This window comes from Aegilops tauschii, chromosome 5 (genome assembly GCF_002575655.3).
Source record: "Aegilops tauschii subsp. strangulata cultivar AL8/78 chromosome 5, Aet v6.0, whole genome shotgun sequence".
In the NCBI taxonomy this organism is placed as follows: Eukaryota; Viridiplantae; Streptophyta; class Magnoliopsida; order Poales; family Poaceae; genus Aegilops; species Aegilops tauschii.
Window position 1 is genome coordinate 322,233,003 of NC_053039.3, and position 72,089 is coordinate 322,305,091.

Genomic DNA, 72,089 nt, shown 5'->3' on the forward strand with positions numbered 1-72,089 from the left:
CTGCCCCACGCTGTGAGGAGTACGAGGGTTGACTGGTTCGGCTGTCGTCGCCGGAAAATAACAGGAGGTGTGGGTGAGTAGAGGGATAGACAGGCCAGGGATGCGAGTATGGTGGGGCTGTGAGGCCTGCTCGGCAGCACAGCCGGCCATGGGAGGCGGGAGCAGGCGATTCCGCCGGCGCTGGTTTGGGCAGCTGGAGCAGGAAGATCAGAGACTGAAGAAGCACGATTGTCGTTAGATTGACATCTAACGGTCCGACGCTGGTAGAGTCGATTGTTGACTAAGTTTCTTTTTTTGAGAAACCTTGTGTACGAATGAACTTAGTAGGCCCACAAGTCAGCCTCCAAATCTGTGGCAGACAAGATAGAGCCCATTTGCTATTTTTTTAATAATTTGCAGCTCATTTGCTAATTCTTAAGTAATTTATTACAGCCCATTTTTTGGCCAGGACCACGGTCGAAAAGTTCAACCTTATTTTGCATATTTTGGTGGAGTCCAAACTGTTGTAATCCTGAAATGATAAACATTTTTAAGAACTTATTGATTTGCCAAAAAATTTGTTTTTTTGTAAGCGAATAAGATGTGGGACAATTGAGTTGGTTTAAGGGAAAACCAGTGGTAAAAAAATTAGCGTTGGGAGGGAAAACAACAACGAAAATAAGGATGTAAATATGAAAAGGGAACTTTATGTATTTTCAATATAATGATACGTGTATATGAACTAGTAAAACTATAGGTAGAGATTAGAAAACGGAAGTAGGACATGGCGTTTCAAGAGGAAAATAGAACTGGGCTGTGTGTTTGATTTAGTAAAATAACTGCGTGTGGATGTTGTAAGACAAAATATAACTTACGCTGGCGGGCCAGAGGCCAGTAGATACCTGCTGGATCTGTGTGCCCCGTTGTTGTCATGGGCTGGGCCTGTTAAAAACAAAACCAAGCTTGGGCAGTCTACAACCCAGTTGAAACTTGCTCGACCTGAAAAAACAATATACCTGCTCAATAAATGAGAGAATTCTGCAAGTACAGACTGATAACTGGGATGCAGCAGGTATATTGTTTTTTCATCGTGATAATAAGTGCATGCACTTGTTTCGGAAAATTTGGAGAACTGGGAATTCGAACGGCAGGTGCTTATGCTACCCATCAAATAAAAATCAGGTGCCTGAAAATTCGTTTCGAAACAAATGATTCAGCTTTATATCCACGTCGACCCTCGGCATGATGGTTGGAAGCAAATGCCAAGTTCATACAGAAAGATCGTTAACAATAATACCAACTTGCGGACGACAAGGTAGTACAAGTACCAATACCAAACTAACTTATAATCTTTTTACTCCTGGCCCTAGTGTTCGTCCGGTAGAAAATCTTGCAGAGGACCACATCCCGCTCCTTCTCTTGCTCCATGTCCCCGAGGTGGTACTGGTGCATCACCCAGTTGGTCCTCTACTGGTTGAAGTTCTTGTTGGTGTGCAGCACCAGAACCTTTTTGCTGCCCGTCTGCCGGCTGTTGACCATCACCGGCAAGGTATTGCCGGTCTTGTGCCACATCGCGTGCATGCCGCACTCCGACTGTATCTTGCGACGCATCCATGTGCCCCTTTTGAATGCCCTCGAATTGCGCTGGAAGAAATGCTTGCTTAGGTCACTCAGTGTGATACCTGCAGTATTGTCGAATACAGGTTTTAGTGTACGTAGTTGGCATTTCATAACATCTTTGGCATGTTGTAGTCACTTGTTTCACTTTTTATTAACTGTCAAATTGTAATTGCTTCACTAGGTATGCGTCTAAAAAGAAAAATAGAGCTATAAACAAATGAATATGTTTGTGCAAGTAGACGGTTGATCAGTGTCTTACCTGGAAGTTTCTCAGGATGGGTGTAGCATATGCCCTGCTCGGTGTCGGTGGTTGGTATGAATAAATCGATGAGAGGGTGAGATCTCACGCTGTCAGCACTCACTTTGGCCTCAAGGTGCTCGATCAGCTCCTGATCCATGGGATCGAACTTGATGCCAGCCGGCAGCACCGGCCAATCCCTCTTGGACTTGCATCGGTTAATTCCAGTTATATGGTACTCAATGTATGATCAATCGACTGTTTTAAGTGAATGATGAAACATTTCGACAGATAAGTGGTACTCCAAATTTGAAGTCCACAATACCCGAACACGCCGCCGGGATTGTTGTGTCACCTCACGCGTAGCATGTTGTCACGTCAATTCAATGTGTGGACATGATGAATAATTTGACCGACGTATACTAGTACTGCTACTATACTACTTACTAGTCGTATTTAGTGTCACATTTTAACCATAGGTTTAACTAACAAGTACGCACTTGAAGCCTATATATATATATAGGGTGGGTATATTATGATAACACCCCTTAAGAGTCTTATTCTAATAACACCAGCCTTATTCTGCACATCCCCCACCAGATCGCCGCCGCCCCTCCTCTCCCGACCTTCTTCCGCGGCAGCGGCCTAGGAGCACCGCCGCCCCTCCCCTCCCGGCCTTCTACCGCGGTAGCGGCCTGGGAGCGCCACCGCCCCTCCCCTCCCGGCCTTCTTCCGCGGCAGCAGTCTGGGAGCGTCGCCGCCCCTCTACTCCCGGCCTTCTTCCGAGGCGGCGGCCTGGGAGCGATGCCGCCCCTTCCCTCCATGCTTTCAACCACGGCGGGGGCCTGGGAGCCCACCGCCCCTCCCCTCCCAGCCTTCTTCCGCGGTACCGGCCGGCAGTGACGCCGCCCCTCCGCTCCCGGCGTTCTTCCGCGGCAGCGGCCAAGCAGCTACGCCGCCCGTCGCCTCTCGGCCTTCTTTCGCGGCAGCAACCGAACAACACCTCCCCCACCAGCATATCGGCCTTCTTTCGCGGCAGCAGCTCGGCAGCGCCGCCGCCGAACTCCTCCGGTCCTTCAATGAGATGTACTTCATCAGATGTGGATTGGTGTTGCCTCGACATCAAAACAATTCGAGCAAGGAGGACTGTGCGCAAGGTTCCTTCATCCACGGCAGCTTCTTGGAATAATTCTGCAACGACCTCCAGAGCAAATCCTCCGTCACCACTCACCTTGAGCAATGTCCAGACCGCTCATGAACTTCTGAAGGGCAAGTGGACTGCACGGGTGAACGCAAAAGTTCTACAGGCAGACGAGAGGGGAACTTCTTCATGCAAACGCAAGAAAGCACTGCAACACGAGGTAAGCAGTACACTCCCTCAACTATCTCAGTTTACTTATTCCATACAAAGTAGTACAAGCAGTACAGTACGCCTCCGAAAACGATGATGTGCGGTTGCTTCGGTTCGTTGTGGGGAAAAATGCAGTGCACTTGCTCGGTTATGTAGTACGCTTGCTCGATTATGCAGTACGCTTGTATAGGTTCATTACGGATAACGATGCAGTGCGGTTGCTTCAGTTCACCTTGCGGGGTGATGCAGTCAGCATGCAATACTTTCGCAGTACCCTTTCAAACACATTGCAGTTCGCATGATTCAGTTCATTTAACCTGACAATGCAGCTCGGTCATTTTGTGTGCAGGAAATGACGTTCAGCAGATACAAAATGCCACCCATAATTGACAACACTGAGAACAACAAGTTTCAGAAGAGTAAAGCTTCTTTTGAAAGAGATACTCATTGGGTTACCCCTGAGATTCCTTGAGGATTCTTCACGACAACAAATAGGGTGCAGTACTCTCCGGAAGAGGATTTTTTCCAGGAAGAAGAGGTAGTCGAAGATGATGATGATGTCACATTCGTCTGGGAGGGCACTCATCAACGGGATGATGAATATGATGACGATGAAGGTGAGCCAATAACAGTTCTCAACCCAGAGTATAAGCACGAGTTCACTACGTTTGGACAGCATGTCCGAATAGACAATGATGATGCAGTTGAACACGATGTTGCAGCAGATGATGATTATGACTATGATGATGTGCCACCGCTCCAAAAAATTTAAACCAATCCACCGAGACATCGTCACAACACTGGATTACCACCATGTCCACCTGCTGCACCCCAAAACAGAGCTCAGCGTCCACCTTCTGCACCAAAAACAGAGCTCCAAGCAGACCTGCTGCATCAACTTCGACACTGCGACCAGCAATGGTGCCTCGGTCAAAAGTCAACAGCAGGTACAAATCCTCCTCACTATTGCCGCTGCGAGATCCTCAACTACACAGATCTGCTATAACCCCGCCATGTCCAATACAACCCGGCGAGCTGCAAACACCATCGGGTGAACGACTCTACACACATGTAAGTTTATGTTCTAAAAAAACAGTTGCAGTCCATTCAGATAACATTGCAGTGCACACTGATATTTCTTGTCAGGTTTGACCTAGCATCTAATACATTGGATTCTTCTGAAAACTTAGGAACATTGCAATGCTTTATTAAACTCGTATGCACTCCTCGTATTTAAAAAACAGAACAGAACAAATTGTCTCACAGAGCATTACACTTAATGCAGGATAAATACATGCCGCTGAACCTCGTAGCCGCTGGAATGAAGTTCACCACGTACGACAAGGCATGAGACTTTTACAACAATTATGCAAGATGTGCAGGGTTTGGCATATGCAAGAGGGCAAAACACAGGACAAATGCCTACATTGTCTGCTCAAGAGATGGGATGCACAAGACAACTATGTCAGATTACCACCGGAAACGTCAGAAGACATCAAAAAGGATTGACTGCAAGGCAAAGATTAGAGTCAAAAAAAGGAAGGATGGCAAATTTGTGATAGAAATGGTTGAACTCAACCACAATCACAAGATGCTGGAAAGCCCCGAGTTGCTTTTGCACATGCGATCGCACAAAAAAGATGATCCTTTGATAGACCAGTTAGTGAAAGACATGCAACTGGACAACCACACACATGCTCAGATGATGTAACGCTGTCGCGTATGTCCGGTGGTCTGCAGTACATGGGACATACTAGCGGCGACTGGGTAAACAAGTAAGCACATCACAGAGCATATCACTTGAGCATTCTGTTGGTAATTATTTCCTGTTTGATGCGATGAGTTTGCATTGCGTTTGAAAATGCAGGAGACAAAAGTTTGCCAGAGAAGAGTCCCAAGATGACGTCAAGAAACTTCTGGATTTCTTCGAGAAGATCCAGAAGATAAACCCAGAGTTCTTCTATGACTACGACCTTGATGCAAATAACCGTGTAAGAAACGTCTTTTGGGCCAACGCAAGTTGCAAAGGATCGTATGAAGATTCTGGAGACTGCGTTGCATTTGACACGACGTATAAAACTAACAAATTCCACATGCCGCTGGGAGTCTTCGTGGGAGTGAACCATCATCTACAGAGCACCATATTTGGTACACTTACATTTCTTCCATCTATCTTACACACACAAACACCTTACTAAAAAAACACTATTTGTGCCTTCTCAGACCAGTGTTCTTCGATGAAGGCAGCATTAAAAACAATCCTCCCACATACACTGCATAAGTTGTGTCGGTGGCATATCATGAAGAAGTACAAAGACCACCTCGCTTTGCTGTATAAGGCGCACGAGAAACTCAAGGATGACCTCAATGCGGTGCTGAACCACCCACTAATGCCGTCAGAATTTGAACGAGCATGGAAGGACCTCATTCAGAGATACAACTTGCAAAACGACGAAGTGATGAATTCGTTGTGGGATGAGAGGCACGAGTGGATTTCGTCTTACTACAAGGAAATTTTCTGTGCTCAGATGACTTCCGCGCAGAGAAGCGAGAGCATGAACCGCATACTGAAGAAAAACTTTGTCAAAGAGAAGCATGATCTCCATCTGTTTGCTCAGCAGGTGACAAGTGCATTCAGACCAGGAAGGCCGCCGAGCATGTAGAGACAGTAGCAAATGAGGTAAACAAAATGTCCATAAAAAACTGCTAAAAATATAACTACAAAAACAAACAATTTTTTCATTTCTCTGGTTCGTAACAGTGCATTTCTGATCATGCAGTCAGAAGTAAAGACAACAACCCAGTTTGGGTTCGAAGTTCAGCTATCAAAAGTGTATACAAGGGCAGTGTTTGCAGATTTCAAAGAAACACTCTACCGTAGCACTTCATTCAGAGCAGAACGGTGCCCTGAGAACCCGACAAAGTATCTCGTACACCACTACAATAGATCGGATGCATTTGACTGGGCAAGGCATAATTTCCAAGTGGTCGCCGATGAAAAGAAAGGTGTCTACGAATGTGAGTGCAAACTTTGGACACACACAGGTGCGACTCCTAGCAAAACAAATCTAGTTTCTGATAGTCATGCATGAAAGCTCACTTACTGAACTTTAAAAGTCCACATGCATGACTAATTCACAAAACAAAATGAAGTTCACTTCTTTAAAATGAACAAATAACAAAAAATATGTGTTTATTAATTTCATGCAGTTCACTTACAAAACAAAGAAAATCATGTGTTGTCTGTAGGGCTCTTTTGCGTCCATGTGTTATGCATGATTTCTCATTTGAGAGTACTCAATATTACTAAGGTGTACATCATGAAAAGATACACCCGTAACGCAAGATCAGATGCAACGTTTGACAGGAGAGACTACGAACAAACATCACCGGATGGAAGCTCGCTTTTTTGCCGTAGAAAATTCCTGACAGAAATAGCAATGGACCTTGCAAACAGAGCGACAAGGTCCGATGTTGGGTGCCACAGACCGTTGTCTGGTATGAGGGCACTGATCGAGGAAGTTGATGTGCTCAGCGAAGAAGAAGAAGAAGCAGCAAAACTAAAGCAAGCAGAGAAATCCAAGCATGAAAATAATGCCGAGCAAGTAGAAAATACCAAACACAACGCAACTGGTGCTATCAAAAAAGAAACAATTCTTCCACCTCCTGTTTCAAACACAAGAGGAAGGAAGAAAAGGGGCGACGCAACCCAGAAAAAAGGTTGCATGCAAGGAGAAAAATGATGACAAAAATAATAAGCCACAGCCTGAGCTAGACAGTGATGGTCACCCACTGGGAATAAGAAGGTGCAAGACATGTAATGAAATCAGCTGCCACAATTCCAGGACATGTACAAAAAGACATGAACAGGAAAAATGAGGACATGGCGATGCACAACCAAACATAAATTCCACTCACAACACTAAGAAATGGACGAAACCGAGACGTTGTAACATCTGCAAAAAGAGGAAGAGACACAAGTCAAGAACCTGCCCCAGAAGAACAAGATCAAAAAATGAGGAAGATGAAATCAAAGAAGAAGATGGTGACACAACTGAAGAAGAAATGGCTTATGAAGAAGCATATGAAGAAGAGGAGGAAGAAGAAGAGAGTGAAGAGGACGAAGAACATGAAGAAACTGAAGAAGGAGTGGCTTATGAAGAAGCAGATGATGAAGAGGAGGAAGAGGAAGAAGAGAGTGAAGAGGACGAAGAACATGAAGAAACAATGCCAACAAGACCACCACAAGGGAATGCTGTTGTATAGAAACAACCGAGAACGACAACACTTTCAAAAAACAAGGTAGGAGCACGAAAGGATGCAGTTCACAGCGCTGGAAAACGAAAACCACCATCAACCAGCACGAGGGGAGCAAAGAAGGATGAAGTTCACAACGCTGAAAAACAAAAGCCGCAATCAACCAGCACGCGGGGAGCAAAGAAGGATGCAGTTCACAACACTGGAAAACGAAAGCAGCCATCAACCAGCACGCGAGGGGCTACAAACACAACGGTGCAGAAACAAGAACCAGCAACACCGCCACGGAAAACAAAAGAAAGTGCAACATTAGACACGCTCCAGTCACCGCGGAGAAGCAGCAGGTTAACGACCAAATAGATGAACTTCAATAAATTAATCATATACATAGCAGTTTGCTTATCTGTACGACTTATGTATTAGTTTAAATTTTGTGTAAACACAAATTTCCCGCTGACTATGAGTTATTCAACTAAACCATGTAAAGATAAATGGTGTATAGAGTATACCATATATATAGCAGTCTAGAGTAAACATTGACACATTTTGATCCAAAAACCATGAAAAAATGCAGTTAGCTCACTGGCAGCACAAAGTTCTGAATAATAATTGAAGAGGTTCAGATCACAAAAGTACTTATTACAAAACATCAAAAAGATGAAGCGTTCGACATGCAAAAGTACTTATTACAAATCAACCTCATAACCTTAACCAATCACGTCAAACGAGATTCTAACCGTACGATCCTCTAGTTCAAAGAAGTTGAGGACAACAACTTGCTCAGACTTCAGGCCACTATCAATGACAAATTCCTTCCATCCTTTCTGCAGACACAGCCGCCCATCAACGCCTACACGGTACTTGGCTGGTTTAAGGTGTCCATTACCAAGAACAACTTGGAGAATTCCCTTCTTCTGGAGCTGGAGATACCTAACAGCTCGTTGGGGAATTTTCTGCAAAAAAACTGTTTGGCGACGATACTAGCAGTACAATTCTCATAATTTGCACAGACCAGTAAAAACCTACACACAGTAAAGACACGAGCTAGATGAAGTGTACAACAGTCCAACAAGCAGTACAAATTAAACGCAATCTAATATGCAGTACGGAACTTGCAAACAAGCAGTACGCTTATAACTAACATGAAGTTCTTGAGACTACCTGCATGTAGTACACACCGTACAAGCGGGAAAAATTGTGGAAACTACTAGTGCTCATCTAATATCTAAGCAGTTCACATATTGTAACCATGCAAACTAAAACACGAGCTCCATGCACACAAGTAAAAAAATAAAAACAAGATATAAGTACACTGTGCAGTACACTTCAATAAAACAAAATAAGTGCGTTCCTAAAAAAGTAGAAGTTCAGAATAGTATGGAATTATACAAAAAAATAGAAGACACAAAGAAAAGATCAGATCAAGCGAAAAATACCATCTTGTAGTGAGTCTCCACATTTGTTCGCGTAAGCTGATGAACAAAAGGACTTGTGCGGCCAAGGCCACGGCGAAGCAGGGCAAAATAGAACGCAGCAACGTTGATGTGGCCGATATCCAATCCTTCCGTGAATACTGTGCCATATGCAAGCTGCTCCGCTCGCCCAGCTCGGCACAAGACCTTGCCCCCACGACGAGCACGACGGGCCTGCGAGCAAGCTGAGCAATCGCAGTGCATCGGCACACCACAACCATGGCCACAGCAGGAGAGATTCGCGCAGGGGCCTGGAGCCATCACAACAAAAACCTAGAAAAGGAAAAAATTAAAGAGAGGCTGGAGAAAGGAGAGAAGTTGCGGCTAGAGGAGAAATGAACTGCAAAGGAAGGATAGAAGGTGGCCTACATTTATAGAAGAGGAATGCAAAAAGGTCAAAACTGAAAATTGAAAGGGAGTTAATGAAAATTATGTTACCAAGAATGAAGGACAATCAATAAAGGCTTATGTTACCAAAGAAAAAGGACCCAAAAAGGTGCACTTTGACTGCACAATTCCCACGAACTAACCGCAGATCATTAAATAATTATTTCTAAAAATTTATAATACGCACACCATTCTAAATAAAAGTGAACGCAGTTCTCGAAAGTAATATCAGGAAGTTCACTATATGTGTGCATGAAGTGCAATACATGCTCAAAATGAAGCACAAGAGAAGAACTTTTGTGCAGTGCACAACGTTGGTAGAATTAGTGCACCTGATGCACTCCTAAAATGTAAATCATGCAGTCCGCAGCGTTGGTAAAAGCAGTCACAACTTTGGCACAAAGAAGGATGCACGCAGTGCAAAATGTGTACACCTGCAGCACAGGACTATGACGAATACAGTGCAAACAGAGCCAACAAAGCAGTGCACACCCGTACACTAGAAAAAGGATATGTAAGAGAAAAAACAATAAAGAAAAATGCTACCCATGCGGTGCACTAAAATGTAGCGCAAACATGTGTAGTGCGGAATGCGTGCACATGCAGTACAAAATACCGATCAATGCAGTGCATGAATGATTTACTAAGCAGTGCACACCCCTACATTGGAAAAAAATACCTGAGAGAAAATATTAAAAAAAGATTGACCACCCAGGTGCAACCGGCCCGAGCCAGTCTCGTAGTAGATCTACGCCCACAGCAGGCGAGTCGTTCTGAGCCACGATGCATGGGGCCGGGCACACCACAGGTCAGAGAGCATAGAGCAGCGAGCGCCGTGTATAAGCGCCCAAACAAGTAACTAGAGGAGTTCGATAGAGATGCCTCGCCAGCGCTTATAAACAGGTCGGGCGCGGCTTCCGCCGGCGAGGTGGGACTAAACATTAGAGCGCACACACGGCGCACCGGGAACCAACAGTGATCACAGGCCGACTTGGGCCCAATGCGTCTTCACTCCCCGAACACATGCCCAACACGGCCCACTAAAAAAACAATAAGTACAAAAATAAAACATCAAAGAAAAGTGAGAAACATTTTTGTTTGATGAATGTGCGTGGGCACTGCTAGAAACTACAGTTTGCTATTAATAAATAAAACGCAGGAAGCCCCAAGTAAATGTACAAATGCAGTCTGCGACGTACAACAATGCAGTTCGCCTCGTGGAAGCACGAAGTATTCTTTTTTCTGGAATGTTGTTCTCTTTCTACTGCAATGCAGTATGGCTAAAATGAAGAATGCAGCCCTGTTAGTTAAGCAAAGCAGTCCGACACCCCTACCCACACTACCCTCCATCCACACAAAAGTTGCATTACCATCAAAAAATAAAAAAAGAGAAAAAAAAGAAAGAACTCCATAAAAAAACTAAATGTGCGTACATCTGTGTGAATCCTGATCCGATATAATTCAATGTATGAAGAATAAATTTCACTTCCATGCAGTACATTACTTGGAGATATGCAGTTTTGTTCTGATAGCGAAGAAGTGCTCTTACTAGGAAAATTCACCGAAAACACAATCATCACATTTTCTGACAGTTGCATGCATACCTGAACTAGTCACGAAAAAAGAGGCGACGACGTTCCGGATTTCCAACGCACTAACACAGCATCCTCATAGCAGAACCTCTCTGCAGTTGCCACGTAACTAAAAACACAACCCCACCATGCTACCACCCCGCTCCACCTCTCCCATGTCCTGTCAAGGAGAGCAGAGGAGAAAACACAACTGCTTCGTCCCCCAAAAAACCCCATTGCATCTTCTTCTCCACACTTCCTTTCACTAACCTCTCTCTCCAGAACAAACACGAGAGAACAGAGGAGAGTCATGGCGGATGCACCTCTGTACAAGTAGAGCCGCCGGTACACCAGGGAGCTCCACGACGTCGACCTCCACGGCAACCACAAGCTCCACGTCGTTTGCACAAGCAAGGGTGAAGGCGTGGACAAGATGATGTCCACGCTCAGGAGGAAGCTCGGCGGAATGCCCGCCAAACTAGTCGGCGTTGATGTCAAGTACACGCACTACGTGAAGCCACAGCGGGCAGTAGTGCTCCAGCTATGCGTAGAAAAAGAATGCCTTGTCTACCACATCTCTGCAGCTAAAGACAGGTCAGAATAACTATCAATATGTACTATTGCTTGTCAATATTGATTTTAAGTTTTCTTCACTGCAATTGCCATTATTTAAACTTTGGTTCTCATTTTTAAAAAGCATGGCATAGGAATTCATTGACAGTTTTCATCTGGCTCCATGTAACTCATGTGTTCAATTCTTGAATTATATGATCTAGCGATACACGCAGTTTTATTTTGTTTTACCAAATACAAATTATTTAACTGAACAGTAGAAAACTGCAGCATTACTATACAAAACATGTATGAAATTCAATTCAAGAATACAAACATGCACAAAACATGCATTGTTTATGCAATCTATTATCATATTTACTAGTTATGCTGAACAAAGTATTAGCAGCTACTCACTGCAACAGATTGAGGTATTCATATTGCACTTATGTTTCAGAAAAAACAAAAAAACATTGGTAGTTCTAAGAAAATAAACTATATTCAGTCTATACAAACATCTTGCATGCCAATGGAACTAGACAAATTCCTCATGAATGGTGAGTACACCTTCGTCGGATTCGCCATTGAAGGAGACAAAAGCAGGCTAAAGCTATCTGGATTGGAGATCAGCTCCGACAACTACATTGATATTCAGGTGGAATGGAGAGACCCATACAATAAAAAGAAGTTTGACTCTTTGGCTGATGTTGTCGACAGGATGATAGACATTCACTACCATGACATGAAGAAAAAAATTAACCGCAAGGAGGACCATACTCTGTGGGGATTTTGCCCGCTGCCAGAAAAGCTTATCAAGTATGCAGCAATAGATGCATTCGCAACATATGAGTCATGGAGAGTCATATACGATGTCATAATGGGACTGGACAGGGCAAAAAGAGACAAAGAAGCAAAGAAGAAGAAGAACAAGGTTGTAATCCAATACAGCAACTAGAAATAATCAGGGTTGTGTTTAGTTTCATTTTACTTTAGTGGTTGTGTTGATCTTTGTTTCATGTCTGCAAGCTTTCGATTATGTCCGTTGCTTCATATCGAACATTTCTTTTGTAAAAACAATGTCATTTTAGAATTATCATCAAATTTTCTTTCTGTTGTTTGCTTCGGTGTCATCAGTTTGCTTGTGATCATTTGCTTTTGCTGAACTTAGTTTTGTATTAGAACAAGTATCCAGACAACTTTGAAAAATTTAATGTGTGATACCAAAACATACTACACACATACAAAACATATTCAAAAACAACGTTAAACAAAAAAATAAGTATTCTGACTACAACTCATACCTAAAAAGAAAGATTAATGCAGTTCACAATGGTAAAAAATAAGCAGTACACATGTGTCCACATGCAGTCCACAAATAGTAATTATAGAAAAAGAACATTAATATTAATATTTCCAAAAAAATATAATCAGCAGACCATTCTAAACAAACATGAACACAGTTCACAGAACAAATATAAGGCAGTTCACAAAGTGTATACATGAAGTGTAGTACATGCTTAAGTGTAGAACGAGAGGGGATGCAGCAACTTTCGTGCAGTGCACAACACACAGACTTGGTACGCGCAATGCAGTACTCAACGTTGGTGCAAGCAGTACAAATGACATCATTTGTACTACCACGAAATTTATATACTCCAAAAGAAAAACATGCTTCAGATAAGGAAAAACTTTGACCACCCAGGTGCAACCAGGCCGCAGCCAGTCCTGTAATACGTCTGCACCCACAATAGGCGAGTCGTTCTGAGCCACAATGCATGGGGCCAGACACACATGGGCCCACAGGTCAGAGAGCACAGATCATCGAGCGCCGTGTATAAGCGCCCAAACCAGTAACCAGAGGAGTTCGATAGAGATGCCTCACCAGCGCTTATAAACAGGTCAAGCGCGGTCTCCGCAGGCGAGGTGGGACTAAACATTAGAGCGCACACACAGCGCACCGGGAACCAGCCATGTTCACAGGCCGACTTGGGCCAAATGCGTCTTACACCCCAACGGACCCAACAAATTCTCATAGCCCAAAACAAACAAAGCCCAGCGACGAACAACTAGCAAGTAACTCCAGTACAGCCTGACCTAAAAAAATGCAGCCCGCTGTGCAGTTCGGTATGGGACCGAAGATGTGCTATCAATAAAGCATTGCAGTTTGCTTAGACGATTATTTTTTCGAGCCAATCAAGAACACTACCACGGCTAGCCCGAGCCAAACCGCCTCCTCCACTTGGCGAATCTTTTCACTTGGCTACGGCGGCACAATCCCACGTCACACCCTGGCTTGGTTGACATCCGCACGGGGTGTGACAGGGACGCGGCGGGGTGTGACGGACTCGCGTACGCATGCGGCAGCGCGGCACGCCGTGTCGCCGTCTGCTCCGGCTCGTTCCAGGCTCGGCCTCGTAGGGCGTGGGGAGGGGGGTGACGACCCCCCCTTCCACCCCTGCTCGGCCTCGCGCTAACGCACGCAGTGTGCTTGGTTGACAGGCGCAGTGCGGACATTCTGTTTTTTCAACCATTGGACGCACACAACCCCAGAGCCACACCCCTAAGATAGGCAGGGAGGCAGCGGGGTGTGATGGACTCGCCTACCCATGCGGCGCCGCGGCATGCCGCGTCGCCACCTGCTCCGGCTCGTTCCAGGCTCAGCCTCGCAGGGGGGTGGGGAGTGGGGCTCACGAGCCCCCTCCCACCCCCTGCTCGGCCTCGCGCTAACGCATGCAGTGCGCTTGGTTGACAGGCGTAGTGCGGACATTCTGTTTTTCCAACTTTTGGACGCACACAACCCCAGAGCCACACCCCTAAGATAGACAGGGAGGCGGCGGGGTGTGACGGACTCGTCTACGCATGCAGCGCCGCGGCACGCCGCGTCGCCGCCTGCTCCGGCTCTTTCCAGGCTTGGCCTCGCAGGGGGTGGGGAGGGGGGTCAGGACCCCTCCTCCCACCCCCCTGCTCGGCCTCGCGCTAATGCATGCAGTGCGCTTGGTTGATAGGCGCAGTGCGGACATTCTGTTTTTCCAACCTTCGGATGCACGCAACCCCAGAGCCACACCCCTAAGATAGACAGAGAGGCGGCGGGGTGTGACGGACTCGCCTACGCATGCGGCGCCGCGGCACGCCGCATCGCCGCCTGCTCCGGCTCGTTCCAGGCTCGGCCTCGCAGGGGGGTGGGGAGGGGGTTCACGACCCCCCTCCCACCCCCTGCTCGGCATCGCGCTTATGCACGCACTGCGCTTGGTTGACAGGCGCAGTGCAGACATTCTGTTTTTCCAACCTTTGGACGCACGCAACCCCAGAGCCACACCCCTAAGATAGACAGGGAGGCGGCGGGGTGTGAAGGACTCTCCTACGCATGCGGCGCCGCGGCACGCCGCGTCGCCACCTGCTCAGGCTCATTCCAAGCTCGGCCTCACAGGGAGGTAGGGAGGGGGGTCACGACACCCCTCCCACCCCCTGCTCGGCCTCGCGCTAACGCAAGCAGTTCGCTTGGTTGACAGGCGCAGTGCGGACATTCTGCTTTTCCCATGTTTGGACGCACACAACCCAGAGCCACACCCCTAAGAGAGACAGGGAGGCGGCAGGGTGTGACGGACTCGCCTACGCATGCCGTGCCGGGGCACGCCACGTCGCCTTCTGCTTCGGCTCGTTCCAGGCTCGGCCTCGCAGGGGGTGGGGAGGGGGGTCGTGACTCTCCTGCTTGGCCTCGCGCTAACGCACGCAATGCGCTTGGTTGACAGGCGCAGTGCGGACATTCTGTTTTTCCAACCCTAGGACGCACGCAACCCCAGAGCCACACCCCTAAGATAGACAGGGAAGCGGCGGGGTGTGACGGACTCGCCTACGCATGCGCCGCCGCGGCACGCCGTGTCGCCGCCTGCTCCGGCTCATTGCAGGCTCGGCCTCGTAGGGGGGTGGGGAGGTGGGGTCACGACCCCCCTCCCACCCCCCTACTCGGCCTCGCGCTAATGCATGCAGTGCGCTAAGTACATGCAATACATGAGCAATACAAATCTATAGACAACTAAAAAATGGGGGGGGGGCAACCCCCCACCCTACCGTACAAACAATAAAAAACCAACGACAGGACGCAGCTTTAGACAATGAAGTGCATTTGGTTAGGCAAAGTAGTGCAGTATCATAGAAGCTATGCAGTTTCTGGATACACACATGAATACAGGGGTTGCGGCAAAGTGCAGCAAAAAAAATACAGGTGCAGCACAAACTTGTAGACAAATGCAGTGCTTTTTGTTGGACGATACATATAAGCGTGACAAAATGCCAGTTCGCACAGAACGTGGTGGCCAACAAAATAAAAATATACACATATATATACTGTATGAGTTATTTATATAAAATACACATACACATACAAATTTGTCCATATACACTGCTGCAAAAAGCAGAACGAAACACAACAACAGAAAAAAAGTCTTTTCATACATAATATACCTTAGACAGCACACAGTACACAACATGAACCCTAGTTCTTGTCCATACACAGGATTTTACCCCGGAGAAACAATGCCAAATGACTGTTACTGCGTCTGCGACTGCGTCTGCGATTGCGACAGGGAAGTAAGCCCGAGGTCCGCAATCAGATCTCGTAGCTCAAGCGGCATGTCTTCATAATACAACATGTTCGAAGGATTGAACAACAGCTGGAACATGTACTCCGCCTTCCAATCTTCAACATCAGGCTGAAAAGAAAATTAAAAAAAATGCAGACCAGTGATTAAAAAAAAGGTTGTCATAAAGAACAAAAAGTGAAAAATCAAATAATAATAAAAGTAACAAGAAAAAGAAGAAACAGAGAAGGTATTACGTCAGATTTGATAATTTTCTCAACTAGACGTTGGTCGTCATACAACTGCGTCAACCTCAGAACATAGATTCCGCACTCGTTTGCTCCTTGCGCTGGCACGACCGGGTAAGAGGGCTTCTCTGCCAATTTAACCCAGTTAGGCTGGTTCTTAGATTTATACATTTTTTCACCTTAAATCGCCTTCAGCAGCTGAGTCATCCTCCTCATCTAGCAAAACAAAGGAAGCACAAAGTAAAAATAACACACGTCACAGATCAAATTACTATTCAGACAAACCAAAAAATACAAAGTTGTTCTCAACGTCTAGACAGTTCCTCTTTTAAATGCACGTGAGGTCATTTCCTTTTATCACCTTTTTTACACATATTAGGGGGTGTGTGAGAAAATGCAGTTCTGTCACGCATATGTTGCAGTGCACTACATAAACAAGTGTGGTTCTATGTGTGCTAACATTGCATGTGCAGTTTATAAAAAAATTCAGTAGGATAAACACAAAAAAGCTTTGCACTTGGCAAGAAAAATGACATACCACTTCAGTGCAATCTGAGTGGTAGTCAGTCCTGCGCCACTTTGTCGTGACATCAGGATGGCTAGTGTACTTCCTAGTGTCATGGATATCAAACGTCTGGCAATGCTGGTTCATCGTGTATATGGAATAATGACCATCCTTGGAGCGCGGCATCATAATCTGTTCACATCAAAAAAACAAAAATGAAATGAAAAGTTCTTTCGACACGTAGCACTAGGACCACTGTTCCAAAAATACCTATAAAAAGAAATGCAACAAACCAGAAAATAAATGACGGAAAACAATGGACTTACCAGTTTTGCGTCCAACAGGTTTACGTCGTCGCTCACAAAAACCTTGAACTGCTTAACTGCATCTTCTAAAACAAACGAGCTATGCACAACTGGCAACACATGGTTTAATTCATCATCTCTCGTCACAAAGGTTTCCATTTGAAGAACATACTGCACAGAAAAAAGAACAAAAATAGGACATGAAAAAAAGAATAAACCATGCATGACGCATAGACATGAAAAAACCAGTACAATAGAAAAAATGACAGCACACGTTTACCGTGATAAATAAAGGTGAAATTAGCACACGTTCACCAGAAAGATAAACTAAACCCAATTCAGGGTCTTGCTTCCAGTACTTGATGACAAAATCCATGAGATACGAATCCATTAAAGCTCCTTTGCCAAATGTATTATAGATATAGTCAACAGTGTAGGTATCAACATCACCAAAAGGACTATTCACCATAAAGAACGCGTTCCTGCAGTAAACATGCACAGATGGGATCAATAAAATTAAAATTAAAAACAAAACACACAAAAAGGATTAAGGGCACACACATAAAACTTACTCGTGGTATTTGGTTACAAAATCTTTGCTGAGAACAAGATCCTTTATTTTCCTCGCCTCATCAATATATTTGAACCTCGGAGGCTTCAATTTCTCTATAGAGCATCTCAACTTAAAAGCCCTCTCACCTACCCTCTTGTTCGAAAATACTTCAACCTCATCCACAGGAGGACGATTAATTGCTGCACTCCTAGTCCTAGTGATGCATGGACACGGCGTAACAAAATAATCATCATCAACATCAAATACATCGCGTAGAGAGCTAGGTCGAGAAACACTTTCACCATCAGGTCCAGACGCCACAGCTGTGTTCAAACCATCTCCAGCCAAAGAACCGGAATTATCTGGAGAGATTTCAATGGCACAATCCTCCATAACCACCTCAGAACCCTGGGACTCGAACAGTGACGTACAGCCTTCATGAAGCCCCCCATCAAAACCTAAAAACGTGTAGAAAAAACATGGAAACACTCAGCACAAAATACAAAACCAAAAAACATGTAATACATCTCATTAATATAAAAAATGCAGTTCACTAAAGATTAGAATGCAGCCCAATTGTCTACATCAATGCAGTCCACTTGTCTACAACAATGCAGAACAATTGTATACAACAATGCAGCCCACTTGTATATAACAATGCAACCCACTTATAAAGAACAATGCAGCTCACTTGCCCCAAAAGTAATGCAGCTAACTTTATTTACAACAAATGCAGCTCACTAACACAACAAAAAATATACACATCCATTCTAAATCACGCACTTAACTAAACACACTAGTAAAAAAAGCCCGTAAGAAGCGGAAGCAAGCAGTAGACAAAAAATAAATAAGGGAGGATAAAGAAGTTCACTAAAACAACCTTATTCTGCAAAAATTAAAAGTGATGTTAAATCAAGGCAACACTTTCTCGATGTGAGCCAACTATAGAGCATGGCCTTTCTGATGTAGCCAATGTGCTCCACCCCAAACTGAGCAAGTCGAACACCATCCCAAGTCTGCAAGAATTGAAACATATAGAATCCACAATCATGCCTGCAATAAAAGAATAAAAAACATCAGTTTCACAAAATGAAAAAAACTTGAGCAGTATGGTGGAGAGGGGCTGTACGGAACACACACCCATTTGGCTGCATTGGGACAATGACATGTTTCAACACAAACCCATTAAGTGTAGGAGGATTTAGCGGCTCATCAGAACTTGAGCTACCTTCTTTCCATGCACGCTTGATATTTTTAACCATCCTCCTAAAAACCCTGTTCGCATCAGGGCTGCCAGGTTTATTGAGCGAGTCAAGAAATTCAAACCGCCTTTCTTTCACATTTAACGCAACTACACAATAATGACCAACGCCATCCCTCGTCTCTGGCGGGTCAAAAGTTGCAAAAAGAACCTGTTCGAAGTATGAAAAGTAAATAAAATTATTATAAGAAGAAGAAACAGAACACTATAAAAACAAACACACAAAAATATAGTTTTCGACACATAAAAACGTTACTCACCATATCCTTTTTATCAACACGCTCCTCGGCTTTTGAAGAGAACATCATTTTAATACTCCTGCCTACAGTACCACCATTCCAAATACTTGTCTGCCAAAACAAAACCAAAAATCAAATAGTGCTGAAGCAAACAAGTCGTCGCATGAAATCAGAAAAGAAAATCAAAAAATAAAACAAAAATTTCTGCATTCTGACACAAATATGGTACGGGGCAACCATTGTCGGAGATCCCTTAAACTTACCTACCAGCAAAGAAACCCCAAGATCTACAAGGCTTGTAGTGAGCATCCCTTTATCCCAAAAAGATTGACCACCTTCGCCAATGGTAATATCATCCATCTCAATTTTAAAAGCAATCATTTCCCTGAATTTTTTATGAAAAACTGAAACATAAGATACTAAAAAAAATAACAACAAAGAAAAAGGGTAAAATACCAAAATTAGAAAATACATATGAACAAAACAATTTCTAAAAACCATACTTCTTCTTCTTGTCCTTCCGAACCCTCATAACAGCAGCGTACAACTCATTGTATCTTTTCAGAAGAGCTGGACCAATGCTCCACGATGTCACAATAGGAAGTTCGTCATCTGTAATAAAAAGATGAAGTTCACTTATCCAAAGAATGAAGTTCAAATATTAATATAAGGAAATTCTGCTAGCTATTTTGAAAATCATCAACAAAAGATCAAGTTTCACTTATCATTAAACATCTAATGCAGGTACCATAGTAATTAAACAAAAATGAATGAGAAAAACTTCAACTGCACTGTTCGAAACAAAACTCTTGCGTTCAGTGTCAGAGTCTTCATGTTGTTGTTCTTCAGAGCTGACCAAAACATTTTCTTGGCTAGGTTGCGACGAATCCACCACAACCTTACTGGACCGCCCTTCTGCAGCAACATCAGCATTCTCTGGATTTACAACAGTCTGGTCAACCGCAACGTCCTTAGATACTTCAGCTACATGAGGCTCCACTCTCGATACTTCAGGAACATCGTTGGCCGCCAGACAAACAGGGGAAGCAGCAACACTAACAGCAGGAACGACATTCTCCAGCGGCTTTTCAATGCCAAAATCAGAATCTTCATGCCGACTAGGGGAAACAACATCATGGGATTCTTGAGCTACAGAAGGGTCTGCACAGTCGACGGCAAATGATGCAGAAGCATCAACACTGCCACCACCATCAACAGCACAACCCCCTTGGTTCAGATCAACATGAACTTCTACGTTTTGTTTTCCAGGCTGTGGAAAGTTTAAAAAATACACAATAACACAAATGAGCGTGGGGATAATTAACACAAAAACACACAGGACACTTATGTCAAAGACTGCTGACAACATACGCAAAACAACTGCAATCCACATATGCAAAACAACTGCAACCCACATGTGTCAAAACAACTACAACTGCAACCCACATATACGTAAAAAAGAAATGCAGTTCACTTTGTCAAACGATGTAGTTCGCTTATGTTAAATACTGAAGCTTACGTATGTAAAAGACTATGGGCCACGCATGCGAAAAGAACTGCAGTTCACTTCTGTGAAAGACTAAAGGTCACACATGTAAAACTATTGTAGCTCACATATGTAAATGAAAATGCATATGAGTGAACATAACCGCGTACATCAAGTTTATAAAAACAACAAAAAATTATATTACAACCCACTAACAGAAAAAGTAATACAACTATACCTTATCAGCTACAACATCCGGAGGGGACGATGCATCAGCCAAGACCTCATCCTTCCCAGAGCCATCGTAGGACTCTTTGTGCACATCACAAGCAGCAACCCCAGTCTACGGGCATAGAACAAACCAAAAACGAAAATAAGACGGTAACGACCAAAAAAGAAAAAACTTCAACTATGCACAAGCAGTACACACTTTACAACCGTGAAGTACACAAAAATATAATAAAATGGAAAGCAACAAATGCAAGTACAAGAAGAGGGACGCATGGCAGAACAGACATGGCAGAAGTACTTGTACCTGACCAATTCCATCGTCCCTAGATCCATGGACACCAGAAGATTCAACTCCAGCCTATCACAAAAAACAAAAAAAAGTGAGGAGCAGTCCACATAATACACAAAAGAGGTTCAAAGGCACAAAAAACATAGAACATACATTATCAGCGCCGACGCCAGCGTCCTAACGGTTCATTTCATCCAAAATATGCCCAGCATCCTTCTCATACCCACCGCATTTTTCTTCCTATGAATGTCTCAACTGAGCATACGAAGACTGAACATTTGTCACTGCAATCTTCAGGCTTTCAATCACGCCACAATCAAAATTGTGAGCAGCGACAATATCTTCATCTCGTGGGCCATGGCCAACAGGGAAAAACCAGCAACTGTCCTCAACCTATCACCAGAGGTTGGCAAATCTTCAGTCAACTTCAAAACCTTCAGAAGAAGCTCATCAATCTCCTCGTGTTTTTTGCCACCAACAAATGTCTGTTTAGAAGATCTTCTATTATCAAACATCTCTCGAGCCATGAAACCACGAGTACGCGGCACCTCATCATCACAGGCAGGAAGCTGGCTACAGATAGGCTCATAAAACCTAGCATGAGTGCTAGGCCCCGCATCAGAGCTGCCGCATACAACTGCAACAGGACGGTTGTACACAATATCTCCTGGCGCCTTCCACTGCAAAAAAAGACAAGAGGCAAAGAGAAGTACACATGCGAGTACTAGAAAAGTTTAGATTTATAATGGCTGCACCTTTTTAAAAAAAATCTTATATTAAAAACTCAGATGCACTAACCGGCAGCTTCCCAAATTTGTAAGTTTCCAAGTAAATCTTTCCCTTCACAAGCACATCCTCTTTGTATAACTTCGTCAGGTCCTTGGTCGTCAGGTATGATGCACGTGGCGTCAACGTGTGCATAACTGAAAATTTGTGAAGCTTCAAGCAGTCAAGATACATAATCAGGGGGACAATGGCACAACCCTCTGCACAATTCTGCTTGCTCCCTTCTGTTTACCACCTCACCACAGCTACCTGCAACTCATCAACAACAAGCTGGCAAAAGTCCATCTGCGCCATAGCCACATAATCCATGTTCTCTACCATTGCAGCAACTCTACCCAAACGAACTGCAGGCCCGGGGCACCGCAAATTCTGGTAAAGTATCAGGAAGAACACCTTCACAGCAAGGTCAACAGTCACATGATCATCTTCCTCCACCAACACCTTCAACTTCTCAAGGAAGTCCTTGACACCTATACTTTTTGAACGGTCAAAGTCAAGCTCATCCTTGAGGGCAGTCAACGAGTCATCATGGCCGCTGGCAGCAGGCATCGGTGCAGTGTGACGTCCCATAGGTAAATCAAAAATGTGATGAACTGCATCACGATTGATTCAAAGAACCCTGCCATTCCCAAAGTCCATTATCATGGTGGCAGGGTCAATCACTCCCATCAGATAGCACATAAGAATGCGCGACACATTTTTCTTTGCTGTCAGTTCAAAGACAACACCGAATCCAGCATCCCGAACATGACTACAGTGTGTCTCTTTCAACAAAGCAGCAGCCTTGCAAACAGTGGGAAGCGACAAACGTATGGTCTTGTTAAATCAAGAATCATCTCCCTCAGCATCATCTTCAGTTGCATTGCTCTTACTAGACTTCTTCCTCTGTGTAGAGGAAAATGTTGTCCACATTAGAAGATTAGCCATAAAAAAGAGATAGAGAAAACACAGATAGAATAACAATGAAGGAAACAACTGCAGTCCACTTCAACAAACCTTTGGAACAACATCCGCCTCCTCGCCGGAGTCAGCACCAACATCTTCATCGACATCATCACGGGCACGCTTGGGTAGACTCTTAGATGAACGACAGTCTTTGCGTCTACCAGTATGAACAGCCCTCACAAAATCAGCAAGCACAAAGTCGTCATCATCAGAGTTGGGACCTTCAGTGACATGTAGTCGCTTGCGTTGAGAATCCTTTCCACCAGCTTCAGTAGTTCTCTTGCCAAGATTCTTGTTCATGCCAGCAACACGTGGACTCCGCCGAGGTGTACCACCATCCTCAGCAACAGTACTCAGCCTCTTCTTCTGCAAAGCAAGCTGCTTCACCTTGGCAAATTTGGCACCCTTGGCACCATCTGCAGCTCTCCTCTGCTTCTCCTTCTCTGCAAACTCTTTTGAGTCATTTTCAAACCTCAACTTATTCTTGCTTTGCTTCAACTCATATTCACGAAGCTGTTCCGAGACCATCCAATCCTGTGTAACTTCCTCTATACCATCAACAGACTGCGATTGTGTTTCAGACAAGAAGGGACGTCTCTGGTCAAAGCTCACACCAACATTACCCTCTGCAAAATAATGGTCAATCAATGGAGTAACCTCCTCAAACCCAGGCGCCCAGCATGGAAAACAGACACTGCGTCAAAATGAAGTTTGACTATGGTCGTTAAAAAGTGCACAAAAAGAACAAATGCAGTACACTTAGACATATAAATGCAGTGCTCCAATCATAAGCTAAAAATAAAAAATAATGCATTGGACAAAAAACTTGAATAAAACAACAATGTAGTTCACACATACATATAGTAGAGTTCACATATACAAATAAATGCAGTGCTGCATACCCTAACTTCACGTTTGTTCCCAACAAAATGCCGAACTAGATACATCAAGGCAACGCCAATTTGTACAACATCAAGTAACCAGCATACACAAAATAAACAAAGCATTCACATACCAGAAGGAGGGGCCACACTTATGGGAGAAAATTCAATCGGCGAATTCACTTGATGTCCTCCCTTGCCACCATGATCCTTACCACCAGGACAACGAGAGCCAATTGGTGTAACATTATGAGCACTGCAATCACCTACTGGATTCAAAAAAACCAGAAACAGAAATTACAAAACATAACATGAGAAAATAATGCAAACGAACGCTGACAACTAACAGAGCATAAACAAATATGCAGGATGAATTAGGAAACTAGATAAACATCAAACAAAATAAACAAAGCTAAAAATAAGCACCCCACATACCCTGAACTCCTCCTCCCACTCTGCTCGGCGAAGATATGGCGTTTCCCTGCAGCACAAGGACGAAGTGACAGATATAAGCAACAAAATCGGCAAAATCTGACGAAACCCTAGATCCACCTTGCTCTGCCTACAGAGCACACACGAGTATCAACTTCAAATCGAGATAAGATCGCCTGCCTACGGAAAAATTACACAAGCAAAAACAGCAACTACGAGAATCGCAAAACTAGACGAGGGGACGATCAAGACCGAGGCCAAGCAGAACGTACCACAAAAAAGGGGAAGAATGCCGGCGGCGACGGGAATGGGCAGGAAAGGGCTGCGGGAGCGCAGCGGCAAGGGCTCGCGGAGCGGACGGCGACGCGGAATGCAGGAATAAGGACCTCTTGAGGGCGGCGGTTCCTCGGCCGACGGCGGTTCCTCGGCCGACGGCGGTTGCTACGGGCGATGGCGGTTTTGCTCGAGGGAGAGATGCCTCGGGAGAAACTGCAAGAGAGGAGAGGGGATTGTTCTCGGTCTCTCTCCCTGTCAGCGGAGCGGTGGGATTACCTAGGAGGGACACGTAGGAGGCCCGCATGTGGCAAAGGGTCACATAAAACGGGCCCGCCCAAAGATGGCCCGGCTAAAATAAGATAGACTACATCAAAAAGCACATGATGCAGTTCTCTATGAAGAACAATGAAGTTCAGACGGTAAAACAAAATAAAATACATGCAGTTCAAGGAAAAAGTTAAAATCAAAAACAACACGCGTGTTAAGAACGCATCCAAAAAAAGTCTACCTTCAAATAAGTGCCACAACAAAAAAGGGGCCCCCCAACCCCCCCTACCCCTCCCGTACAAGGGACTGCAGTAAGTACACGCAAAAACAGATGCAGTACGCAGCTCTAAAAAAATGCAGTGCATTTGGTTACATGAATAGTCGGTATAGCAATCCAGTTCCGGATTACCTACATGAATAAATACACGGTCTAGAGCACAACAAAAAACTCGTAAAATTGCGGAATGCATTGTACTTTTTTCAGGGGCTATAGCAAGGACACGCAAAAAACGGTGAAGTACGCACCTGTAGACAAAATGTAGTTCTCTTTTGTAGACGACGCAGTGCAGAACAATAACCAATGCAGTTCCGTTAACACGCAGGATACATATAAACGTGACAAATGCCCGTTCGCACAGAAAGTGGTGGTTAAAAAAATTTACTCATAAAAAATAAAATAAAACCACGTTCGCATACAACCACCCAATCCGAGCGGTTCCATCGCCACAAGCCCACGATCACAGACGCAACACCAACCCATGATCTGCACAACCGCATCGCCAGTGAGATCGTGCAGTTCATCCGATGCGGCCATCCCACCCCGCGCCCTACCCTTAAATTTAGACCCCTGCCAAAGGCCTTCTCATCCACAACAACAGAAGTATACATTGTGCTGCCACCAAATCGCTCCATCACATCGATCTCCACAGAAAACACCAAGCCCTACTACCGGCGATGGCGTTCACCGACGAGTACAAGGGCGTGGAGGCCCACGGCAACACCAAGTTGCACGTCATCCACCAACGACAAGAAGCAGATGGTGATCTCCCTCGCGCAGTACGAGCGCCACCTCAGCCTCCAGCGCCACAAGATCGTCGGCATTGATCTTGAGTACAACAACGAGCCTGAAGCGACGCAGAAACCAGCCCTCTGCCAACTCTCCATCGGCAATACTCAGCCGGTGCTGCTCTTCCAACTGAGCGCCGCTGAAACATGCACCGGCTTCGACAACTTCCTCGCCGACCCCAGGTACACCTTTGCAGGCTTCTCCGTCAACGACGACAAAACCAGGCTAGAGCGCGTCAATCTGGAGGTCGCCAACTTCGTCGACATCTAGAAGGAGTGGAGGGTGCCCGAGGCAACCAAGGAGTTGGACTCCCTTGGAGACGTCTCCGGCATGCTCATCGATGACTACAACAACAAAACGAAGAAGAAGATCACCAACGACGAACACAAGCGCTGGGCCACCCTGCCTCTGTCCATGAGGCACATCGAGTACGTGGCAAAGGACGCCTACGCAGCGTACGAGATATGGAACCGCATCACCCTCACCCAGGACGGGCTTCGCAGTGCAAAGCTGGAGAAGGAGGAGCCCCCCAAGAAGCGCGCCAGGAGCAGCTGGGGATGGGGAGACGCTAACTGGTGAAGAAGAAGATGGTGCCGGCCAAGAGCCAACAATGCTAGCGTCGTTTTAGAATTATCATCAAATTTGCTTCATGTTGTTTGCTTATGTATCGTTAGTTTGCTTGTGATCATTTGCTTTTGCTGAACTTAGTTTGCTTGTCATGCAGAATCGCTTGTAATGATGAACTTTGATTATGTTAGATTGCTTTCTGTTGAACTTAGTTTGATGATGATGAACTTGACGTACAGAATGCTTGTGATAATTTGTTTTCTGTTGTTTGCTAATGTATCATTAGATTCGAGCAATGCACAAAACGAAATAAGATGCAGTGTGCAAATAGGACACATGCAGTGCAAAATGTGTACGTATGCAGTACAGACTCTGTCGAATGAAGTTTACACATACCCAACAAAGCAGTGCACTCCCCTAAATTTGAAAAAAGAATACATAAGAGCAAAAACACAAAGAGGAAAATGCGACTTGTATATGTAGTGCGGAATATGTGAACGTGCAGTACAGAAATATAATCAATGCAATGCACAGATGATTTACTAAGCAGTGCACGCCCCTACATTTGAAAAAAGAATACATAAGAGCAAAAACACGAGAACAAAATGAGAACTATACATGTAGTACGAAATGTGTGCACATGCAGTACAGAACCCTGATCAATGCAGTGCACAGATGATTTACTAAGCAGTGCACGCCCCTACATTGGAAAAAATACATAAGAGAAAATATTAAAAAAAATTGACGACCCAGGTGCAACCGGCCCCAGCCAGTCTCGTAGTACATCTACGCCCACAGCAAGCGAGTCGTTCTGAGCCACGATGCATGGGGCCGGGCACACATGGGCCCACAGGTCAGAGAGCAGAGAGCGTTGTGTATAAGCGCCCAAATAAGTAACCAGAGGAGTTCGATACGGCTGCCTCGCCAACGCTTATAAAAAGGTCGGGCACGCCTTCCGCGGGCGAGGTGGGACTAAACATTAGGCCGCACACACAACGCACCGGGAACCAGCCGTGCTCACAGGCCGACTTGGGCCCAATGCGTCTTCATTCCCCGAACACAGGCCCAAAAGACAAAAGAGAGGCCACTGAAAATAAATAAAAAATCCCACATACCACTCCACAAACACAGGCCCAACCACGCGTTCCGCAGTTCGTCGTCATATGACAATGCAGTTCGCTATTTTCAACTAAGCAGTCCTGTTGCTTCTCAACTGCATTCACGTACACTGAATCAGAACCAATCCACCACCTAACACCAACCACAACATTTATTACTTCCGTTGCCCAATTGGTTGCATAAAAACGTATCCATTCGTGCTCCAGACTAACACAACTCCTCCCCCCATTCCTCTTTTTCTTCAAATCGTAGATCTAGGGTTCATCCCATCCCCAGCTCTTCTCTGAAATTCCACTGAACCCGCCATGGACTGTAAGTGCGGGTGTTTGGCAAGGATGGCGCCGGTAGCGGACACATGCGTGTACGCAGAAGGTCTAGAGCTCACCAACACCGAGTGGCGCAGCATGCTCGGGTGCCTGATGATACCCAACAGGGGGTTTCGGGCGCCATTTCTTCATCGCCTCACAACCGCAGATCTGCAGGAAAGTTGGGTATGTTTTCCCCTCACAATTTTCGACATAATCTAGGCTGCAAATCCACATCTGAATATATAGTTCAATAAATTTGTTCAGTAGTCTCAACAAAATACAAAACAGAATTTGTATTGTTGTTCAGATTTGTTTGCTATTAAGACTAGATGCTTCCACCTATTTTTCTTCAGTACCACACCAGGTATCGACACTAGTTAGATCAGAACCCCAACACACGAACAAAAAAGAGGGTCAGTAGATCAGCGTTGCAGTTCTCTTAACATGCTGGCGAAATACACTGTAACTGACCTTGCAGTACAAGCGTGTTGCAGTATAATATATATCCTTGTAAAACTAGAGGTCAATTCCAGATATAAGTTTGTTCATACATTGCAACTACTTTAGAAAATAGCAGTCATATATATGTAAGTATTTAAGTCAACATAAACAGATCCTAAGTATAAAGAAAAACATTTGCTCTTTACTTATAAAATTCTTTTTCCACCCATTCCAAAATGCAGAAACTGCCATCCACAAGAAAATTTCCTGCTCCGAGTTCAGGGAAGGTTACTTTGGAGACACAACACAAGAATGGGTATGCAGACATGCAAGCTGACTACCACATCGACTCTGAAGACTGCATCAACATAACTACTGGTTGGAAAGATTTTGTCTCCCAGAATGGCTTTAAGGTCGGAGAAGTGGCCATGGTGTTTTTCTACAAAGAAGAAGACTCCCTCAAGTTTACAATATTTGCACTCTAGGTTGTCTCATATGAAGCAAGCCATCAGTGGCATATTTCTAATGCTTTGCTTATGCTATATGCTTTTAAAATTATGTCCATCAGACACTTTGAACAATGCCTATTTTAAGTATGCAACCTCAACTGTGTCATTTTATCGCCCTTTTTAGACAAGTTGCTGATGGCAGTAATGCAGTTCTCTCAAACACATAGTGTGGTCCTAAAATATAAAAAAAAGCAGTCCTCTGAACAGTAACAATGAAATGCGAATGGTCGAAACTTTGCAGTTAACATATGATGTTCAAAAGAATTCTCATAGTATGCAGTTCAAAAAAATTGTTATAATAACTATTCAGCTAACACAAGCATATAATGGACCATCTATTCTAATAGAAGAATAGAACATTAACCATACTACTAATGTAGTACGAAAGTGGATATTATGCAGTCCTCTAGAACACAGAATGCAGTTTAAGAAAACAGAAATCTCATAAGCTTCCATAACCACTGTACTGCAGCTACAACGAAGTACACTACTAACAAAAATGCAGTGTACTACAACGTATGCCACAACTACAACAAATAAAATTAAAGCAGTAGAAATCCAGATATGTGGTAGACTAACACAGGTGTCAATTCACTCGCACTTCTATAACTCGCCAAAAAATTGTCCAACCACTAAACTATCAAAAAATACCCCCGCAAAAATTTACATGGAAGACACGGCAACTGGACGAACAGCATCAGCTTTCATTTATAAATTGCAATTAAAAAAATGATTATTATAGCCGCAATGCAATGAATTCAAACATATAGCAACAGTAATTACAAGATTCAAACACGCATGGACGCACAAAATCCAAAAAATCAACAAGAACAGAGGAGCGGACGAAGCTCACCCGCCCACACAATCAAATTCACAGGAATTGAAAACTAACTCCTAAAAATTAACAAATTGTAGAGTGAATGGACCGATTAAAACGAACGCAATCAAAGTGCATCCTAAAAATTAACAAATTGTAGAGTGAACGGACCTATTATATGTGGCTTCTGCACATCATCTCCATCATCATTATCAGTACATCCTAGGCAGGTGAGTTAGGATGCACTTGATCCCAGAAAGGTATCTATCCTTCAAACCAGAGGAGTGCTTCAAACTAACAACAGTACATAATATCCAACAAAAGAGGGTCGTGCTACAGCAGCAGGATACATGGCTCAGTCTAGATATCAATACGAATCAAGTTGTGCATATTTGCTGTTGGTATGGACCACATCGCCGCATGTCGGGTTTGCAAAAGCCATCCATCGCATGGAAGCTTGATGCCTTTCACACACTGAAGATTATCTGGCAACAAGCTGTGTCGACGAATCTCTGGATATGGTGATTCATGAAACCCATGGTATGATGTGTAAACACAGTTCCCCCTGGCGAATGGAAGTTGCATAGCATGGTAATCATCGCCGGTGATATGATCGATGATTGGTTGGATAATCGGATAATTGAGCCAGAGGAACATGGAGTGGTTGCCGAGGCTGTAAACCCGCCTCCAGTTGAATACGCCTGGCCCAACGGAGCTGGGATCTTTCTCGAACATGAAGCAGCCATAGCCATCAATGTCACAAACGCCCCATGCATTGTACTGCATGTGGTTTGATGTAATGGTTTTGTCAATTTGGTACGTGCAAATGAGCATCAAATGACCGCCGTTAGCTGAACGAGCGACAAACCACCAGCCATCGGCTGGTATGATTCCAGGTCCTGGAATCATGAAGGCCAGCGCATTTGCGTCTGCTGCAACAATTCAAATTGGAGACCAAAAGAACAAAAATAAACAATCATGTTCAGAGTATGTGTGGAATTAGAATTATTATAACAATGACACACATCATAGACAGAGAATTGCAATGTTGTGGTCATAATCATACCCCAAGTTAAAAAAAATAAACCAATGGCTTTCATATTCTAGCAATATGTCATGGTAAACATCATGTAACAATGAGACGAAAATAGCTATGACAGGGCCTACTCATATTTTGCCATAGCACTTACTACTGTTCACATATCAATTCTAAGCAATAACATGCATTGTTATAAAAATCTTGGAAATGAGAGTAACATATAGCAATCATGAGGTTATGCTTATAATATATATTCTAACAATCATTAGATGCCAATTGTTCTAATATCAACTCTAACAATAACATGTGTGGTCATAAAAATCTAGAAAATGAGAGGAACATATAGCAATGATGTGGTTATAGACATACTATCTATTCTAAATTTGTAACAATGAACAGACGGTCGTATTCATAAGGTAAAGATGAGATGACATAGAACAATTACACGATGATAGATTCCACCAGTATAGGCAGCCAATTTGTGTGTCGACCGCGTAAACGATGCCATCGTGCACTATAGCATCGTCCAGAAATGTTGCCTCAACAGGATTGACGATGAGCCATAACCATGTATGGCGACCGGATTCTAGATAGACTAATCCCATGTTGAACAAGGCAATGAGCTTGTAATCCATGTAGTCTTCTGATGGTGTGGGCACTTCGCAGATTACAACTTTCAGCAAACAGAGGTCGAGCCAAAAGCTCGACGCGTCTCGTGCATAATAGGCAGGAGTGTCTGGCGGGTCGCGAGGCTCGATGGCGGCGGTATCCAATGATGGAAGGGTGATCTCTCGCTGGGTGTAGATATCCACGAGACGCCACAGACTACCGGATTGGTGGATGAGGACGATCCAGTTGGCCTTCATGCCCGCCCAGTAGTGGCCGTGCATGAAGGACAGGTGGACGGGTAGTGGTAGCATGTCGAGGGGCACCACGGCAACCTCCGTAGGATCATCAAGTCGGTGTCTGGGCCACCTGCGAGGATCAGGCATCAGCAAGCAGGGTGTCTTGAAAAGAGCCCGCCGGTTGCAGACGAGTAGACGGTACAAAGACACCGAGCATGCGGCCAGACGGACGGTGCTAAGCAGGTCCGTACGATTACAAATCTGCTCCAAGAGAACATCGGGGAGGGAATACCAATCGCGGCTCTGCGTGTCAGTCGGTTCTGCCATAGGATTTTTTTAGGGCACTGAGTGATTGGGGTTTTCGGTGCCTGCGAGCCAGCGGGGAAGTGGATTCGGTCGGGCGAGCGAAGAAGATGGCGTGTGTGGCCGAGCAGTGAGTGGGGGGCTATGGTACGCGCAAGCTACCAAGGAAGATGGCGCGGGCAGGCGAGCAGTGAGCGAGGGGAAATGGTGTGTAGCCGACGATGGGGAAGAGAGGAGGAAGAAGAGTGAAAGACGGGGAAGAAAGTGCATTAAATCTCAATTCTACTAGTACTACTACCAGGATATACCGTCCTTCGTAGTGTAAATAGTTACGCCGATGACATGTGGGTCTACCTCAAGAGGGCTCATATGTTAGTTAATGGAGGAGAGAGGTGCGTAGGCGTATTTGCGGAAGCGTGCTCCACTGGCAAACATTATGGCAGTACTGGGTAAGGCTGATTTAGTAACACCAACACGCTGGTTTAGCTTATTAATTAAGTGTCCCATCTGCTGCAGCGTGTATTGTCACTTCACTGTGAAGACTAGTTGAATAGTTCTCGGAATAATGGATTGCGAAGACTTCCTATCTACAGTATCCCTATGCCTCTACGCTCACTTCACTCATTTTGCTCCGTACGTAGTCACTGTTGCAATCTCTAGAAAGACAAATACTCCATATTTGGGAACAGAGGGAGGCTTTTACTCCGTATTTGGGAACAGAGGGAGTATCACCATATGGAGGGAATAGAGGAAGCTTGAAATATGAACAAGTCAATGGGAGGGAGTAAAAGCCTCATGCGTGCATGCATGCATGCAACCTGCAACACTCACACATACACATGGGCGCACGCAACACTCACGCACCCATGTGGCACACAGCACACGACGCAACACACACGCTCACGCTCAAGTGCTCTACCTACTCCCTACATCTAAGAAAGACTGTACATTTAGAGATTTACACATTGACCAGGGCATAATTAACGCCCAAAAGTAGCAGACTTATGTGTGCATGCGACCATTGAGAGAAGAAGATTAAATGAAGGTTTTTGCATGCTGTAATTAAGGATAGACATGTAGCCTATAGCTAGAGCACAATTTGGTGCATTAGTCAATCAATATCGATTTAGATTAAAGGCTAAATGCATTGGAAGTGTAGATGTACACTATTTGTTTTTTAGCGATGTACACTCTTTGTTGGAAGACCGAGGGAGTACACGTGCATGCACTCACATACACAGACAGGGTAGTTCGCGCGCAAGGGTTGGACTCCTGTCGCGCCTGCGTAAAGTTTTGTTTAACTGATTTCTTTGCTCTGCCAACTGATAGGTGGGACCCAGAAACCAGGTGACAATTTAACCAGTCAACAAATTGCCACGTCGACTATGTGGCCAGTCAGTAGGGTGCAATACGGTGCTCTACGATGAGCTAGTGATCGTATAATCACCGCAAAACTATATATAGTGACCGTAAAGAGCGTATTGTTACATACGTTGACTGCCAGTGTATTTTTCTCGTTTCAAATTAAGCCATATTAATTGGAAAGGATGCAGTATGGACTAGTACTAGTACTGCTTTGATGTGTCCCGTCAACTCACCGAACGAGGAGAAGCTTGCTTACTACGCCTCTCCCTCGCCAACGCGCGCAGTGGCTCGCAGGACGAGGAGAGGGTTTTGACTATAGCGCCCTCTCCCTCGCCCTCGCCCTCGCCCTCGCGATGGACGTGCAGTAGTTCAATCGGTGTCAGATTGCCAGAAGCATATTTTACTGTAGTATCATCATTGTTGGACCTTCCGAAGAGGCGAAGAGCCAAGTGCAAGGTTCACACGAGTACGAATTGTCGAACCTCCCGAAGAGGCAAAGAGCCAAGCGCAAGGTTTTATAGGAGTTGTCGTCCTAGTAGGAGTATACTACAACTATAGCGAACGGTGTTACTGTATGATGCCGCCATGTCACCTATATCCAAAGATGTGCCACCTTTTTTCTCAAAGAGCGTGTTGGAGCCCATGCAACAACCACAGAAGTTGCACGTACACATAACACATTTACTAGTAATAAATTCTAAAGGACAAATGCCAGTATGCCACACAAGTTCATCTCCAATTCATGTGATAAATTTGTGCACGACTAGTCTACATATATTCACAGCGCTACCGTTCACAATTTACCATACTCCACTTACACATTATAGATGGGCTACATGTCCTCCTCTAGGTTCCAATTCTAGGTGTTCTTCATGGATGGCACGATCCATAGCGGTGGACAACGGGAATCATTGTCGCAACTTTCTAGTACGGTTCCACACGATGGAGACTCATCCAAGCTGAAGCGGCATAAATCAGCGATAGCGTGTCCCAGCATGTCATTCATCCGGTGGTGCGCACTGAAGAGACAACCATGCTTCATGAACGGCAGGCCTTCGGTGTCGTGCACGGAAGGTGGCATCCGCTTCACAATGGGGTAGATATCCCCAATGAAAAGCGAGTACTCTCCAAGAGTGTTCCTCGGCACCCATGTAGCATCACGGGGGTCGAACTCGGCGTCGTTCATCTGGTACACGCGGCATCTCAGATCTGGACACATGGTGACATACATAGTCAAGGTCCATGCATAATAATGTTGTGCTCAAATATGGCGGTTAGTAATACTGTGCAGCAAATAGTATTACTCCGGTATAGAGGAAGTAAAATAACCGGCTTATTATATATAGCCGCTATTGGCTACATGGATGAGATAGTAAGACATGGAAAAACAAAAATGGTGCCAGCTAGTGGGTTCAAGTCTTCAAGGGCCTAGCTAGCTATACGCGTCCTCCAAGGTAAAAAGTACTCCTACTAGTACTAGTAAGTAGTACAACAACGAAAGAGAAGGTGAGAGGGTTAAAAAAATATAATACTAAATGGAATACCATGGTAGATGGTGACGGTCTGGTCGTGGTAGATTGTGTGACCATGTTGCACATCGGTGGTACCATGGGTAATGACTGCTAAGATAGTTGATCCCAATATGGCAAAGTCAGCTACAAGGTTCCAGGTTAGACCGAATCACGGATGCAAATGCACATCCAGGATCAGCGATCTTATTTTGATCGGGGGATGACTGGTCCCTACAAAATAATGGAGTACCGCTAGGGATGCAAATGATGGTTTGTGCATTCCATTTGTAATCTCCCGTACCATAGGATGGCAACCAGATGAAATAAGCCCCCTGGACTTGTGGGTTATCAATGCCTAATTCATTTGAGTCCTTAACTTTTCCTCTGAACTTCATCACAAGACTGTCTTCGTAGTTTATATGAGGCCACATTGTTAAGTGATTTCTCAGATTATTTCAACTGCTTAGATGCCTTGGCAACGAAAATATAGTGGTGGTACACTCCCTTTCAACTAGGGATGTCCACTGGGTCCCGTTTAATCCCGATTAAAGTCCTCTAGTGGTATGATAGTTCAAAAGAGTTTTTGTTTTTTGAGGAAAATGAACTAGGGAGCTAGCAAAAACTAACTAGATGGGACTGGCGGATGTCATTTATTTGCCACTTACATCCCTAGTTTCATCTTACCATTTTAATTTCTTTTTGGCTGATGCTGCTTCAAACCATTTAAATATAGCTTGCCATGCTCGGCAATAATTCGTATGTCGTTTACCATGTAGGCTTACTGCCTGGATCATGCAATAACTATCTCTTACTTATGTCCAGCAGAAACCTTTCAGGATGTCGTTCACACTAGGACACAATGTACAACCCCAGAATCTATTTGTGGAAGCAGTGTGCCATCCATGTTACCAGATGGTAGCAGTTCAGAGGCAACACCGCCGGAGAGCAGTCTAAGCACAGATATTATAGTTCTTGAGGCTCTACTAGAGGCAGAAAGAGATGGTGTGGCTGCCATGAATGAGGTAATCTTGATCTTGAGGCTGGAAATTATGCAATTAGCGGCACGCATTATGCAAGCAACACAAGAATTGGAGGAAGTACGAATGTTGCATTTGAAGACGGAGGAGGTCCTGCTGTTTCTGCTATCTGAAGCCCAGGGTAATCCCAGTTCTTCTTTAAGATACCAGTTGAAATTGTCATTAGATTATTGTACTTGCATGTTTTGTCATGTCTCTGAATGGATTATGTTGTAAGACCCCCTATGCTGTCCATGTGTTGTAATGGTCCGAATTTTTTAGGCGAGGTAATCCTCAGTACTTGTATGATTGACATAAGGTGAACTGTTTTTTGTGTGAGCATATTGTATTGGATGAAATAACTGTTTGACTCAAAGTGTATCCAACCTACTGAATTCGAAGATCGCGGCATTTCTAAATCATAATCATATATAAAGGTGGAATAAATCTTTGTTGTGGTTTTGAAGAAATCAATAACAAAACATAGAATTATCTGTGGATATTCGTAGTCGAATACAAATTGGATTTGAAATTAGTTGCCAGGGCCCAGGGCAAACGTGAATGCTAATTCTCCCAAGTTTTGAACAAAGCGGCTAAACACCCACTATCATTTGTGGGCTACCCGAAGCAAGTGTTTGCGAGATGGAAATTACTGTCTACCCCTAACACTTGACATCCTTATCGACCGGATTTACACTGCTATCGATAGGGGTAGACTAGTAACTTCAGTCAGACATGACACGACCGCCTCTGAGCCCATTCAGACATGGTGGGCGCCAAACATGGGCGGCAAAACACATTTGATTCAAGATCGTCCGAAAGACATGTGTCTCTCCCTCCATTTCCCCATTCATACACGGTGGGTGGCAAAACAAAATCTCCTCGTCCGAAATCGATGTAGGCAAATATTTTAAATAGGGGCAGATGTGTAACTTCCCTCAGACATGACACAACCGCCCTACCTGTCAACCCCGTTCATACACCGTGGGCGCAAACCGTGGGCGGCAAAACACCCTCTCCTCGCCCGAAATCGTTACCGGCAAATATTCGGGAGATGCGAGATTACTGTCCTATCCCCAACCGACGTGATGTCCGAAATTTTTAATGGGGGATAAGTTCGTAACTTTCCCACATTTCAGACAAGCGCGTCCCAAAGTTTGAGATCCCCCCCTCCCCCTCCATTTCCCCATTCATACACCGTCGGTGCCACGACAACCTCCCCACTGTGGCCAGCCTCCTCCGTCCGCCATCCCGTCCTCCACCTTGCCGGAGCCGCTACCCCTACCCTGTCGTCCACTGCAAGAGATGGACGTATCTCATCCACGGCGCCGGACCAGGATCCTTTCATCGCGTCCACTCGCTTCACCGGCGCCGTCGTCCACCTTGCCGTTGCCGCTCCTACGACCGCCTCGTCCACGGCAACAGGATTTATCCCCTGACCCGGACGTCTGCTGTCTAAAGTCTTCTTCCCCGCCGCCGATAGCCATCGCACCCGCAGCACCCTCAACGTATCAGCAGGGACCTAGACGAAGTCGCAAGAGAGGTGGTACTCTTCCATATGTGCTTAAGTTATTGATCTCACCCGGAAAATAGATCGTAAATTGTTTACTGTACTTTTCTTGTCCGTACCAAATCATAATGGCTAGTTGAAAGCAAACATTGGTTGCGAAGTAGCTTTGTTCGGTTTGCACCTTTAGATCCGCCATGGCACGGTCACTATACTCGTAAACCTTATGGTTTCCCCCCTTTATATTCACTACCATCATCGTAGGTGCTTCGTGCCGTGCTAGCACTGCTCCTCAAGACCTCAACCCATCAAGCGAAACAACATGCCACTCATAATTCCAAAGCTTAGGTGTTGAAATACGAATATGATATGATGCTCATATCACTAAAACAGAGAACGTTTAATTAGTCAGATAATGTTCATATATTCGTTTCAAAAAGCATGTGCGCCACCCACTGGTCCAGCTAGTTCCACTTTCCTGATTTTACTCTTGATGCTTAGGGTTTTCCCCTTATATCTACTCTACTATGATCTGCGTAGGTGCTTCCTGTTGTAAGTGCATCTAGTGCCCCTTAGTGATTTTGGTGTATTGAATACTTATAGGTTAAGGGACTAATGTGTTTACGAGTGTACACAGGTCTATAAGTCTATGAGGAGTTTGATATTTACAGAGAAAGTCGACCCCTAAAAATGAAGTTCTTCGACTGAAGACTTTGGATTTCTGAAGACTTTGAAAGTGAAGAAATTGGTGTGACCTTGAAGACTAGGTATCCATTCGAGGAACATGAAGCGTGAAGACTTTGTTTTCGTAGTTTCATTTTCTCTTTCTTGAGTCATAGGAAACACCGTACTGTTAAAGGGGGTCGAGGAAATACTAAGGAAAATTTTCCAAGTGATGCTCAACTCAAAATCCTACACCTACCAATCCCTTTGAGTGAAGCCATTGGAAATCGCATACAGTTTAGTCATATTCTTCATGACAGAGACGAAGTTCTTCTGGTCTCTGAGGAATTTGTTCTGACTGAGGAGTTATGAATTCGCTAGTGCGGATTGCCTACACAGCGAGGAACATGATAGCCCTGAGGAATTTGATACTCAAATTTCCGACCGTTGTTGTGCCTTGTGCCAGCTGTCCCAAAATATATACCCACCTAACGGTCATATCATTGAAGGGCATTTATGTCTTATCATGTCGGGCTGCTCCCTAGGCTATAAATAGCCGCCCCTACAACCACTAGCTGGTTGGCTGCTCCGAGAGAAACTGACACTTGTCATTTGAGAGCATCCCATCCTCCGAGGACTTTGAGCGAAAATCATCAAGTGAGGAAAACCCAAACCCAAACACCTACAAACCCAAAGTGATTGAGCATCACTGAAGAGATTGATCTTGCTTATATCCGACGCTTGTTACCTTTGAAGACTGTGCTTCTTCTAGACGGTTAGGCATCATGGTCTAGAGCATCCAAGAGGAAACTTTGGATCGCCGAGTGACCGAGTTTGTGAAGGTTTGGAAGTCACCTGAAGACTTACCATGAGTGATTGGGCGAGGTCTGTGTGACCTTAGCTCAAGGAGAATACAGTGAGGACTGTGTGTCTGGGACTGTGTGTCTTCAGGTTTAAATACCTAGCTGCTCCAACCAGACGTACAACTGAGACAGCAGTTGGAACTGGTCTACCAAATCATTGTCTTCACCAAGCTTACTGGTTCTATTTCCTCAACTCTTTCATTTCCTCATAATTGTGTTGTGTGCTTGTTCATATCTGTGTTTGAAGACTTTGACTGAAGACTTTCTCAATTTCCTCGGTTCAATTTCTTCAGTCTGTTTGTCTTCATCCTGTGCTATCCTGTGTTTACGCTTTTTGTACTCTGTGTTTGTCTTCATTTTATCATGATGACCATGCTTGTGTTTTGTTATGTTTACATCTGAGTACTCTTTCCGCTGCAAGTAGTTCTTCGCTAAGGAATTTCCTCACCCGCAAATTCCTCAGTGAAGAATTCATAAAAATCGCCTATTCACCCCCCTCTAGTCGATATAACGCACTTTCAATTGGTATCAGAGCAAGGTAGTCCCTTGTTCTGTGTGATTTTGGTTTAACCGCCTGGAGTTTTAGTTATGTCGACCGCAGGTATGAAGACCGTGTCATGCCCCATCTTTGACGGTCACGAGTATCCCAAGTGGAAGGCCATGATGAAGAAGCGCCTCATGGCAATGAACAGCAAGCTGTGGACCGTCACTGAGATTGGTCTTACCGATCTGTGCAAGATGGCGGAAGCTGATGACATTCGCAAGTACACCCTTCTCAACCTCACTGCGAAGGACATCATCTGCTCCTGTCTGTCGCAAAATCAGTTCAGGAATATCATGCATCTCGATCATGCGAAGCTTATCTGGGACCGTCTCTCTAAGGTCTATGAAGGTCATCGAACCCGTCATGATCCTTGGTTTGAGGACTTCAAGGAATCTCTCAAAGCGATGACATTCGAACCAGAATCATCATCCTCTGCACCATGCCTGGCAAAAGATGCAAAGGTAACTGAATGCTATCTATCTGAATCCAGTGATGATGAATCTGGTGATGAATTTGGACCCAGCTATGTCAAACTTGCTTCCCTTGCCACTAAACAACAAAGAGATTTGGAAAAAGTTCAATACATGCTAAATAAGAGCGATGATATGTTGGGTGAAGAAATGGATCAGTCGAAAGCTTTGGCTGAGAGTCTTCAGAGACTTCAGTCTAGGTTTGACAACCTTCAAGATCATCATAACACTCTCTTATCTGATCATGAGAAGCTTTCTTATGAATTTCTTCAAAGAAAGCAAGAACTTGAAAAGCTAAGGGTGAGTCATGAAGATCTCCAGAAGGAGCGCAATTCACTACTTGCTCAACAAATCAGCGCTACTCAGGAAGAATTCGTTCCTCCATGTTTGAAGTGCATTGAACGTGAATCTGCTAATTCTTCACCTGAATGTTCAAATGCTTCTTCTGCTACAAATTCTTCACCTGTCTCTACTGTCACTAATTCCTCATCTGAGGACATTGCTAGTATCACTGATGATGCAGGGCTGAAGGAATTGTATATGACAGGCATGTACAAAAGCCTCAAAGGGCATCAGACTCTTTGTGATGTGCTTAAAAAGCAGATCCTCAACAGGAACCCTAGGAAAGAGGGTATTGCCTTTGAGAGGAATCTCAATGCTGATGGTACATATTAGAAGCCTCAGCAGTACCCCAAAACCTCATGGGTTGCTGCAAAGGGACCTCCAGTTGATCCATCCAATTTATCTGGCTTTACATGTGAATCTCATCATTCTTATGATGAGTCATTTGACTCCAACTATAAACTGTTCAAAAATCAGAATGGTGAAGTATTTGCTAGATATGTTGGCACTAACTGCAGGAACGGTTCCCCTATGAAGAAAATCTGGGTTCCCAAAAGGTGCCTTGAAAGTCTTCAGGTGAATGTCCTCATGACACCACCTGTGAAGAATAGGAACCCCAGATCAAATTCTTCATATGGACTAAATTCTTCATATGGATCCAAGTCCTCATATGGACCAAATTCCTCACGTGGATCAAATTCCTCAAAAGGATCAAAGTCCTCATATGAACATCATCGTGCTAACACCTCTGTCTTGCAGGGAAGAGCTAAGGGCTATGAATATGAGCATTATTCCTCTAATCATTATGTTCATAAGTCCTCGAAGAATTTCTCTGCTTATTCATATGCTTATCCTAACTCCTCCTATGTGAAACGAAATGGACTGGCTTCTATGCCACCTTTCTCGTATGGAGCTCGCAGAGTGATGAACTCTTTGCCACCCCTTCAGATGTGGGTGGTGAAGAAAAAGAACTAATCTCTTATGCAGGGTCAGGTCTCCAGACGTGCTCAAACGTCTGAAGAATTTGCTGGAGACCTGAAATTGCCTGAAAGGACGCAGGCTAATCATGAAGAAATGAACTTTCATTTCTCACGTCCTCATATTGTTTTATCTATTCTATTACTTGATGAAATTGATCTGATGAAATTGATGTCATATTCTTCACTGATGAAGTATATGAGTTCGTAAGCTGCACTAATTCATCTGCAGCATGATCAACCCAAAGCCAATGAGTGGGTCCTCGATAGTGGATGTACAAATCACATGACTGGTGACAAGAATCTATTGATGGATGCTCCCTTATCTCCACCGCATCTGAAGCATATCATCTTCGCTGACAAAGGCAAAAGTCAGGTATTGGGTCTCGCTAAGGTTGTGATCTCAAAGGATCGACACATGGACAAAGTCATGCTTGTCGAGTCCTTAGGATACAACCTCATGTCTGTCTCAATGCTTTGTGATCTTGATATGGTTGTTGTCTTTGGCAAGTATCGTTGTGTTGTGATCATGGAAGCTGACCATTCAAAAGTCTTCGAAGGCTTTAGGAGAGGAGATATGTATATTGTTGATTTCTCTACAGGACCACAACCAGCCGTATGCCTACTTGCAAAAGCTTCAGAAGACTCGCTATGGCATCGATGACTTGGTCATGCAGGCATGAGGAATTTGCACACGCTTGCGAAGAAGAAGCATTTCATTGGCATTGAGAATGTCAAATTCCTCAAGGATCACTTATGCGGAGCCTGTGAAGCTAGAAAGATGACCAAGGCCAAACATCCAGTGAAGACAATCATGACTACCACTCGACCATTTGAATTACTTCATATGGATCTCTTTGGTCCTAACCATTATTCTGCAATTACAAATGATGCATCTCTATATGGCTTTGTTATTGTTGATGATTACTCTCATTACACATGGGTACATATTGTCACTTACAAACCTGAGGTGCAGGAAGTCTTCAAACGATTTTCCTCAAGGGCTTCAACCAACTTTGGTGTGAAGATCAAGCACATCAGGAGTGACAATGGAACTGAGTTCAAGAATTTTGGTCTTGATGACTATCTTGATGAACTTGGTATTACTCATGAGTTATCTGCTCCTTATACTCCTCAACAGAATGGCGTCGTGGAGCGCAAGAACAGGACTCTTGTTGAGATGGCTTGCACTATGCTTGATGAGTACAAGACGCCTCGTCGTTTCTGGATTGAGGCAATTGATACTGCTTGCCACATCATCAACAGAGTATATCTTCACAAATTCTTCAAAAAGACTGCATACGAACTCCTCACTGACAAGAAACCCAATGTGAGTTATTTCAAAGTCTTCGGTGCTAATTGTTGGATTAGAGATCCTCATCACAACTCTAAATTTGCACCGAAAGCACATGAGGGTTTTATGCTTGGTTACGGAAAGGACTCGCACACCTACAGAGTCTTCAACAACGTTCACCACAAAGTTGTTGAAACTGTAGATGTGCGGTTCGATGAAACTAATGGCTCGCAAAGAGAGCACCTACCTTCTGTGATAGATGAACCAGCACCTGAGGAAACTATCAAGTTCAAGGCTAGTGAGGATGTCATTCCGACCGAAGAATCTGCTGAAGAATTCATTCTAGAACGTGAAGAACGTCGAGCTAATGCACCTGAAGAAAATGGTGCTGAAGAAAATACTGATCAAATTCCTCGATGACAACCAGCTCATCCTCGCGTTGCAAACAAAGTGCAAATTGAGAAAATCATCGATGACATTGAAGCACTAGGTCCTCTCACACGCTCAAAAGCTTCACATTTATCTAACTTTTGTGGGCACTTTGCTTTCGTGTCTATCACAGAGCCCACTAAGGTAGATGAAGCATTTCTGGAGCCTGAGTGGATTCAGGCTATGAAAGAAGAATTACATCAGTTCGAGCTCTAATCAATGAAGAATAACACTCTAAGTGTGAAGAAATTAACAAAGAATTTGATTCTCAGAGCCCTACGACAATTGTACGCGGTGTCTGAAATCATCATTCTTATATGGTGGGTCACGCCACCACCAAAACTTGAAAATCTTCAATTTGAGTTTTTCCTCAGTTTTGAAATTCCTCTGTTGTTCAATTTCTTCATCTTTGCATTGTCTTCACTATCACCGTCGTTTTTCTTCATTGGCTATATATATATATATATATATATATATATATGAGTTTATGTCCTCTACAGCATTCACTTATTGCTATTTTTTCAAGTTGTTTTTTCTGCTAAGTGAATGTGATCGGACCCTTCCCCCTCTATGCTATACTCAACCCAATCTATTCACAAATTCTTCATGTGCGTTCTATTTGAAACTCGTTCAAAATCTTCATTGTGTCCTTGTCAGCTGAAAATTTGCGAACGGAACGTTTAACTTATCTCATCTAAATTTTCGGCTTTGCCGCTCAAACCGTTCCACATTCCACGATAACACTTATCTATTCACCCATGATGTCACACGATCACCACCTCTCAGTACGTGGGTGACACATGTCAAGCGAATGAGAAGGGGCAGGGGCACGTTCGTCCAACTTCTTCGGGCGAACAGTTTTTCACCTCGGCTATATATACCCCTCCCCTTCCTCACTTCGTTTTTACTCCGCTCGACCTCACTCCAGCTCGAGCTTCTCAAACCCTAGCGCCGCCGCTACTTCATCCTCGCCGGTGAGGAAGAGCTTCACTTCCTCGACCTCGTCGCCGTCGTACTCGCGCTGGCTGCGGATTTCTTCACTCTGCCGCCGCCGTAGCTGTCTTCCTCTGCCGAGTTAGGGCGTGGAAGATCTGAACTGACGAATTTCACATCTACACTTCCCAGTTCGTCGTGTTCTTCGTCCAGGGTAATTAAAAGTTACTTTTACTACCCTCTTTGATTCAAATGATTTCTACAAAATCTTAGGTGTTTTTTTCTTCTTCAAATCCTCACACACTAAAACACCTCACATGTCATCTGTTCTTGATTCGTTTCTCTAAGCAATATTTTTCTTCATGATTCCTCAATTGTGTGGATTTTTGATCTGTACAACTCTGGAACCTAAGACAAAGAACGCTTAGTGAAATTCTTCAAGACTCATCTGATCAAATTCCTCAAACTTGTTCTTTTTGCAAAACCTTCTGAGAACGCATATGACCTCTCCAAATTCCTCGCAAGTATACTCTGTTCACAGGTACTCATGTCCGCTGCTGAATCACTAGGTTCTCATCAACTTAACTCATTTGCAGTGTCCCTCGAAGAAAAGTTGCACACATCTTCAAAAAATTCAGTTGCTCATATTCCTCAGCTGAAGAAAATGGCTGATGGAAAGAAGCCACAGAAAGGAGGAAAGAGGCCTGAGGTCAATACTGCGTTTGAAATCCCTGATGAAATTTATGTTGGGTACTGCACACCCCCTGAGGAGGACAAAAATCAGCGCAAGGTGCGCATTCAAAAGATTGAGAGGAGATGGGCAAGAGAGTGGAGGGAGTACAGATATGTTACTCCCAAATATATGAAGAAATTCGCTGTTACCCCTCCATGCTCACGACCTCCATTGGCACCTGGTCAAGTAGCTGATCCCACCAGCCTCATGCGCGGTGAGGACTATCCTAAAGAATGGGCTAAGCGCCAGGCCAAATTGGCCAAACAAGCAAAAGAAGCAGTGAGGAAATTTAATGAAGACTCTGCTGCTGCTGCTGCCACTGCTGAGGCCTCTGCAAGCAAGCCGAAGAAGGCCATGGCAAAGATGCCTGCTCATAAGCCAAGTGCTTCACCCTCAATGCCCTCACGGCCAAGTTCCTCAGCAATGCCCTCACGGCCAGATTCTTCAAAGCCCTCACGGCCAATTCCTCAGACTGCTCCAGCTCCTCCGCCAAAGTCCTCGGCTGCTCCTTCCAAATCCTCAGCACATGTGCATCTCGCCACGTGCCAAAGGACAACAGGCATCTCTATTGCCTCAGGAGCTTCTGCTAGTTCCTCAGCTGCACCAAATTCTTCAACTGGCCCCTCTCTGCTGAAGACAAAGGCCACTGCTGGATGAGGCTCTCGCCCAAGTCCTCACAAGAAGCAGGTCGCCTTCCAAGTGCCGTCTGATGAAGACAAAGCTGATGATGAAGAACTTGCCGAAATCATCAGAGACATGCAGCTCAAGGCCGCTAGAGCCAAAGGCACAGATGTGCCTCTTCTTTTGGATCCCAAGTTGATCCTTGATTACATTAATCTCTGGCACAAGGACCCCAATACTCCTATGCCTGATTTCAAGCTGACTCCTGGCCAAAGTCCTATGCTGACTGCCTTCATTCAAGAAGAAAAATGGAAATTTGAAAAGGCCAGGCAGATCAAGAAAGCGCAATACAAGAAGGAGCGCTTCCTGAAGAAACACGTTGCCTCTATGACAACTGAAGAACTTGTCAATATTCAATCTGAGATCAAGAAACTCAGTGATGAATTTGACGTATATAGAGCTGACTGGCTTGGAGCCAAAGTTAGATTTGTGAAATTGACTGAAAAGTTCACATCCAATGTTGCAGCCCCAACGCAACAAGAAAATCCTCAGGCTGAAGCATCTGCTCAGCCGACTCAAGAAAATGCCAGCACCGCTGATGACATCCAGGCTGCTGAAGAAACTCAAAATACCAGGGCTGATGACTGCATTCCAGCCGCTGAAGAAATTGCCAGGACAACCACTAGTGTTGCGCCTGAAGAAACTGAAGAAGTCAAGGCAACTGCATCAGTTGTGCCTGAAGAATTTGAACCAAATTCCTCTGCTCCTCCTGCACCTACACCAACTCCGATCCTTCCATCTGCATCAGATGTGAAGAAAACCAAGGCTGCAGAGTGTGCAACAGTGAAGAAAAGGAAGGCATCAACTTCATCAGATTCTTCAGCTCCAAAGAAGATGAAGCCATTGACCAGCTCCTTTGCAAATCCAATTGATGTTGTTCCCGTCTCATCCATGCCATCAAAGGACCTTGTTCCTTTTGATGAAGAATATGTGATTCCAAGTGAATCAGATGAAGAGAATCCTCCTGCTGCTTCGTCAGAGCAGTTGGATGAAGAAATTGAAGCGGATGCAATCCCTTCAACCCCAATAGTCTCATCGCCCATGCCTCAGTTCACTGCTGAAGAGGCCGGCGTGGAAGAAATGAGCGAAGAAGATGAAGATGTGGACATTGGATGTACACACCAGTGCTGAATGACGACTTTTGGGAAAGTCAGCACCCCAACTCTCCTCTGTTCACACCACTTCAACAAATTCCTCAGTCCCGTGTCAACACTGAAGTTCAAATGGGATCTGATGAACCTCATGCCACACCGTCTGTCCATGAAGAAATTCCAGCCACTAGTGCTGATGAAAATGTAAATGAAGAATTGAAGACCCAGGCTGCCACTGAAGAAGAAGCTGAAATTCCTCAGCCTGTGGAACCTGAGATTGCAATTCCTGAGGTAGTAATGCAATTGATTGATACTCCTCAGCCCAAGCCAAAAGATCCATTCTCGAAGAAGCAAAAATTCAAGGCCGATGACTTCTTCGGCGAGCACGTGTTCTTCACTGACTATAATCCTTATGACTTTGCTCGTCTTAGAAGGAAGCGCTTCTGGACTACCAGCCAGGCCAACTTCTATTCTTCACTTCTCTTCAACAAGGATAAAGTCTTCGACCATGAGCACATTCCTCATGTGGACATGGAATCCCTGCCGTGCTTCTCTCCTGTCCTCAGTGTGCTTCATGACGCAGGCCACTCAACTTTTGCTCTTACATTGTAGATTGGAATGAAGAGCTTATTCTTCAGTTCTACGCAACACTGCATGTCACAGGTGACGCTGACGATATCAATACTTGGGTGTTGGACTGGATGACTGAAAACACTCATTATAAAGCACCGGCCTCTGAATTGCTTCATGCCCTGCCAATCAGTCCTCCACCTAAAGGAGCTCGTTGCCTGTACCAAGAGCCTGAACTCACTGCCCATTATATGCAAGTTCTTATGAAGCCTCTGAAGCCTGGTCAAGCCCCAAGGACCAAATTCCTCGTGAAGGAATTGCTCTATGTGCCCAGAACTGTCTATCGCATTCTGACGAAGACAATGAGTCCTATCAAGGGCCACGACTCGTCTGATGAAGAAGTCATTGGCATCATGAAGATCTGCTATTCAACATCATGCATGGCATCCCTGTCAACTATCACGATTTCTTCATGAGGACTCTGGCAAATGTTGCACTCTCTCCATTTCAGTTGAAGCCTTATGCTCCTTGGATTATGAGATTCCTCAGAACAAGGTCTTCACTCAACTACAAGGCTGATTTTCAGAATCACCTTAGCTACTTGCCCCCAATCGAAGTCCTCAAGCGGACATATTCCTCAGCTGATGAGAAGGGCAAGGCACCAGCTGTCATTGATGAAGGCATTCGTCCATTGGATGGTCAGTTTCGCAAAGCTGCATCTTATTCCACCAATGATGACTCTGCCACTCATGATTCTGCTGCTAATGCATCCAAGCCAAATCCTCAAGCCACAGCTCCAAGAGTGATGACTGGCCGTGAGCAGCTTCTTAGTCTTCACCAGAAGGTGGATCGAAACCATAAATGGATTAAGCGTCAGTTTGGTTCTATTCTTCACAACATGACTGCTACACATAATGCAGTGAAGAAAAACCATTACTACCTCCATGAAATCTTCGGTCGAACCTGGGTTGTTCCGTCACATGTATATGGTGAAGAAGATCTGAAGCAAATGGGTCTCAAGGAGGACTTTGACTGGTCTGCACCTCCACCGAATAAATACAAGAAGGTCAAGGTTCCTTCCTTGGTGGCCAGCTCCTGTTCCTCATCACGTGACACCGACGAGTATGAAGACCTGGGCGATACTACGGCAGGCCCTACAACAACAAACAACCCCAACAACGCTGGCACTCCTCCATCAGCATGATATTCTTCAGGGGCGTTAGTCCTCATTTTTTGATCCTTTTGGTCATTCGATGACAAAGGGGTTGAAATTTGAGTTAGTCTTCAAGCGGGTCTATCTTATATGGGCATTTTTTCTTAAGTTACAACTCTCGTTCTTTTGAAGACTTTGTTGGATCGTGTTGTAAACTTAAACTCTATGGTGGCCTGATACTTTTGTTGAGCTTTTATGCATACTTATTCCTCATTAATGTTTATGCACGCATGATGAATTTCATCAGTCACCATATTTCTTCATGCATTTCAAATTCTTCATATATTATGTCAAATGCATGTATGAATTACAAGATATAGGGGGAGATCTCCATGATTCTACTCTTCAAGTGTGCATTGCTTCAAAAGCAAATTCCTCACTATGCACATCTTCAGGGGGAGTTCTTCTATATCTTGCAATAAAATTCCTCAATATCAGTATTTACACTCCAAATGTTTGTCCCCGTTGAGAACTTAACCTATATTGTCATCAGTCACCAAAAAGGGGAGATTGTAAGTGCATCTAGTGCCCCTTAGTGATTTTGGTGTATTGAAGACTTATAGGTTAAGGGACTAGTGTGTTTATGAGTGTACATAGGTCTATAAGTCTATGAGGAGTTTGATATTTACAGAGAAAGTCGACCCCTAAAAATGAAGTTCTTCGACTGAAGACTTTGGATTTCTGAAGACTTTATGAAGACTTTGAAAGTGAAGAAATTGGTGTGACCTTGAAGACTAGGTATCCATTCGAGGAACATGAAGCGTGAAGACTTTGTTTTCGTAGTTTCATTTTCTCTTTCTTGAGTCATAGGAAACACCGTACTGTTAAAGGGGGTCGAGGAAATACTAAGGAAAATTTTCCAAGTGATGCTCAACTCAAAATCCTACACCTACCAATCCCTTTGAGTGAAGCCATTGGAAATCGCATACAGTTTAGTCATATTCTTCATGACAGAGACGAAGTTCTTCTGGTCTCTGAGGAATTTGTTCTGACTGAGGAGTTATGAATTCGCTAGTGCGGATTGCCTACACAGCGAGGAACATGATAGCCCTGAGGAATTTGATACTCAAATTTCCGACCGTTGTTGTGCCTTGTGCCAGCTGTCCCAAAATATATACCCACCTAACGGTCATATCATTGAAGGGCATTTATGTCTTATCATGTCGGGCTGCTCCCTAGGCTATAAATAGCCGCCCCTACAACCACTAGCTGGTTGGCTGCTCCGAGAGAAACTGACACTTGTCATTTGAGAGCATCCCATCCTCCGAGGACTTTGAGCGAAAATCATCAAGTGAGGAAAACCCAAACCCAAACACCTACAAACCCAAAGTGATTGAGCATCACTGAAGAGATTGATCTTGCTTATATCCGACGCTTGTTACCTTTGAAGACTGTGCTTCTTCTAGACGGTTAGGCATCATGGTCTAGAGCATCCAAGAGGAAACTTTGGATCGCCGAGTGACCGAGTTTGTGAAGGTTTGGAAGTCACCTGAAGACTTACCATGAGTGATTGGGCGAGGTCTGTGTGACCTTAGCTCAAGGAGAATACAGTGAGGACTGTGTGTCTGGGACTGTGTGTCTTCAGGTTTAAATACCTAGCTGCTCCAACCAGACGTACAACTGAGACAGCAGTTGGAACTGGTCTACCAAATCATTGTCTTCACCAAGCTTACTGGTTCTATTTCCTCAACTCTTTCATTTCCTCATAATTGTGTTGTGTGCTTGTTCATATCTGTGTTTGAAGACTTTGACTGAAGACTTTCTCAATTTCCTCGGTTCAATTTCTTCAGTCTGTTTGTCTTCATCCTGTGCTATCCTGTGTTTACGCTTTTTGTACTCTGTGTTTGTCTTCATTTTATCATGATGACCATGCTTGTGTTTTGTTACATTTACATCTGAGTACTCTTTCCGCTGCAAGTAGTTCTTCGCTAAGGAATTTCCTCACCCGCAGATTCCTCAGTGAAGAATTCATAAAAATCGCCTATTCACGCCCCCCCCCCCTCTAGTCGATATAACGCACTTTCACCTGTCATACTAGCATTACTCCACCCTTCAAGCTAAACAACACAACACTCAAAATTCCAAAGCTTAGTTGTTCAAATATGATTGTGATATGATACTGATATTAGTTAGCAGACACATTTAATTGGTTAGCTAAAGGTCCCACTTGAGTTTCCAAATGCATGTCGCGACATATAGAGAGACAGCAGAATTGCATTTCTTTGTCACTTGTTGACTGTACTTTCTAGTCCATACCAAATCTTAGTTGTTATTTCAAAGCAAACATCGGTTGCTAACTAACGTTTGCATGGTTTGCAGCTTCAGATCTACCATCCCACTGCCACGGTCAACACTATACTCATCATGCTTACAGTTTCCCCATTTTATGATGACCACGATCAACCTACGTGGTTCGTGTCATAATAGCACTGCTCCACCCATCGAGCTAAACAAGCTTAGTTGTACAAATTCAAATATGATATTATGCTAATATTAGTAAAACTGAGAGATGTTTAATTGCTTAGCTAAATATTCCTACTTTAGTTTCGAAATGCATGTGAGCCACATATGGAGAGACCGGAAGGAATAGTATTTCTCTGTGCGCTCTGGTTCATCATGGGTGGCCAACCGACATTGTATAGAAAGACTTGTAATATTTTCAATGTGCTTGCTCTTCTGCTATTCTTTAAGATGATCCTCTTCTCTTCTTTAATAAGTATGTTCCTTGTTGGGAAGAGTAGCAGAGACATTTGCAGTCGACTGGTCAGGTCGAGTTGTTCTCCCTTAGTATATTTTGAATCTGTCAGGTCAGGTCGACTTTTTCTTCTTTACGATATGTTGAAGTTGTCATCTGCGAAGTATCATCACTTCTGGAGCTCTCATATTTTGAGTAGTAGGCCACATTATATTAATGCACACACCAAATTACAGCATGCATGGCATCTCTCAGAAGAATTGCAGAGATAGCACAAACGGGTTGACAGGGAGGCAGTATTGGATTAGAATCACTTCTGCATTACAAAGATAATCTCACTTATTTTTATGTTTTCATGCATTTCAGGTATTGAACATTATCAAAATGAATATGAGAATGGGCGCATGAGAGGAATATTGCGGAACAATCCACTAGCTAACAAACTTGGCGGGGTGGAGGATGGCCTATATATCTTATTCACCCATCAAGGTGCTTGCTCTAACTTGGCAAGGTTGTATTGGTCACACATATTTTGCATCTGACCTCTTGCATTACTTCTACTTTGTTACACCATCTGCTTAGTTTAAGCATCATATATGAGTATATGCCATACCTATCCATTTTCTGTACCTATTCCATATGTCGTCATACTATGTTTTTTCAGTCACATGTTTTTCTTTCGTAATAGATGTCCAAAAGGAAGAGGGTGAGTGCAGATCCTCAAGGAGTACAAAGTAGGTATTTGGAAAAGGTAGTGATACCTGTTAAATTAGATAGATCAGCAGCCATAGAAAACACAGGCCCAACTGTACCACACTTTACCCCTACTCCACTGGACAAACCCCTATTAGTACTACTGAGAGCCCAGCGTCAGGTACTGTCTATGATATCAATTCAAAATTTGAACTCCTAAATTTATGCATGTGCCTTACCTTCTTGCTCAAAGCATCATAGGACCTCACAACAATACTGGGCTCTGCATTGCTCTTGTCAGCACCTCTTACCCTTTGTCAGCATACTTACACTCATTGCTGTTTGATTATGTAGCATCACTGTAAATGTTCGCTTCTTTATCCTCCCTTTGCGTGAAATTATAAGATCTATATTTACTCTTAGATAAACGTAGAATTAACACAATGGTTATGAAGTTTTGGATTGCTCATGTAAGTACCTGTTGTCATGTACTCCCTCTGTATCGAATTAATTGTTGATCAATTGGATGTATTTAGAACTTAATAGTGCTGGATACATCCATTTGAGCGACAAGTAATAACGGACGGTGCTGGTATTACTGTACTTGCATCGCGAGATAGTTGATTGTCTAGCATTACTCTGCATCGTATCTGTCCCGCCCTCCACTTTCTCCAAATTATCATATCTACATTTACTTGAAGGAAATATGCCCAAGAGGCAATAATAAAGTTGTTATTTATATTTCCTTATATCATGATAAATGTTTATTATTCATGCTAGAATTTTATTAACCGGAGACTTGATACATGTGTGAATACATAGACAAACAGAGTGTCTCTAGTACGCCTCTACTTGACTAGCTCGTTAATCAAAGATGGTTAAGTTTCCTAGCCATAGACATGTGTTGTCATTTGATGAACGGGATCACATCATTAGAGAATGATGTGATGGACAAGACCCATCCGTTAGCTTAGCACTATGATCGTTTAGTTTGTTGCTATTGCTTTCTTCATGACTTATACATGTTCCTATGACTATGAGATTATGCAACTCCCGAATACCGGAGGAACACTTAGTGTGCTATCAAACGTCACAACGTAACTGGGTGATTATAAAGATGCTCTACAGGTGTCTCCGATGGTGTTTGTTGAGTTGGCATAGATCAAGATTATGATTTGTCACTCTGATTGTCGGAGAGGTATCTCTGGGCCCTCTCGGTAATGCTCATCACTATAAGCCTTCCAAGCAATGTGACTAAAGAGTTAGTTATGGGATGATGCATTACGGAACGAGTAAAGAGACTTGCCGGTAACGAGATTGAACTAGGTATGAGGATACCGATGATTGAATCTCGGGCAAGTAACATACCGATGACAAAGGGAACAACGTATGTTGTTATGCGGTTTGACTGATAAAGATCTTCGTAGAATATGTAGGAGCCAATAAGAGCATCCAGGTTCCGGTATTGCTTATTGACCGGAGATGTCTCTCGGTCATGTCTACATAGTTCTCGAACCCGTAGGGTCCGCACGCTTAACGTTCGATGACAATTTGTATTATGCGTTATGTGATTTGATGTACCGAAGGTTGTTCGGAGTCCCGGATGAGATCACGGACATGATGAGGAGTCTCAAAATGGTTGAGACGTAAAGATCGATATATTGGAAGGCTATATTCGAACATCGGAAAGGTTCCGAGTGATTCGGGTATTTTTCGGAGTACCACAGAGTTACGGGAATTCGTCGGGGGAAGAAGTGGGCCTTAATGGGCCATACGGGAAAGGAGAGAAGGGCCTCAAGGGGTGGACGTGCGCCACCCGATGGCAAGTCCGAATTGAACTAGGGAGGGGGCGGCGCCCCCCTCTCTTTCCTTCTCCCTCTCCTACTCCTTCCCTCTCTCCCCTCTTGGAAAAGGAAGGGGACTCCAACTAGGATTGGGAATCCTAGTTGGACTCCCCCTATAGGCGCGCCCCTCCTAGGCCGGCCTCCTCTTCCCCCTCCTTTATATACGTGGGCAGGGGGCACCCCAAAGGCACTCCAAGATTTGTCTTAGCCGTGTGCGGTGCCCCCTCCACAATTTTCCACCTCGGTCATATTGTCGTAGTGCTTAGGCGAGGCCCTGCGTCGGTAACTTCATCATCACCGTCACCCCGCCGTCGTGCTGATGAAACTCTCCCTCAGCCTCAACTGGATCAAGAGTTCGAGGGACGTCACTAAGCTGAACGTGTGCAGATCGAGGAGGTGTCATGCGTTCGGTACTTGGATCGGTTGGACCGCGAAGACGTTCGACTACATCAACCGTGTTACTAAATGCTTCCGCTTTCGGTCTACGAGGGTACGTAGATACACTCTCCCCGCTCGTTGATATGCTTCTCCTAGATAGATTTTGCGTGATCATAGGAAATGTTTTGAAATACTATGTTCCCCAACATTACTCTTACCAAAATGTTGAATAAAGCCAATGCCACTGCACACGTTGATGTCTGCATTCCTCTTGTCAGTACCTTTTGCCTTGTAACGATGTACTTAATTAATTGCTATTTGATTATGTATCATCAGTCTGCACCTGAGCTTCATTATCCTTTGTTTCTTCCAATATTATTTGATCTATATTTACTCTTTGCAAAATGTAGAATAATGGCAACGCTTATAAAGAATTTGCTTTGGGGAATTTATTGAATTATCCTTCCATCAACATGGAGAAGGGCTTTGTCTAGCCCGTGTTAACATGTAATGTAAGTTCATCCTTCTCAAGCCTTCAAACTTTGTTCTAGTATAGATTTGGATAGGCATCATTTCCTCCACTGTTGTTTACTTTGTTGTTTACATCTGATTGGATGTTTGCAACAACTACCAGTTTTAAATTGTAGTTGTAAAAACATGTTCCTTATGCAGAACAGATCCATTTATTTGCTTATATAATTGTGAAACCTGTTACGTGTCTCCTTGTTTCTCTTTCAGAGTCGTATCTCTTATGCCAGGCAAAACTTTAGGGAAGAAAGTGAGCAAACCCATCTTGAGGACAGCAAGATGACCCCAAGGTCCTGTCTTGATGAAGACAGTGAATTGAAGCTACTCATCAGCAGGTGTGAGACAACCTCTGTGCAGTCACTGCCTCAATCGGTTCGACTTCTTCAGTCTCAACTTAAAGTGGAAAGGCTTGCTTCAGCTCAGCTCTGACTTGAAGTCAAAGATGCAATGAAGATGTCAGAGGACTGCCTTGCGCACTATGGTGCCATACAGCTAGGGATGGAGCATTTATCGTTGACACAACAGAGGTCCCATCAGCTTGTTCGGCTGCTTGCGGGGCCCGTCCTGGCCAGGCCTAGTGCCTTCTGAAGTGCTCTGAGTTTTGTATATTCTTTTGTCAGCGTGTTTATATGCACTGGTGGCGACCTTTGATGCCCAGTGTATGTAATCCGTGGTCACGTTGCACTTTATTATCACCGGAAGCGAACTTTGATTCCCAGTGGATGTAATATGCTGTAATTTCTTTATTGTATAGTCTAGGTTTATTTTTTGGTCGGTATGCTGTAATTTAGGCCAGAAGGTTCAGTGGATCTCAGTGTTGTCGGTCTTCAGGCCAGCCCGTTACTCATATGGGCCAAAACGTGGGCCTATAATCATCTTGGGCCATTAGCAGGTCTAAACCTATAGTAGTTTCCTGCCTTTAACAGGTCGAGTAAAGTTCTTGCCAGCTGGGCCAGAGAATACCATGGGATTTTAACAGGCTAAAACCTAGATTGGGCTAGCGTTGCGCCGAAAAATTCACAGGCCAATACAGGCCGAAACTTCCTAAGGCCCATGTTGGGCCAAATAGGACGAGCAGTTAACAGGCCAAAATATATCTCGGGCTTGTTTGGCCCAATAAAATTATGGGCTTTAAGCAGGCCGGTATCCACGCGGGCCATAGGCCCAAAAGTGTCACGGTCCATTATCAAATGGGTTGTAAGCAGGTCGGATTCAATGCGGGCTGTAATTAGGCCTAGCTATTACACGGGCCATTAATAGGCCGATAGGCCAGTTGGGCTGAAATTTATCCACGAAGACTACGGGCCGTTAAGAGGCCTAAAGTTACTTCGGACAAGAAATAGCCCAGTTTCTGCATGGGCTGTTAAATGGCCTAAACTTAAACTGGGCCGACAACGTCCCAGATGCACCACGGGCCGCTAACAGGCCAAAACTATTATCGGGTCGAACTGGTAAACGGGCATTTAACAGGCTGAAATACAAACCTGTCTTAGAATGGGCCCAAAAGAATAGTGGCCTGTTAACGGGCCTGATCCGATATGGGCCGTAATTTGGCCCGAAACACGGCAGGCTGTGAACGGGCTTGATCTGGTATGGGCCTCAATTTGACCCAAAACATGGCAGGTTATTAACGGGCCAGCAGACGAGTGTCTAAAAAAACATGGTGGGCCTTTAGCTAGGCCGGCGTTTTTACCTAAAATGGGCCACTGTTGGGCTATGCTGTTGGGGAACGTAGTAATTTCAAAAAAAATCCTACGCACATGCAAGATCATGGTGATGTATAGCAACGAGAGGGGAGAGTGTCGTCCACGTACCCTCGTAGACCGTAAGCGGAAGCGTTATGACAACGCGGTTGATGTAGTCGTACGTCTTCACGATCGACCGATCCTAGTACCAAACATACGGCACCTCCGCGATCTGCACACGTTCAGCTCGGTGACGTCCCACGAACTCACGATCCAGTAGAGCTTCGAGGGAGAGTTTCGTCAGCACGACGGTGTGGTGACAATGATGATGAAGCTACACACGCAGGGCTTCGCCTAAGCACCTCTACGATATGACCGAGGTGGAATATGGTGGAGGGGGGCACCGCACACGGCTTGGAACAATCAACTTGTGTGTCTAGGGTGCCCCCCTACCCCCGTATATAAAGGAGCAAGGGGGAGGCCGGACGGCCTTGGGGCACGCCAAGGAGAGGGGAGGACTCCCCTTTCCTAGTCCAACTAGGAAGGAGGAAGGGGGAAGGAAGGAGAGGGAGAGAGGGAGGAAAGAGGGGGCGCCGCCCCCTTCCCTCCTTGTCCAATTCGGACTCCCAAGGGGGGGCGGCCAGCGCTAGGCCCTCTCCTCTCTCTCCCACAAGGCCCATGTTGGCCCATTATATTCCCCGGGGGTTCCGATAACCCCCCGGCACTCCGATAAATATCCGGTGACCCCCGGAACTCATCCGGTGTCTGAATAGTCGTCCAATATATCAATCTTTATGTCTCGACTATTTTGAGACTCCTCATCATGTCCGTGATCACATCCGGGACTCCGAACTATCTTCGGTACATCAAAACACATAAACTCATAATACCGATCGTCATCGAACGTTAAGCGTGCGGACCCTACGGGTTCGAGAACTATGTAGACATGACCGAGACACATCTCCGGTCAATAACCAATAGCAGAACCTGGATGCTCATATTGGCTCCTACATATTCTACGAAGATCTTTATCGGTCAAACCGCATAACAACAAACGATGTTCCCTTTGTCATCGGTATGTTACTTGCCCGAGAGTCGATCGTCGGTATCTCAATACCTAGTTCAATCTCGTTACCCGCAAGTCTCTTTACTCGTTCCATAATGCATCATCCCGCAACTAACTCATTAGTCACATTGCTTGCAAGGCTTATAGTGATGTGCATTACCGAGAGGGCCCAGAGATACCTCTCCTACAATCGGAGTGACAAATCCTAGTCTCGATCTATGCCAACTCAACAAGTACCATCGGAGACACCTATAGAGCACCTTTATGATCACCCAGTTGCGTTGTGACGTTTGGTAGCACACAAAGTGTTCCTCCGGTATTCGGGAGTTGCATAATCTCATAGTCATAGGAACATGTATAAGTCATGAAGAAAGCAATAGCAACATACTAAACGATCAATTGCTAAGCTAACGGAATGGGTCAAGTCAATCACATCATTCTCTAATGATGTTATCCCATTAATCAAATGACAACTCATGTCTATGGCTAGGAAACTTAACCATCTTTGATTCAACGAGCTAGTCAAGTAGAGGCATACTATTGACACTCTATTTATCTATGTATTCACACATGTACTAAGTTTCCGGTTAATACAATTCTAGCATGAATAATAAACATTTATCATGATATAAGGAAATATAAATAACAACTTTATTATTGCCTCTAGGGCATATTTCCTTCAGTCTCCCACTTGCACTAGAGTTAATAATCTAGTTCACATCGCCATGTGATTTAACACCAATAGTTCAAATCACCATGTGATTAGTTCACATCGCCATGTGACTAACACCCAAAGGGTTTACTAGAGTCAATAATCTAGTTCACATCGCTATGTGATTAACACCCAAAGAGTACTAAGGTGTGATCATGTTTTGCTTGTGAGAGAAGTTTAGTCAACGGGTCTGCCAAATTCAGATCCTTATGTATTTTGCAAATTTCTATGTCTACAATTCTCTGCACGGACCTACTTTAGCTAATTGCTCCCATTTTCAATATGTATCTAGATTGTGACTTAGAGTCATCCAGATCGGTGTAAAAACTTGCATCGACGTAACTCTTTATGACGAACTCTTTATCACCTCCATAACCGAGAAATATTTCCTTAGTCCTCTAAGGATAATTTTGACCGTTGTCTAGTGATCTACTCCTCGATCAAAATTGTACTCCCTTGCCAAACTCAGGGCAGGGTATACAATAGGTCTGGTACACAGCATGGCATACTTTATAGAACCTATGGCTGAGGCATAGGGAATGACTATCATTCTCTCTCTATCTTCTGCTGTGGTCGGGCTTTGAGTCTTACTCAACTTCACACCTTGCAACACAGGCAAGAACTCTTTCTTTGACTATTCCATTTTGAACTACTTCAAAATCTTGTCAAGGTAGGTACTCATTGAAAAAACTTATCAAGCGTCTTGATCTATCTCTATAGATCTTGATGCTAAATATGTAAGCAGCTTCACTGAGGTATTTCTTTGAAAAACTCTTTTCAAACATTCCTTTATGCTTTCCAGAAAATTCTACATCATTTCTGATCGACAATATGTCATTCACATATACTTATCAGAAAGGTTGTAGTGCTCCCACTCACTTTCTTGTAAGTACAAGCTTCACCACAAGTCTGTATAAAACTATATGCTTTGATCAACTTATCAAAGTGTATATTCCAACTCCGAGATGCTTGCACCAGTCCATAGATGGATCGCTGGAGCTTGCACATTTTGTTAGCACCTTTAGGATTGACAAAACCTTCTGCTTGCATCATATACAACTCTTCTTTAAGAAATCCATTAAGGAATGCATTTTTGACATCCATTTGCCAGATTTCATAAAATGTGGCAATACTAACATGATTCGGATAGACTTTTAAGCATCGATACAAGTGAGAAAATCTCATTGTAGTCAACACCTTGAACTTGTCGAAAACATTTTTGCGATAGTTCGAGCTTTGTAGATAGTAACACTACTATCAGCGTCCGTCTTCCTCTTGAAGATCCATTTGTTCTCTATTGCTTGCCGATCATCGGGCAAGTCAACCAAAGTCCATACTTTGTTCTCATACATGGATCCCATCTCAGATTTCATGGCCTCAAGCCATTTTGTGGAATCTGGGCTCATCATCGCTTCCTCATAGTTCGTAGGTTCGTCATGATCAAGTAACATGATTTCCAGAACAGGATTACCGTACCACTTTGGTGCGGAACTTATTCTGGTTGTCCTACGAGGTTCGGTAGTGACTTGATCTAAAGTTTCATGATCATCATCATTAACTTCCTCACTAATTGATGTAGGAGTCACGGGAACTGATTTCTGTGATGAACTACTTTCCAATAAGGGAGCAGGTACAATTACCTCATCAAGTTCTACTTTCCTCCCACTCACTTCTTTCGAGAGAAACTCCTTCTCTAGAAAGGATACATTCTTAGCAACGAATATTTTGCCTTCGGATCTGTGATAGAAGGTGTACCCAACAGTTTCTTTTGGGTATCCTATGAAGACGCACTTCTCCGATTTGGGTTCGAGCTTATCAGTTTGAAACTTTTTCACATAAGCATCGCAACCCCAAAATTTAAGAAACGACAGCTTTGGTTTCTTGCCAAACCATAGTTCATATAGTGTCGTCTCAACAGATTTAGATGGTGCCCTTTTTAACGTGAATGCAGCCGTCTCTAATGCATAACCCCAAAACGATAGTGGTAAATCAGTAAGAGACATCATAGATTGCACTATATCCAATAAAGTATGGTTATGACGTTCGGACACACATTATGCTATGGTGTTCCAGGTGGCATGAATTTGTGAAACTATTCCACATTGTTTTAATTGAAGACCAAACTCGTAACTCAAATATTCGTCTCCGCGATCAGATCGTAGAAACTTTATTTTCTTGTTACGATGATTTTCCACTTCACTCTGAAATTCTTTGAACTTTTCAAATGTTTCAGACTTATGTTTCATCAAGTAGATATACCCATATCTGCGCAAATCATCTGTGAAGGTCAGAAAATAACGATACCTGCCACGAGCCTCAACACTCATCGGATCGCATACATTAGTATGTATTATTTCCAATAAGTCAGTTGCTCGCTCCATTGTTCCGGAGAACGGAGTCTTAGTCATCTTGCCCATAAGGCATGGTTCGCAAGCATCAAGTTATTCATAATCAAGTGATTCCAAAAGCCCATCAGCATGGAGTTTCTTCATGCGCTTTACACCAATATGACCTAAACGGCAGTGCCACAAATATGTTGCACTATCATTATCAACTTTGCATCTTTTGGCATCAATATTATGAATATGTGTATCACTACGATCAAGATCCAACAAACTATTTTCGTTGGGTGTATGACCATCGAAGGTTTTATTCATGTAAACAAAACAACAATTATTCTCTGACTTTAAATGAATAAATGTATTTGCAATAAACATGATCAAATCATATTCATGCTCAACGCAAACACCAAATAACATTTATTTAGGTTCAACACTAATCCCGAAAGTATAGGGAGTGTGCGATGATGATCATATCAATCTTGGAACCAATTCCAACACACATCGTCACTTCACCCTTAACTAGTCTCTATTCATTCTGCAACTCCCGTTTCGAGTTACTACTCTTAGCAACTGAACTAGTATCAAATACTGAGGGTTTGCTATAAACACTAGTAAAGTACACATTAATAACATGTATATCAAATATACCTTTGTTCACTCTGCCATCCTTCTTATCCGCCAAATACTTGGGGTAGTTCCGCTACTAGTGACCAGTCCCTTTGAAGTAGAAACACTTAGTCTTAGGCTTAGGTCTAGACTTAGGCTTCTTCACTTAAGCAGCAACTTGCTTGCCATTCTTCTTGAAGTTCCCCTTCTTCCCTTTGCCTTTTTTCTTGAAACTAGTGGTCTTGTCAACCATCAACACTTGATGCTTTTCTTGATTTCTACCTTCACCGATTTTAGCATCACGAAGAGCTTGGGAATTGTTTTCGTCATCCCTTGCATATTATAGTTCATCATGAAGTTCTAGTAACTTGGTGATAGTGTCTAGAGAACTTTTGTCAATTACTATCTTATCTGGACGATTAACTCCCACTTGATTCAAGCAATTGTAGTACCCAGACAATCTGAGCACATGCTCACTGGTTGAGCTATTCTCCTCCATCTTGTAGGCAAAGTACCGTCAGAGGTCTCATACCTCTTGACACGGGTATGAGTATGAAATACTAATTTCAACTCTTGGAACATCTTATATGCTCCGTGGCGTTCAAAACATTTTTGAAGTCCGGGTTCTAAGCCGTAAAGCATGCTGCACTTAACTATCAAGTAGTCATCATACCGAGCTTGTTAAAACGTTCATAACATTTGCATCTGCTCCTGCAATAGTTCTGACACCTAGCGATGCATCAAGGACATAATTTTTGTGTGCAGCAATGAGGATAATCCTCATATCACGGATCCAATCCACATCATTGCTACTAACATCTTTCAACTTTATTTTTCTCTAGGAACATATCAAAAATAAATGAGGATCTACATCGCGAGCTATTGATCTACAACATCATTTGCAAATACTATCAGGACTAAGTTCATGATAAATTAAAGTTTAATTAATCATATTACTTGAGAACTCCCACTTAGATAAACATCCCTCTAGTCATCTAAATGATCACGTGATCCAAATCAACTAAACCATGTCCGATCATCACGTGAGATGGAGTAGTTTTCAATTCTGAACATCACTATGTTGATCATATCTACTATATGATTCACGCTCGACCTTTCGGTCTCAGTGTTCCGAGGCCATATCTGCATATGCTAGGCTCGTCAAGTTTAACCCGAGTATTCTGCGTGTGCAAAACTGGCTTGCACCCGTTGGATGTGAACGTAGAGCTTATCACACCCGATCATCACGTGGTGTCTCGGCACGAAGAACTGTCGCAACAGTGCATACTCAGGGAGAACACTTATACCTTGAAATTTTATTAAGGGATCATCTTATAAAGCTACCGCCGAACTAAGAAAAATAAGATGTATAAAAGATAAACATCACATGCAATCAAAATATGTGACATGATATGGCCATCATCATCTTGTGCTTTTGATCTCCATCTCCAAAAGTATTGTCATGATCTCCATTGTTACTGGCATGACACCATGATCTCCATCATCTTGATCTTTTATCAACGTGTCGTCACATGGTAGTCTCACCAGCTATTGCTTTTGCAACTATTGCTATCGCATAGCGATAAAGTAAAGCAATTACATGGCACTTGCATCTTATGCAATAAAGAGACAACCATAAGGCTCCTGCCAGTTGCCGATAACTTTAACAAAACATGATCATCTCATACAACAATTTATATCTCATCACGTCTTGGCCATATCACATCACAACATGCCCTGCAAAAACAAGTTAGACGTCCTCTACTTTGTTGTTGCAAGTTTTACGTGGCTGCTACGGGCTGAGCAAGAACCGTTCTTACCTACGCATCAAAACCACAATGATTTTTCGTCAAGTATGTGCTATTTTAACCTTCAACAAGGACCGGGCGTAGTCACACTCGATTGAACTAAAGTTGGAGAAACTGACACCCGCCAGCCACCTGTGTGCGAAGCACGTCGGTAGAACCAGTCTTGCGTAAGCGTACGCATAATGTCGGTCCGGGCCACGTCATCCAACAATACCGCCGAATCAAAGTATGACATGCTGGTAAGCAGTATGACTAGTATCGCCCACAACTCACTTGTGTTCTACTTGTGCATATAACATCTACGCATAAACCTGGCTCGGATGCCACTGTTGGGGAACGTAGTAATTTCAAAAAAAATCCTACGCACACGTAAGATCATGGTGATGTATAGCAACGAGAGGGGAGAGTGTCATCCACGTACCCTCGTAGACCGTAAGCGGAAGCGTTATGACAACGCGGTTGATGTAGCCGTACGTCTTCATGATCGACCGATCCTAGTACCGAACGTATGGCACCTCCGCTATCTGCACACTTTCAGCTTGGTGATGTCCCACGAACTCACGATCCAGTAGAGCTTCAAGGGAGAACTCGTGATCACATCTGGGACTCTGAACTATCTTCGGTACATCAAAACACATAAACTCATAATACCGATCGTCACCAAACGTTAAGCGTGCGGACCCTACGGGTTCGAGAACTATGTAGACATGACCGAGACACATCTCCGGTCAATAACCAATAGCGGAACCTGGATGCTCATATTGGCTCCTACATATTCTACGAAGATCTTTATCGGTCAAACCGCATAACAACATACGTTGTTCCCTTTGTCATCGGTATGTTACTTGCCCGAGATTGAATCGTCGGTATCTCAATACCTAGTTCAATCTCGTTACCTGCAAGTCTCTTTACTCGTTCCGTAATGCATCATCCCACAACTAACTCATTAGTCACATTGCTTACAAGGCTTATAGTGATGTGCATTACCGAGAGGGCCCAGAGATACCTCTCCGACAATTGGAGTGACAAATCCTAATCTCGATCTATGCCAACTCAACAAGTACCATCGGAGACACCTGTAGAGCACCTTTATGATCACCCAGTTACGTTGTGACATTTGGTAGCACACAAAGTGTTCCTTCGGTATTCGGGAGTTGCATAATCTCATAGTCATAGGAACATGTATAAGTCATGAAGAAAGCAATAGCAACATACTAAACGATCAAGTGCTAAGCTAACGGAATGGGTCAAGTCAATCACATCATTCTCTAATGATGTGATCCCATTAATCAAATGACAACTCATGTCTATGGCTAGGAAACTTAACCATCTTTGATTCAACGAGCTAGTCAAGTAGAGGCATACTAGTGACACTCTGTTTGTCTATGTATTCACACATGTACTAAGTTTCCGGTTAATACAATTCTAGCATGCATAATAAACATTTATCATGATATAAGGAAATATAAATAACAACTTTATTATTGCCTCTAGGGCATATTTCCTTCATGTGCCACATGTCGACATATCATAGACGTCTTCCGTCCATTGTAGGAATGCATCTGTCCCAACGATTAGCTGACACGTGCATTATCCGGCGAATGAGAATTTTACACGTGGAAAATCCCCATTGGTCGGGGCTGTTAACGGGTTATCGGATCCAAACTGGAACCCGATAGCTTAAAGGAGACCCGTTACGGTGGATGCCACGTGTCGGTCACCCTTGACGAAAGCACTTCCATGACGCGCGATTTATGGTCATGGAAGTGGACACTTTCGTGATGATAATTTTGGTAATGTCATGGAACACTTCTACGACAGCACGGGTATGACTATCTTGATTCTGTCATAAAATCATCATGGATATACATGCATGACAGAAAACGTGACCTACTGTGACAAACACGTATCATCACAGAAGTGTATTTTTTGTAGTGATTATCAGTGGGTTCATGCTCATTACCAGATTGTGTCTCAACATCAGAAATAGAAATATCAGTGGGATTCTCAGGTATGTCTATAACAGGTTCAATAGAAGCATGCAAAGTCCAATCAGTTTTCCTTTTCTTTTTATTAAAAGGACTAGGTGCATCAGTATTAATTCTCTGAGAATCTTGCTCAATTCTCTTAGGATGGCCCTCAGCATACAAAGGTTCCTGAGTCATTTTACCACCTCTAGTCATAACTCTCACAGCATGATCGTTGTTCTTACTACTCATCTCATTGAGCAAATCATCTTGTGCCTTAAGTACTTGTTCTACTTGAGTTTTTACCATAGAAGCATGTTTACTAATAATCTTAAGATCATTAATAGTTCTACGCATATAATCACCCAAGCGTTCAAGCATATAAGCATTACGTTTCAATTGTCTACTAACATAAGCTTTGAAGTTTTCTTGTTTAACAACAAAGTAATCAAATTCATCCAAGCATTGACTAGCAGACTTATTTTAAGGAATATCACCTTCATCAAATCTATAGAGAGAATTTACCTCTACTACCTGTGTCGGAATATTATGGCCATGTATCTCTTCAATGGGTAGTAAATTCTTAACGTCTTCAGCTTTAATACCTCTTTCTTTTATAGGTTTCTTTGCGTCTTGCATATCTTCAGGACTGAGAAATAGAATACCTATTTTCTTTAGAGTTGGCTTAGGAGTTGGTTCAGGAAGTGTCCAATCATTATCATTGCTCAATATATTATTCAATAGTTTCTCAGCTTGCTCAATAGTTTGTTCCCTGAAAACACAACCAGCACAACTATCTAGGTGGTCCCTAGAAGCATCGGTTAGTCCATTATAAAAGATATCAAGTATTTCATTTTTCTTGAGAGGATGATCAGGCAAAGCATTAAGTAATTGGAGAAGCCTCCCCCAAGCTTGTGGGAGACTCTCTTCTTCAATTTGCACAAAATTAAATATTTCCTGTAAAGCAGCTTGTTTCTTATGAGCAGGAAAATATTTTTCAGAGAAGTAATATGTCATATCATGGGGACTACGCACACAACCCGGAGCAAAAGAATTAAACCATATCTTAGCATCACCCTTTAATGATAAAGGAAACAACTTAATAATATAGTAATAGCAATTTTTCCCTCATGACCAAATAGGGTGGCTATATCATTCAACTTAGTAAGATGTGCCACAACAGTTTCAGATTCATAACCATGGAAGGGATCAGATTCAACCAAAGTAATTAACTCGGGATCGACATAGAATTCATAATCCTTATCAGTAACAAAGATAGGTGAAGTAGCAAACTTAGGATCATACTGCATTCTAGCATTTAGAGATTTTTTTTCCTTCAGCTTAGCTAATAATTTCTTCAGATCATCTCTATCATTGCAAGCAAAAAAGTCTGTAGTTGTTTCTTCATCCATAATATAACCTTCAGGTACCTTAGGCAATTCATATCTAGGGGGAGAATCATAATCTCCAGTTTCAATAATTTCATTCATTCTCTCTAGCCCTAGCAAGTTGTTCATTAAGAAATTCACCTAGCGGCATAGTATTATCAAGCAAAGAAGTAGTATCATTATAAGCATCATGCATAGCAGAAGTGGCGTCATCAATAACATGCGACATATCGGAATCAATAGAAGGTGTAGGTGTCGCAAGTTTACTCAAAACAGAAGGTGAATCAAGTGCAGAGCTAGATGGCAGTTCCTTACCTCCCCTCGTAGTAGAGGGAAAGATCTTGGTTTTGTTGTCTTGCAAATTCCTCGTAGTGATCACAGATATAAATCCCTAGTGACTCGGAGAATAGAGCTATGCTCCTTGGCAACGGAGCCAGAAAAAGGTCTTGATAACCCACAAGTATAGGGGATTGCAACAGTTTTCAAGGGTTGAGTATTCAACCCAAATTTATTGATTCGAGACAAGGGGAGCCAAAGAATATTCTCAAGTATTAGCAGGTGAGTTTTCAATTCAACCACACCTGAAAGACTTAATATCTGCAGCAAATTATTTAGTAGCAAAGTAGTATGGAAGTAACAGTAACGGTGGAAAAAGTAACAGTAGCAGTTTTGTAGCAATTGTAATAGTGGCAACGGCAAAGTAACGTAGCAAAGATCAATATGTGAAAAGCTCGTATGCAATGGATCAATGATGGATAATTATGTCGGATGGCATTCATCATGCAACAGTCATAACCTAGAGTGACACAGAACTAGCTCCAATTAATCAATATAATGTAGGCATGTATTCCGAATATAGTCATACGTGCTTATGGAAAAGAACTTGCATGACATCTTTTGACCTACCCTCCCGTGGCAGCAGGGTCCTAGTGGAAACTAAGGGATATTAAGTCCTCCTTTCAATAGAGAACCGGAACAAAGCATTAGCACTTGGTGAATCCATGAACTCCTCAAACTACGGTAATCACCAGAAAGAATCCCAATTATTATCACCTTGGGGTATGCGGATCCTAACTCGTAATAGGTGTCTACAACTTGCAAGATAGGATCAAGAACACAAATATATTCATGGAAACATAATAGGTTCATATCTGAAATCGGCACTCGGGCCCTAGTTGTAACGCCCACGATGCGGCTATATCTCCCACGTGTCGAGGCACGACTTGGAGGCATAACCGCATGGTGGTTTAGTCGCAAGAAGGGTCATCTTCACACAATCCCATGTAATGAACAAGAATGGGATAAAGAGTTGGCTTACAGTCGCCACTTCACACAGTACATAAATTAAACATACATCATTCAGTGTACAATCAAAGTCCGAGCACGGAACCGAAATAAAAGAAGACAACCTCAAATGCTAGATCCCCGATCGTCCCAACTGGGCTCCACTACTTATCATCAGGAAACGAAACATAGTAACGACCAAGTTCCTCGTCGAACTCCCACTTAAGCTCGGTTGCGTCACCTGCACTGGTATCGTCGGCACCTGCAACTGTTTTGGTAGAATCTGTGAGTCACGAGGACTCAGCAATCTCACACCCGCGATATCAAGACTATTTAAGCTTATAGGAAGGATGGGGTAATGAGGTGGAGCTGCAGCAAGCACTAAGCATATATGGTGGCTAACATACGCAAATAAGGGCGAGAAGAGGAGCAACGCAACGGTCGAGAAGCTAGAAGTGATCCTGAAATTACTTAAGTTCACACATAACCCAAACTGTGTTCACTTCCCGGACTCCACCAAAAAGAGACCATCACGGCTACACACGCGGTTGATTTATTTTAATTAAGTCAAGTGTCAAGTTCTCTACAACCGGACATTAACAAATTCTGATCTGCCACATAACCACGGGCACGGCTTTCGAAAGATAATACCCTGCAGGGGTGTCCCAACTTAGCCCATTATAAGCTCTCACGGTCAACGAAGGAGATTCTTTCTCCCGGGAAGACCCGATCAGTCTCGGAATCCCGGTTACAAGACATTTCGACAATGGTAAAACAAGACCAGCAAAGCCGCCCGAATGTGCCGACAAATCCCGATAGGAGCTGCACATATCTCGTTCTCAGGGCACACCGAATGGGGAAGACGTCGGGTTGGCATAGACCCTGGTTGCCCAGGGGGCGCCGGACATCGCCCAGTTTGGACCAGCACTCGAAGGAGCACTGGCCCGGGGGTTAAAATAAAGATGACCCTCGGGCTCGCGAAAACCCAAGGGAAAAAGGCTTAGGTAGGCAAATGTAAAACCAAGGTTGGGCCTTGCTGGAGGAGTTTTATTCAAGGCGAACTGTCAAGGGGGTCCCATAAATCACCCAACCGCGTAAGGAATGCAAAATCAAGGAACATAACACCGGTATGACGGAAACTAGGACGGCAAGAGTGGAACAAAACACCAGGCATAAGGCCGAGCCTTCCACCCTTTACCAAATATATAGATGCATTAATTAAATAAGAGATATTGTGATAAGCCAAAATATACATGTTCCAACATGGAACCAACTTCAACTTCACCTGCAGCTAGCAACGCTATAAGAAGGGCTGAGCAAAAGCGGTAACTTAGCCAAACAACGGTTTGCTAGGAAATGATGGTTAGAGGCTTGACATGGCAACATGGGAGGCATGATATAGCAAGTGGTAGGTAGCGTAGCATAGCGGAGCGAACAACTAGCAAGCAAAGATAGAAGTGATTTCGAGGGTATGATCATCTTGCCTGCAAGGTTCTCAGAGTTGTCGAAAGCTTGATCCTCGTAAGCGTTCTCAACAGGTTCCTCGTAAGCGTTCTCGTCTCCCGGCTCTACCCAAAGGAAGAACACAAGCAAAGGACCAACAATCAATCACGGGAAATGCACAAGCAACATGATGCAATACATGGCATGATATGTGAGATGTGATATGCAATGCATATGCGTGCTCTGGAAGGGAAAAGATGAACAAGGAATCAACTTGGCAAACCAAGTATGCCGCTGGAAAGATGAGATGATTTTGGTTGAAATCGATATAAGGATCACCGGAATCGGATGCACGGTTTGCAAATGACAAGCAAAACAAGGATGGCACAATTCTGCGATTAACAGCATGATGCCACTTAGTATGCAAAAGAAACTAAGCTACTGCACTCCAACATAACAACAAAGCATACGACAGTGATGTACTCAAGATGCTTGACAAAACATGAACACTGAGCTACGGCTAAATCACACCACAACAGGTTCAAACAAGCATGGCAAAAGTGCAAAAGATATCAGCTTCACAGACTTGGTGAAAATACTAACATGCCAGAAATAACATCAGGAAGCCATGTTTAGAGCAAACAAACAGCATGCTACAGGAACATATCATAGCACAAAAGTCCCTTACTGATCATGAGCCAAAAAGGCACAGAAGATATGATGGCACCCATATAAACATAGCAAGTTTTATTACCAGATTCAGACTTAGCAGAAAACAGAGCATGGCATTAACAGAATTATGAAGGCATCTTTGCGAGCTCGATTCACTCATCACAAGGCATTGCAAGACAAAATAAGCATAGAATCGGCAAGAAGACATATTCATGAAACTAACCATGGCAAGAACAAGTTCATAGCATGCAAGGATCAACTACAACAACCTTGGCAAAATTGATTAACATGTAAACAATCTGCCAGGAACATTTTATAGCAAACGTAGAGCAAGATTGAGACATGCTAGGGCACTCCATAATTGCAAACAGGGGCATGGATGGATAGAGCACATCTATATGTCCAAAACATCCTTACTGAACATACTCAAAAGAAGCATGGATCTCACAGTAGCAACATGGATACATGGCATCAAAATAACGGCAGGAAATGGACAGCAAAATCCTAAGTCCCTGAAAACAGCAACATCACGAAGCCTAGTTTACATGCTTGTGCTACTCACCACATAGATCACAAAAATACATGGCAAGCACCCCAGGAAAGATGGCATGACCTAGTTCAAAACACATGTAGTGCTCGTGCTCATAAGATGCACACCTCAAAAGCCACAAAAATGACAAAACATCATAATCTGATAAGTAACAGCAGTAAACATCATATAGCACTCTTGCAACAATGATTTAGGCATCAAGATGAGCTCAAACAAGCATGTCACAATGGAACAAAATGAATAGCATCTCATGATGAACATTTTGATATATCACGCATGCAAAATGGAGCAGTATGCAAAGATATATGACATGATGAATAGGAGCACATGATGTGTGAATTTCGGGACTTAGAAGAAAAATGAGGGGGGAAGTCAACCTCGGATCTAGGGTTCGTCGGGGCGCGCGAACCGAGGATCGCCGGGGGAGCTCGAACTCGCCGGAGACGGACGCTGGGGTGGATGGAGATGGCCGGAACGGCCGGGGCTCGTCGAATCTGGAGGAGGGAGGAGGCGCGCGCGGGCGGCGGGGAGCTCCAGCGGCGCCGGCGGGCGGCGAAGGCGGCGGCCGGCGTGGAGGCGCGGGCGGTCGGCGGCGGGGTGCGTGGAGGCGCGGGCGGCGGCGCCGATCCGGGCCGGGAGGGCCTCCCGCAGGATCGGGCCGGCCGGCGGTGACTGGCGGTGGGGAGCGCCACATGGCAGCGCGGGATTGGTGCGGAGGCGGTGGTGATTTCGTCCGGCTCGGGCCGGACGTGTCCGGCGGCGCGAGGGGAGCGGTGGCTAGGGTTTGGACCCGGATTTGGGGGGAGATGCACATATTTATAGGTAGAGGGAGCTAGGAGAGTCCAAATGGAGTATAGTTTTCGACAACGCGATCGTGATCAAACGGCGGAGAGCATGGAGGGGGCTTAGATGGGTTATTGGGCTGTTTTGGAGGGGTGTTGGGCTGCAACACACAAGAGGCCTTTGCGGTTACCCGGTTAACCGTTGGAGCATCAAACGGCCTCCAAATAGAACGAAACTTGACAGGTGGTCTACCAGTGGTGTACCAAGGCCACTTGGAAAACCTCGGCCCATTCCGAGAACGTTTAACACCCGCTCACGAAAAGAGACAAGAGGGGTGCGCCGGTGCATGTGGGAGTGTCGGATTACAAAACGGACAACGGGGAAAATGCTCGGACGCATGAGACGAACACGTATGCAAATGAGATTCACATGATGACATGGAACGAAATGCATGACATGAACAAAATGCAAAATGAAGACAAAACCCAACCACGAAGGGAATCTCATAACTTAAAGCCGAAAATGGCAAGAGTTGGAGTTACAAATATTGCAAGTTACATCCGGGGTGTTACAACACTCCACCACTACGAGAGGATCTCGTCCCGAGATCTAGGACTAGAATAACTCCGGATATTCGGAACGGAGGTGGTCCTCGCACTCCCAGGTGGCTTCTCGGTCCGAATGGTGTGACCACTTCACTTTCAGGAATTTGATTGACTTGTTGCGAGTCTTGCGCTCAGTTTCTTCAAGAATAGCAACGGGGTGCTCATGATAAGACAGATCTTCTTGGAGGTCAATCTCTTCGAAGTTGATGGTGCGCTCAGGAGTCTTGAAGCACTTGCGAAGCTGTGACACGTGGAACACATCGTGCACGTTCGCGAAGTTGGAGGGAAGCTCAAGTTTATAGGCGAGGTCACCTCTTTTGCCAATGATCTTGAAAGGACCCACGTATCTAGGGGCAAGCTTCCCTTTGATACCGAAGCGACGAGTGCCTTTCATTGGAGAGACGCGGAGGTAGACATGGTCTCCGATCTCGAAAGCCAAGTCATGGTGCTTGCTATCATAATAACTCTTTTGACGCGATTGCGCGGCTTTGAGATACTCACGAATGACTTTGCACATTTCTTCGGCTTCTGTGATCAAGTCGTTGCCAAGAAGTTGGCGTTCACCTGTCCCGGACCAATTCAGAGGAGTACGGCACTTTCTGCCATAGAGAATCTCGAATGGGGCCTTGCCCGCACTTGCTTGGAAGCTGTTGTTGTAGGAGTACTCCGCATATGGGAGGCAATCTTCCCACTTCATGCCAAAGGAAATGACACAAGCCCTGAGTATATCTTCAAGGATTCGATTGACTCGCTTGACTTGGCCACTAGTTTGAGGATGGAAAGCTGTGTTGAAGCGAATGTTGGTGCCCATGGCCTTCTGGAAGGAGTCCCAGAACTTAGAAGTGAAGATGCTTCCACGATCTGAAGAAATCAATTGTGGAATGCCGTGCAAGGAGACAATCCTAGAGGTGTACAACTCTGCCAGCTGAGCTGCTGTGATAGATTCTTTGATAGGAAGAAAATGAGCCACTTTTGTAAGCTTGTCGATGACAACGAAGATAGCATCATTTCCGCGCTTGGACTTGGGAAATCCAGTCACGAAGTCCATTTCGATATGATCAAACTTCCATTCTGGAATAGCAAGAGGTTCGAGGAGACCAGCTGGTCGTTGATGTT

At 44.1% G+C, this 72,089-nt stretch overlaps 1 protein-coding gene across 1 annotated transcript; it reads left to right on the forward strand.

The window, feature by feature from the left end:
* The first annotated feature begins 11,956 nt into the window (after positions 1-11,956).
* On the forward strand, positions 11,957-12,382 carry LOC141022814 (uncharacterized). The gene has a single exon (XM_073499084.1). The coding sequence runs from the start codon at positions 11,957-11,959 to the stop codon at positions 12,380-12,382; it is 426 nt and encodes a 141-aa protein (XP_073355185.1).
* The last annotated feature ends 59,707 nt before the right edge of the window (positions 12,383-72,089 follow it).

Coding starts and splice junctions, on each gene's coding strand:
- LOC141022814 (XM_073499084.1), top strand. CDS start 11,957: ATGGAACTAGACAAATTCCTCATGAATGGTGAGTACACCTTCGTCGGA.